Raw genomic sequence first — 72,089 nt, 5'->3', positions numbered from 1 at the left:
CGTTAATTTTGAATTTGAAAATGTTCCTCGCCACGAACTATCATATTGTCACTCATAATAAATCGCTACTAATCAAGCAGAAACTTTTCCCTTGGTGACAAAATGATATTTGATAGAACGTTGCAGATGCACAGAGCTCGCCTACCACTTTCGCCGATTTCGTTTATCTATCCGATCATTATTTACCCTACAGAGAATTCGAGGATGGTTTTGTTTTCCCAGCTGTTTTCGACGTTTCATTTTTCTTTTGCATGAAAGGGGAATGTTTTGCCAGTGAAGTAATATCGATAAGATGCATAAGAGAAGAAGAAATGACATTTTGTCGCCAGATGCACAACGCGAGTTTTCTCCACCACTCTGTTCTTGTATTTAGAATTCGCGCTTGACGATCGGCACCGACCCCTCCTTCCTTCGGTCATTTTGTCGACAGACACCATTCTTTTATATACGACTGACTGACAAGAGTCTTAACATCTTTATTTTTTTACGACTGGACCCAACATTAACTTCGGAATGTTCAGTATTCAATTCCCCCACTCCTACATTGTTCATTGATAAATGGCGTCCCGACCCGTCGCTGTCCCCCCCTCTTTGAAAATCTGCCATGATACCTATCAATCGATTAGAATGCCCTGTCTCTCACAGTTTTTAACACAAAGTCATAAAGAATAAAAGAGGACCCCACCCCTATCCCTGCGCGACTCTCCACCACGCACGCCGGGGAAGCTTCTGATGCTGTTTATGCCTTGCATTGGTGCAGAAACGGTTGCCTCTACTGTCAACACTGTGTTGTTTGATCAGTATCCCCTCATTGCGGCTCCTCGTGCCCATTTCCACCACCGATCGATCAGCAGTCATTGTCTCAGCTGCAGGTTCATCCTATCTCTCCCACTCTTCCATGCATCCTTTGGGAGAGAGATGGAATGGAGAGAGAGGGGAGGGAGAGGGGGAGGGAGGGAGGAAAGAGACAAAGAGAGGGATGAAAAGAGCGACAGAAAGAGAGAGAGAGAGAGAGAGAGAGGGGGGGGGGGTAAGATGACTTCTTTATTCTTTAAACTAGTTGGTTACAACCAATGACGAAGAATAGGCCTACCGGGCATGGTGGCTCAGTGGTAGAGCGTCTGCCTCATGAACGGGAGGTCGTGGGTTCGATCCTCGGTCGAGTCATACCAAAGAATTTTAAAAATGGGACCTTCTGCCTTTTTTCTGGGCGCTCAGCATCTAGATTGGAGATTGGAGGGTAATAATAACATATTATGTTGTGCAGGGCCCGCTGGTAAAGCCACTATAGTGGCGACCCTGGGTAAATAAAACGTTATTATTAGTAGTAGTATTATTACCTGGGAAAGCCCTCTTGCTACATCTTTGATGGAGCGCATCTTTCAATTCACACTTATGTGACGTTTAGATGAAGATTTCAAGCAGACGGGCACAATAAGGTTGCTTGTTTGGCTTTCATTGGCGTCAGTCACAACGAGTTTACTCATTTTATATCTCTTTATTTTTAACTACAAATTTAAATTACGATGGTACGACCCGATAGATATTATCGAATGTGCAGTGTGTGTCGCATAATGGCGTTTGTGGCCTTGTCTGATGATTGATGACCATTATACCTCACCAACTGCAGTTAATATGAACATTCGGTCAGAGCACCCGGCCCCTACCCACATACACAAGAGTTCACACGGCTACGCCCCCTCTTAAACCGATCGCATGCGCTCTAATTTGGTTTGAACAATCTCGATATAGACGCACCTGTGCAATTTCTATCTAATCCCTGAACATATCGACAAAAAAAATGGATGTTGCCTTTTGAGAGTAGAGTTTACATTTTGAAATTGAGGGTTTAAGAAAGAAGATTTTCTACAATCTGGAGCGGAAAGGATGGGGTGGAGTATGTTTACTTTCATAATTGCAACCATATTTTGTTTGCTTAAGGCTCGCCCGTGAACGGAGAGTAATCAAAGTGGTGTATGCTTTGTCATTAACTTGAAAGAACACTGCCGAGGAGATATTCTAGTTTGGAGCATGGATTTTTTTTCCGAAGATATAGCTGTAATTTTGCTCTCATTTTCATGCAAATATTTCAATGGTTTCAAAAAAAGCAAAATAAGTAGTCACGAGTCATACGAGTATATATTTCAGTTCATCAGAAATGTATGGCACCGAAGCGACATCGTCCGTGACACGTCATAATTATTGAGGTGACATGATACATACATCTAATTATACTCCAACATTAAATAGATCACGGTTAGTATCATTAGACGCAAGAATACGAAGATGGTTTTCGATTGGTCAATACTCTTAAATGATGTGAGCAAAATAGCTTCACGAGTTGATTCATTTAATTCAATACAATACTGCCAAACACCTGCAAATATTAGTTGACATACTTACAGAACACATACACCGGTGCATTTATAATATTTTCTTCTGTGAAATTTTGGAGTAAAACCAACGAAGTGTTGAAGCGCAAGGTATACATATCTCTGTTCCATGCAAATAAAGACTGTCCACTCTGTTTATACAAACGTTTGGTGAGAGTACGTTTCCCTTAGTCAATATATTGTATAAAGGAGAGAGATATAGAGTGATAGATATGAGGCGCCGAATGTACCAATATTATATAGAACAATTATTTGTTATATAATCATTATTTATTAAATAATAACTATTATTTATATATAATTTACATTTTATTTGTAAATAACTACTATTATATAAAATATCATTTCTAATTATTTATATATAATTCCAAGTAATACTTCATTATTTGTAAATAATAATAGTTCGACATTCCATTATTTATAAATAATGATTATTTGTTTTTCATTATTTATAAATAATGACTATTTGTTTTTCATTATTTATAAATAATGATTATTTGTTTTTCATTATTTACAAATAATGATTATTTGTTTTTCATTATTTATAAATAATGATTATTTGTTTTTCATTATTTATAAATAATGATTATTTGTTTTTCATTATTTACAAATAATGATTATTTGTTTTTAATTATTTATAAATAATGATTATTTGTTTTTCATTATTTATAAATAATGATTATTTGTTTTTCATTATTTATAAATAATTTGTTGAGTTTTCCATTATTTATAAATAATGATTATTTGTTAAATAATGAAAACGTCTACTTCATTATTTATAAATAATTTTTTCGAGTGCACCATTATTCTCATTATTTATAAATAATCATTATTTAATGTTCGAGTTTTCCATTATTTATAAATAAAGATTATTTGTTAAATAATGAAATATCTACTTCATTATTTATAAATAATAATTTAGTTTCAATATCCCATTATTTATAAATAATCATTATTTATAAACAATTTTTACAGTTTCTCATTATATACAAATAATCATTATTTATATATAAATAACCATTATTTATTAAATAATGCCATTATTTATTATATAATGCCATTATTTATTAAATAATGCCATTATTTATTATATAATGCCATTATTTATTAAATAATGGAAAACTCGCTATAACATGCAAATGTGGGACCGCCCATGATATGAATATTCATGATGCGATTTCCTTTTTCGTGATTTTTCTTCACAAATTTTTGTCCATTTCCTCTTCATAATGACATTTCTTGAAGCAATTTTCTAGGGATATGGTCTGATTGTAATATTCTTTATTTTCTATATAACTTCGTCTTCGTAGAAATATCAAAAAGTGTAATTTTATACGATTTTTCCTACAGTTCACAATCCCCATAGGCGCGCGTGTATCGTAGGGACAACCGGTGAATCGACGGAGTGCTCTTCATCGAAATACTACGTTGGTTGGTCCCCGGAAGTGGCGGGCGGAATTTAGCCTGAATCCTCGATGGAAGTCGATCAAGTGCATATGAGCTGAGAGAGTGAAATATCAGTGTACTTGTACAGGCCCTTCTATTTTTTATAAATATTTCTTGTTGCTTTTTTTGTTAAGTTAATTTTTCCTGGTGTAGAGATAAGTTTCAGTTCTAATAATGCACTTCAAATACATTTTGGAGTGTCTGTTTGAGGCGTTTGGGGCGATTTCACCCTGGCCCCAAAATGCTCGCAACGACAATACGGGGGCATGATGACCCCTAAATTTTTTAAAACTATTATTTTTCTATTGAAAATTATCACAAAATTCACCAAAAGTGTGCACGAAAGCCTTCGTATTTCACTTTTAAAACTCCAAAAAGTGCCCAAATGACAAGCTTGGTCGCTTCGCTGTGTCGCTTTCAACTTGAGAACGTTTACGCGTCTGCTTCCCCCCCCCCCCCTCCTCCGAAAGAAATTCTGTATACGGCCATGCTCTAAAGAGCCTGGCACATTGATTTATGTATACTTTCATTTTCATTATTTTTATCTCATTATCAACATGGCCTTACGCAGAATTTTTTCCAGGGGGGCCGGGGCCGGAGCATGACGCGCGTAAACTTTCTCAAAAAAATCTTGAAAGCGAGACAGCCACGGGACCAAGCCCAAATGACAAGCTTGGTCGCTTCGCTGTCTCGCTTTCAACTTGAGAACGTTTACGCGCGTCTGCCCGGCCCACCCCCCGAAAGAAATTCTGTGAACGGCCATGCTCAAAAGAGCATATATGGCACATTGATTTATATGTATTTTCATTTTCATTATTTTTATCACATTATCATCATGGCCTTACACAGAATTTTTACCGGGGGGGGGGGGGGGGAGCAGCTAGGACGCGCGTAAAGTTAATTTTTCTCAAAAAAATCTTGAAAGCGAGACAGCGACGCGACCAAGCTCAAATGATAAGCTTGGTCGCTTCGCTTTTTCAAGATTTTTATGAGAAAGTTTACGCGCGTCCCAAATGACAAGCTTGGTCGCTTCGCTGTGTCGCTTTCAACTTGAGAAAGTTTACGCGTCTGCTTCCCCCCCCCCCCGGAAAAAATTCTGCGTAAGGCCATGATGATAATGTGATAAAAATAATGAAAATGAAAAGTACATATAAATCAATGTGCCATATATGCTCTTTTGAGCATGGCCGTTCACAGAATTTCTTTCGGGGGGTGGGCCGGGCAGACGCGCGTAAACGTTCTCAAGTTGAAAGCGAGACAGCGAAGCGACCAAGCTTGTCATTTGGGCTTGGTCCCGTGGCTGTCTCGCTTTCAAGATTTTTTTGAGAAAGTTTACGCGCGTCATGCTCCGGCCCCGGCCCCCCTGGAAAAAATTCTGCGTAAGGCCATGTTGATAATGAGATAAAAATAATGAAAATGAAAGTATACATAAATCAATGTGCCAGGCTCTTTAGAGCATGGCCGTATACAGAATTTCTTTCGGAGGAGGGGGGGGGGGGGAAGCAGACGCGTAAACGTTCTCAAGTTGAAAGCGACACAGCGAAGCGACCAAGCTTGTCATTTGGGCACTTTTTGGAGTTTTAAAAGTGAAATACGAAGGCTTTCGTGCACACTTTTGGTGAATTTTGTGATAATTTTCAATAGAAAAATAATAGTTTTAAAAAATTTAGGGGTCATCATGCCCCCGTATTGTCGTTGCGAGCATTTTGGGGCCAGGGTGAAATCGCCCCAAACGCCTCAAACAGACACTCCAAAATGTATTTGAAGTGCATTATTAGAACTGAAACTTATCTCTACACCAGGAAAAATTAACTTAACAAAAAAAGCAACAAGAAATATTTATAAAAAGTAGAAGGGCCTGTACAAGTACACTGATATTTCACTCTCTCAGCTCATATGCACTTGATCGACTTCCATCGAGGATTCAGGCTAAATTCCGCCCGCCACTTCCGGGGACCAACCAACGTAGTATTTCGATGAAGAGCACTCCGTCGATTCACCGGTTGTCCCTACGATACACGCGCGCCTATGGGGATTGTGAACTGTAGGAAAAATCGTATAAAATTACACTTTTTGATATTTCTACGAAGACGAAGTTATATAGAAAATAAAGAATATTACAATCAGACCATATCCCTAGAAAATTGCTTCAAGAAATGTCATTATGAAGAGGAAATGGACAAAAATTTGTGAAGAAAAATCACGAAAAAGGAAATCGCATCATGAATATTCATATCATGGGCGGTCCCACATTTGCATGTTATAGCGAGTTTTCCATTATTTAATAAATAATGGCATTATATAATAAATAATGGCATTATTTAATAAATAATGGCATTATATAATAAATAATGGCATTATTTAATAAATAATGGCATTATTTAATAAATAATGGTTATTTATATATAAATAATGATTATTTGTATATAATGAGAAACTGTAAAAATTGTTTATAAATAATGATTATTTATAAATAATGGGATATTGAAACTAAATTATTATTTATAAATAATGAAGTAGATATTTCATTATTTAACAAATAATCTTTATTTATAAATAATGGAAAACTCGAACATTAAATAATGATTATTTATAAATAATGAGAATAATGGTGCACTCGAAAAAATTATTTATAAATAATGAAGTAGACGTTTTCATTATTTAACAAATAATCATTATTTATAAATAATGGAAAACTCAACAAATTATTTATAAATAATGAAAAACAAATAATCATTATTTATAAATAATGAAAAACAAATAATCATTATTTATAAATAATGAAAAACAAATAATCATTATTTGTAAATAATGAAAAACAAATAATCATTATTTATAAATAATGAAAAACAAATAATCATTATTTATAAATAATGAAAAACAAATAATCATTATTTGTAAATAATGAAAAACAAATAATCATTATTTATAAATAATGAAAAACAAATAGTCATTATTTATAAATAATGAAAAACAAATAATCATTATTTATAAATAATGGAATGTCGAACTATTATTATTTACAAATAATGAAGTATTACTTGGAATTATATATAAATAATTAGAAATGATATTTTATATAATAGTAGTTATTTACAAATAAAATGTAAATTATATATAAATAATAGTTATTATTTAATAAATAATGATTATATAACAAATAATTGTTCTATATAATATTGGTACATTCGGCGCCTCATAGATAGATAAATAGAGAAAGGGAGAGAGAGAGAGAGGGGGGGGGGGGGAGAGAAAGTGGATTGTTGTGTTGAGGGGGGGGGAATAGTGAATGAGCTCAATAAAGAAAGCTAGAAAAAAAAGCTAGAGAAGAACCATGAACAGGAAAGAAGGAGTGAGGTTATAAAAAAGCCCTTTTTTTAAAGAAAAGGAGGGATAAAGGAAAGGAATAATCTACATAAAGATTATTTTTTTTAAGCAATGTAATTTATGTTGGCCATGTTATGGGTATTAAAAAGAAAAGAAGACGAATAAATTATGATAATAATGCAATAGATAGGTTTACTATTTTGCTAATGCATACTTACAATTGTATTAGCCATAATGTGAAATTCGATTTGCGCTATTTTACTGATGACTCGAATTGGCATAAAAATTTACTCGCTTCATCCGATTTGCGTTATATTTCTGATGACTCGAATTGGCACAAAAAATTGACTCGCTTTATAATTGTCTGTAAGACATTTTTGCATGATACAAGATAACCCGGGGCAAAAATGTCATTTTTTTTGGGCATATGATGGGAATACAATGTACACTACACAATTGAAATTGCATATTTATAGAGCATCCAAACTCAATTAATCCTGCCATCGGTGTACATGTAGGATATAATTAATAATAAGTCTAGACATACACACCAACAATGCGTGGCGACAGATAACAATGCTCTACATAATTTTTATGTCCAAGGTCTCGATGCAACCTGTATAATGGATTATTCTTATTATTATTCTACACATCATAACTTTTGAATGGTTTCTTTCATTCGGTATGAACAATGATGTCACTTTGGCCTTAGCTGATATCAAAGCATGAAGGTCGGAGGTTGACTGAAATTCGCTATAAAAAGGAAGCTTTGGCGTGCCGATGAGAAGAGAGAGGACAATGAGAGAATGAACATGATGAGTGAGGGAGTGAGACCGACTCAGAAATCAGAAGAAAAAAAAAATGTTTAATCACATATTCCAGATTGGACTTGGAGAGAGAGAGATGGATAGAGAGAGAGAGAGGGAGAGAGGAGGGCGGGGCGGGAGGGAGGGGGGGAGAAGACATATGATTAAAGATACTGTACTTCTGCTAACATTATTACAAGTACACTCGATACTAGATTATAACAAAATTATCATGCATGATTACGCTGCTGCCATGAATAATACACCTTGAACATGTTGAACGCTGTAACTGTTGCAGTTTGGACTCCAAAGTCAACAGCGATCAATGCGAGTTAAAGCATCTGGGTACATATTCCACCGGGACGCCGGATACTGGTTACCATGGCAATAGAGATGTTGTTGCCATCATTCATTGTCCATGCACAAGCAGTGTCGGAGAACCTCGGTCTATATAGGCTTTGATCAAGTAAGCAATTATTGATCGCTCTACACCCACTTCCTAAGAATTAGTCATTATAAAGGCGCTGGTTTGGGATGAGGGACCGAGCATTGCCACCCAGGATTATGATGGAAAATGTTCAGCCCTGAAAAAAAAACATGATGTGAATTCTTAAATTGCTTTTTAAAAAGGTGAAATTCAATAGCATCCATGAAAATCAATGATTTCACAAAGATAAGTTTACATTTATGTATACCAGATCTAGATATTTGATAATATGGTGACAATTGACCTTGATTTTAAAGACTTTCTCATGAAATAATATTGTTTGCCGCAACTGCTATCTTTTACATCGGGGATTCCTTTTACAAGAGGTCTATGCAAACATGAACCCAAGGGTTAGGAGTCACAACATCCATTGAACCTGCTGACCGCTGGATTGTGTATTACCATAAAGGTGTAATACAGGAAACATCCGAGGAGTCAATTGCTCAAACGATGTTTTGCACCAGAGATTTTTCATACCTAAAACGAAAACTGCAATGCTTTATCATAATCTTAAAACAAAACAGCTAGTTAAATGGCTAAGAACGGATCAGTTTGGTGCACCTATTATCTTAATAACAAGTGACTATGTAGAGCACAATCATCTTTATATACTCGACCAATAAGATGACTAGACGAATTAATTGCACCTACCCTACTCTTAATTTATGTTTAGTGCAATCAACATATTCTTAAGTAAATCCGATTTGAGAATAAACTAGGATTTAGTAAGGGTGTTCTGATCATTGGGGTTAAAACGGTGAATTCAACATACTGTTCAATAAAAAAAAAGTTTAAAATGGGGAAAATTACATTATAGTTATATAATAATGAAGACGATTTGAGACAGAAAAAAAATCATCATTTAGATATTGAATCATAATAATGACACTTATCAGGCCAACTTCCATCAATTAACCTTGAAATTTGAGTTTTCTATTTGCCTCCTTAGAGAGGAAATAGCTTTCTTCATTCCAAGGAAGCAACAAGTGATAAATTCCGTGCAAGAATGAAATAATCGAATGCAGGAAGGGGAATTTAATAATGTCGAAGTGAAAATGTAGTGGATAGTGAGTTAAAATTATAATAAAAAAGTCATATCAGTTTTTATCTTCTTAAAGCTTATCAAATAATCTTCATGTCCATTCCTGTTTATCTTGATACACATGATACAGAAATACCAAGACAGTGTGCTTCCTGTAATCTTAGGGACAGATGAATGAAAAGAGCTAGATATTTTGAAAGAAAAACATTTATGTTACCTTATTTTCCATATTGAAGAAATTTCACAGGTTTTAGACCAATGAGGGAGAATTTAACCATATAGTTTTTTATTTAAATTACATCGAAAGAAATAAAGAATCAAAGGGCGTTGTGCAATGACCTCATAGAATGATACACCGCCCCAGTATATAATAATAATGATAATAATAATAGCTGGATTTATAAAGCGCTTTTTGCCCGAGGATACAAAGCGCTGCTATTATTTCCTCGGTTTTAGCTCGAGCTACCATCACCGGCGCTCAGTGCATGCAAGGAAGTACTCCTGCCGGGTACCCATTCACCTCACATGGGTCGAGTGCATCACAGTTTGGATAAATTTCTTGCTGAAGGAAAACATGCCATGGCTAGGATTCGAACCCACGACCCTCTGTTTCAAAGGCGAGAATCAGAACCACTAGACCACGACGCACCCACGTAGGGCTCTTACTATAATTACTTGACCGACAATAAAAAAACCGTATTAATATACACACCTGGTATTTACAATATTGCTTGAAGAAAAACTAATCTAGGAAATTGAAATTCAGATCATTTCTATATACAAGAAAACATTCGGCATAATGATTGAGCCTACCTACGCATGTGTATAGCATGCAGTATCGATACCAATTTCGAAGATGCGTTTCTGGAAGGATCTTCTCAGGCAAGTTCTTACTCTGGTTCATGAATGATGGAAATATTGCAAAGAGCTAGTAGGCATTTAATTAATACGATTGCAATATAGACCTTAAGCAAGTCGGTACATTTCGGTTTACAATAACCTTTCTTTTGGGTTCTTACCATATAGGTAGCGGGTTTAGTTAGATAAAATGGAAGAAACGGGAAGAGTAAAAATAGAATGATTTAAATATCAATCATAAAGGCAGAACATGACAGGATATTAAAGAAGTTGCAATTTGAAGATTGGATGAAATTTGGCCCTGGACTGTTTCCTGCCTCCAGAAATCTACATCTAATGGGATTGAGAGTGTCAAGTTGTTTCATTTACAATTTTGTCACACTAATGTGACTTTGTCATTCTCTCATTTATAGAATGTACCTTCAGCTTGTTCGAATTCCGAAATTAGGGTAATGGGTAAAAAGAAAACAGAACACTAAAAATTAAAGTTCACTTTGAAAGCACAAAAGGCGAAAAGGGTGGAAAAGGGCCGAAGAGTGACCACATTTTTCACCCTTAGTGGTGTCACTCCTCACCCCCTTTAAATGGTGATTTACCCCTTTCCATCCTTTCATTTCTTAGAGTATATATAGGCCTGTATCTTTTATCATCTTGAGAGATAAAGATGGCAAAGAGCGTTTCTTTTTTATAATAAAAAAAAGATATCTCACTTTATATAAAATCGAAAAGGGCAATAATAATGAAAGGGTGGTGGTGGAATAAAAACCAATACAATCATAATTATTCGTGAGAGTTTGAACTCAGCATCCTACTTTCCACAAAGTACACAAGACAAACAAATGTTATGATTTGTCTGACAACTCATGTCCAAGAATTTGTCGATTGATGCATGAAATAAAATGGAAACTTTTATAGGATTGACATTACCGGTGGCGCCAAGCCGATGCCCTTTTTAAAAGGAGGCATCGAAGTGCAGATTTAGGAATTCACAAAAGAAGGGGGGGGGTATAGTATTCTTAAAATAACTCTGTCAATTAAACGTGGGTCGTACCTTCATGATAAGATTCCGACGGAGTTTTTCTGTCAAGATATCCAAAAGGTTATCAATAACAAAGACGAAGGAGGCAATACACTATTTGGGGGAAAGGCAGCGGGGGAAGAATGTGTCCCTGTGCATGTACCCACTATTTGCTCCGCATATACGGTATATCATCAATCAGTGAGACCTTACTTCAACCCTCTATGGGGAAGAGATAAGGTTTGTCTTGAAGCTGTGTGTTAACTAGGCTGTGAAAATCTCAGAAACCAACTTGGAAAAAAAATCTTTCTCTAAAGGAAATAATGTCTATTTCTGGAGGATGGATGCGATATAAAGAGAGTGGGGGGGGGGGGGGTGGAGAGGGGAAAGGAGGGAGATTGAGAGAACCTGTCAGGGATCAACAAAAAGGCAATCACCTTCACAAGTCAAAGATGGTCAGGGGAATTGGAACACAAACCACTTCTGACGTATGTTACACGTAGAATGCGCAGAATCACGTGAAAGAGATTTCAAATGTCGAGCGTGTTTGAGACAAAGAAAACCAAGGAGAGCTGGACAGGTAAAAGAAGAAGAGACTTGTAAGAAAGACATCAGAGACATCAGAAAGACAATGAACGAGATATAGAATTAAAAAAAATGATAGTGGGAAGGCTGGAAGGAAAGATAAAGAGGAGGAGAGAGACAAACAGAGAGGGAGGGAGAGAGAGAAGGAGAGGGAGAGAAAGGGAGAGGAATAGATAAACTTAATGAAAAAAGAAAAAAGGAGTAGAATACAAGTAAGCGAAGAATGAAAAAAGATAAAGAGAAGGGGAGAGAAATAGAGGGGAAGAGAAAGAGGGTGGGAAGAGGAAAGAGAAAAGGAAAGGTAAATAGAGATAGGAGAAAGATTAAAAACAGGAGAAAAGAAAAAAAAAGAGAAAATAAATATATATATAGAGAGAAATGCGAAATGCATTGTAAAGGCAGTTGATGCCGATTAGATTGAGGGCAACGAATTTCAGGAGGAAATTGAGAGCAAGTGAGAAATAGGATGTCGGTCCTATGCGACTTACATCAAATAGTAAAAGTAGTCGGCTGAGTTCACTCGTTAGAGACATCAAATAACAAGGATTAGCCATTCTGGTGTGAAAACGTCTCGCGAGTGCTTCCTTTCTGTAACAATATTGATGTCTTCCTGTGATTTTGAATATTTTGTCGATCACTATATCCCTAAAGCGTCAAAAGATAGAGGTATAGCAAAGAGTCAAATGAAATAAAAGCTTATTTCATCCTGAAATTTTCACATGTCTATACATGCTTGCGTAGTGGTTTTATTTTAAAGAGAAACGGGGGAAATCAAACTTTTATTCTTTTTTATTCATCGAGGTCCCGACTTTTAATTGAAGAATCTATATTCTATATGTAAATATTAGTATAATATTTCACACCACAATTTTACCAAAACATAAGGTCGTTTTACGATATAAGTATTGTTTTAATACACAAGGATTTTGAATTATGAAAATACAGGCTTTAAAAACTAGTAAAACATGTCTCATTGATTATATTATAGTTCGAATATTTTCTAAAACCCATAGCACTATTCCCCAATCCTGTAGATCACATTCTGCAGTATGTCCACTTATCAGGGTGACCTGGGCCCCCATTGCATAAAAGTTACTATTATAGTAACTTTGCTATTCAATGGTACACACTTAAGATGTTGGGCAACATACTGTCCACTGTGCTGGGTGTTTGTTGGTAAATATATATATATATATATATATTCTTGGCAATTATTATCAATAAATACCCAATTATTAGTTGTTGTTTCTTTTTACCCAATTTGCCATTCAATGGTACACACTTAAAATGTTGGGCAACATACTGTCCTGTGCTGGGTGTCTGTTGGTAAAGATATATATATATATTCTTGGCAATTATTATTAATAAATACCCAATTATTAGTTTTTTTTTTTTTTTTACCCAATTTGGACAGATTTTAACCGATAGTTGTGTGGACAGTATGTTGCCCAAGGTTGGTTTTTTTTTTTTTCTTCACAAAAATTGTATATTTTTTATGCCATTCTATTTTTTTTCCATTGGTCTGTAATATAAAACGTGTCTGTTTGAAAAGTGACCTTGCCCTAAAAATATATAAATTAATTTTAAGGCCTAAAATGGCGCCCATGGCACACGCACCCTTTCCCCCTGTAGATATGCCACTGAGTGATGTGATGTTCAACAGAAATTAACTTGCATTTAGGTTTCTTGGATCCTTTAAGGTGAAACATGGAGAAATCTCTCCTTTGATCATTAAGGAGGCGAGGTGTGGGATGAAATGTCGAATGATACACCAGGGAGTCGTAAGATAGAGCATGCAGTCGTGCTTTGGAATATTTGGTGGCTAGCATGCTGATTGCTGCTTAGATCCGAGAGTCACTTGGTCAAACATCAGAAGAATAAAGAAGCTTCATCATATATGGAGAGTTGTCTATTCAGTATATCCCACTCCCCGAAGACCCCTTTTCTGGTTAGGCATAGATTCAAATGAAAAATATGATTCACTATTAAAGCTGATGCATGTATTCCGAAATCAGAAAATGAAGAAAATTAGTGAGTCTTATTTCCTTAATTAAAACAAAGAAAGAAATGGGAATATATTACTTGACATATGAGATGGTTGCTCACATATGAGGCCCAACTTAAAAAGACTTGCGATTGATCTGGGCGCCGTAACACAAAGGTTAGCAATTAATCGTTAAATGACATGACCATTCAAGATCCTCGTTACATGCGCATTTTGCTAAGTAGACTGACTATGAACCAATCAGAGTTGTTCCTTGAAATTAGCGACCAATCGCTAACCTTTGTGTTACGGTACCCTGATCTATTGCAACTAAGGAAAGCCAGCAATGTCAACAATTAAAATACATGTTTTTTTTTTTTTTTTTTAGAAATTACATATATTCATACATTCACTGTTTTTTCCTGACAATTCAGTATGCTTCTCTTTGTTTTCAAAGGACATTGAGCAAATTTCCTGAAGAAAAAATTATGACATTGATGGATTTCCATATACTTGAGATTGATTCGATCAATCGTAACTCTTTGTAAGACGGGGCCATGATGTCATAAATTCAAATCTTTCAAAATTCATAACTCTCTTATTTGAGAGACTTTTTTTTAACCCTCTCCGTTACCGCTATTCTTCACTCTGTTTTCTGCTTTTATTTAAAACACCTTATCATCAGGTTGAACTTCACCTTTGAGCCAAAGTTTTGAATTTATTTTCTTACCAGTTGATGAATAAAAGACATTTTGTTACAAAGCAATCAGTAAAAAAAAAAAGATCCCTAAATTTGAATTACTTTGTAACCTTATCAGTCCTATTTCTCACTCATCGGGTCATTTTATAAAACTTTTTAATTTTATCAAAAAATGAAGAACAATGTAATAAATTATTTCAGCCAACCAGAAGCCTTAATTTCAGTAGCTTATAACAACAGCATACTTGTATAACTTGAAATTAACAAGTAGGCTACAAGAAACAGGGACTCCACAATGAATAACACTTTCACAACATGGGATTAGGTATATTGTTTTCTTTATACAAGTAAATGTAGACATTTCTTTTCATTCTATATTATTTTATCACCATTTGTCATGATAAAACCAATTACACACAATTCATGTCATAAATCAAATAACACATTGGCCTACAGGTAATGTTTTGTTTTTACTACTGAATAATCTTTCTGTTATCAGGATTGATTTACCAGTAGTGCTGAGCATGCGTAAATCTGTTTGATAGTAATTTTCATGCTCTTTTTGTATACTGAAAAAATGGGGGCAGGCGGGGGCTTCATCCAAATTTTATTGAAATTATCAGAGCTAGTGCTACTCTGGTCAATTTTTTCTCTCTTGATACAAATCCACTTTTTGTTGGGTTGGTCTTGACCTCCATGCTGCATTGATGGTAAAATGTCTGGATATGACTTCAATCAAATATAGCACATGAATACAGCAGACATTCATTAAGTTATTTAAGTTATTAAATTATATTCAATTTCATACATGATTTTTAAACAGTCATTGTTGTCCTCGATAGCATTAGAGCTTGCCAGATCGACATAGCAACAAGACATGGATTCCAAGTATCATACATCAATCATAAATAATGCAATATTTCTTTGCAATTGTACCTGGAAAGATAGCTACATGAACTGTTCATTTGATGATTTTAAATAATTATTTTCTCAAAACAGGAAGCTCTTTTGCTTGACCTGAGTAAAATTAATGGTAAAATGCAGATCTCCCTTTCAATTGATAAATAGCCACTTGGTCTCATCTGATTTTGTCTATGACTACTATTCAATTGATCTCACTGCCATTTTCCAAAACAATAGCTGATGGAAGTGGAAAGGTAGCATACAATGAATACATTTAAAAAAAATCAGTCCAGGGAAGGGAGGGGGAAGGCTGTTTTACCATGTGACAATTGCTCCGGGCTTTATTTTGTTAGAGCTGCAAAAGTGTTTTATGTTAGGTCTAGGAAAGGGAACAGTGGAAAATCAAGGGTTGAACTTGATAATTCCGTTAGTGAGTGGAATTTACAGCGGAGCAATTATCGCCCGAGCAAATGAAACCGCTTCACAAAGCTGATCATAAAGTTATGCATGACTATCTGAACGATTGACTGAAATAAGAAGCGCCAAAGTTTAAGCCCAAAGCTTTCCATGAGAAAACTGCGACTATTATATCATATAGTTTGATTCAAATGTTATGGCAAAACATAATTTGAGCTGCAAATGTGTCGACTTCCAGTTGAATTGTTAATAAATATCTGCACATTTTAATTAAAACTAACGCAATTAAAATATGACACATGCCTGGCTTACCATAAATGTATTTCATTAGTTTGTATAGTTCATGCATACAGTTGAAGGTATAGCTTTACAACTAGCTTCATGAAACGGCCCCTACTAACATACAGGTCAAAGAATGAATGGTAGCGTAGATTGAACGGATTGCCTGTGATCACTACTGATCAAGCATTTATGAATATACCCCCTCGACCCACCAATTAAATGGAATGAAACAAAATGCAATCCCCTAGTTTGTGTTTTTTAGGTCACTGATCATCATCCTCATTTTAAATGGAAATAACCCCTCAATGCACCGGGGCGGAATAATATGAGGCTGACGAAGCCTGATTGATTGGGCTATACTGATGGAGATCTATGCATCATCTTTCGCCTGTCATCTGCTCTCATCAAACCAGCTTTAAAAGTGATTTCTCATCATGCAGGCATCGCTACAACACAAATATTTTGATGAATACTGATTATGATATTGGTCTGACTTTGGTAGTTGATGGAGTAGTAAGAATGAGAAGGGGAAATACCTGTTAGAGTACGTAACTTAAAGTAAATAAAGTGATGAGAGGGAATATCATGTCCTGAAGAAGGGGACATAATATTCTTGAGGAAAAAAATAGTCACACACCAACATGTTATCAAAACCCAAACATAAAGAATACAATAGAAGATAGCACACTCAGGTACATCATTCATTACTATACTGGTAAACTATCCATGTTGGCACAGAATTCTGGTAACGATCTACTCCTAAGTGTTGCACTATTCCCAAACTCTGGAACACTGATGGCTCTACGACTTCTAGTGTGAGCGTACTGTCTGTCCACCTGCTCCGAGACGCTTGCCAACGGATGTACCCGAATGTTTTGCTTGACTTTCGTCAGGTTATTTGTCTTTTTCCACATCCAGTCTGTGATTGTTTCCTCTGGAGGACGTTCCTGCAGCACCTGGACGATGATGGCCTTGAGGATGGCCGGCACCTCCTTGACGTCTGGCCGCCGCGTGAGCAGTTCCCTGAAGCGCGAGATGATCCTCCCCGTTTCGCAAGCCTTGACCTTGCTACAGAGGTCCTCTAGTTCAAGCTGCTGAAGCTGCGGGATGATGTAATACTTAGGTTGGGTGCTGACGAGCCAGCTATAGTCCACCGTCTGCTTCCGCTGTTTCTCGTCCTGATCGTGTTGCCACTGCTGATGCTGTACCTCCTTCATCTGGCTCTCAAGTTCATTGAAGATGCACTCCCGTACCACGGCGCCCTCGGTTTTGGCTGGTATGCGAGGGTCTTGCCTGAAGAGACCGGTCAACGACATCTTGGTCATGTTAAGTACATCCTGAGGGATTGGCTGGAAGTAACTGGGGAAGGAATGAGAGAAAAAGGGGTCAAGTGAATTTCAAGAGAGCATGTAATTGTTTTTATAATATACATGTACATGTGAAAGAAGAGGTAGTGTAAAAATGTGTATATGTTGAAAGTAACAAAAAACATATTGATTAAGAAGTGACAAAAATCATACTGGCATGCAAAATATGATTTGATACACATATCACCTTTATTCAATATAAAATAAAGGGAAGTAACATACAATGAAAATAAGTCAAGGTTGCTCTTTTTATTAGAACAAAGTACTGTACAGAACTACTAGTAATAAAAAAGTTCATAATCATGTTTGTGTAAAAGGTTTTCGATACATCCAGAGTAAGTACACATTCACATTACTGCAACAAATCAGCATCGACAATTGCATTATAGCATCGTATGTTTCAACATTAATAAAATTCAATATGATTCATGAATTCAATCACACCTAGTGCATATTTATTCAATTTTCCTGGAGACCTTGTTTCTTAAAATAGTTTTCACCACTCTATGCTAATTTTTTTTCTCTCACATCGCAAAAACCTCAATCTATCAAATTTCTGAGTGAAGGAAAAAAGAAATACTTCTGAGAAAAACGTTGCACAGAATTTATACATAACATACCTGCGACAATGAGTGCCCCACATATGCACCCCTATCAAATTAAACAGGTAAGTAAAATGGAACATGGAGAAAATCATTCCCATGCCATTCCATGCAAATTATATTTTTTTATACTCCTTGTAAATGGACACGTTTGCATTTCATTGGTACACCGTATAAGAAGGTTTTTTCCTGTCCATTCTTGGTTCATTCAAAATCATATTCTTTAGTATAAATGTGTGAGAAAAAAAATTAACCATAGACTTTGATATTTTGGACCAACTTTCTCTTTCTTAGTCCCAATATAAAAGCAGACGTTCCAACACGTACGCAAGTTTGTGACAGGTGATTTTCGTATCACCATTTCTTTTCAACCATGAGAGTTGCATTTAAGTAAGTGTTCACACATTTTGTGTTGAGAAACCACCAGGATGTGTATGTTGCATACGTGCTCTATTGATTCCAGCATCTTCTGACAAGAGCCAAATGTCATGAAAAATAATAAAACTGCCATTTTAATTTTTTTTGTAGAAAACAAGATTTGTGTTGAGATCCCGAAGAATGTATTTTATTGGTGTTATCATTGTTGTTGTTGCATCAGTGTGTCAACAATCTTGTGTCCTGTCCACCGGGTGCTACATAAAGATTATTTTGATCAATAATGTTTCCTCAAATCCCTAAAACTAGTAAATATAAATCAATAGCTCTATATATTTCTGATCATTTAAGTATTAAGAAAAGTTGCCTAAATCTATCATGCTCATGGACACACATAAATTAAGAGAGAAAGAGAGAGATGTATTACTAGTATATGCACTGGAGAATATAATTCATATAATGTACCATACTCATTTGGATTATTATAGAGTTGTGTTTTGGTGACCGACCTTTATTGCTTTTAGTTTGATAGAATCAAAAGAGGTTTGAAGTTAGGTTTAATTTATGATGGGCTTGATTATCATCTAATCATTTAGGAGTAAAGGTTGACAGAGCAAATGTCATGGAGTCTTCATAAGGCTGAAATATTCATGAAAGGGAGAAAAACAACACAATGAAGTGTTGATTTTAATGAGAAGGAAGGAATACATGAATGTGTTTGATAGTGTTTTTTTTTTTTTTTTTTTTGGGGGGGAGGGGGTAATTTGTTTTTAATTCAAATACATTTCAACATATATATGATAGCTGCAGGGAATAAGATGGGGGGGGGGGGGATATGGTCCAAGAAAGAAAAATCAAAACTTCAATGCAGAAACCCATTAAAAATAATTCAGGCAAAATATATGATTTTGAATAAAATAAAACAATATGTATGGAACCAGGACATTGATGCACAATAATTCAATAATAGTAATAATAGTGCTTAATACTTATTACCCGGGTCAATGGATCCTGGCATGCCGCATACAATGTATGCACTTTCTCTACTCCCTGGGCAGCATTCCAACAAGATTTCAAAGACTCAATTGCTAGGTATACTACATTAATTCAAGATACACATTTAATGTCACTTGGTTCCAAACAGAAAACTAAGCATCAGAATGATGAAACTGACTTATTACTTAATAAATTCAGTTGCCAATAAGCAGGTGATAACATGTTCCATTTAAAATAAGGATGCTATTAATACAAACTTGCACTTTTTTCATATTCCCTTTCACTGGGATACACACATACAATAGAGCAGGTGCTACCTCTGACAAGTCATTCATTTTCCTAATTTTATTTTCTTATTTGGAATTATCGCTGCTATATTTTCTTTGCTGGGGGGTCAACAAACCCATTATGGGCTGATTCAGGCATCGTGCAAAGAGTAGAGGTAACTTATCAACTTTGTTTTAGAAATTAAAGGACCTGTAAATAAGCACTAGATGCTTATTCTAGTGTACTCTGACAAAGTATAAAATGTATTTCTAAATCTGTTTTAGTAAACAGTTTAATACAGGCTTGCTTATACAGTCAAACCTGTGTTAGTGGCCACCTGCCTATAGTGACCACTAAAACCGATTCCCATGGAGGAAGATAGCGTGTATTAGAACCTGTCTATAGCAGCCACCTGCCTATAGTGACCACATTTTGTGTTTTCCTTGGTTGGTCACTACAGACAGGTTTCTTGCCTTGCATTATAAACCTGGACCCCATTGCATAAAAGTTACCATTATGGCAACTTTGCCATGCAATGGTATCTTGCATGGAGTCCTTGATTCTGATTGGCTGTAAATCAGCATTAATCATGGTAGTTACCATTGGATGGCAAAGCTATAATAGTAACCTTTATGCAGCGGGCCCAGATTGTCCCCACCTCGACTGCATTGGCTGCCCTCAAAGTTTCCTTAGTACCAAAAGTGGTTCTAAGACCATACAAAAATAAAAATTACCTTAACACTCTCAAAGGCATACTGCATGGACTTATTATACATGTCAATTATAATGATAAAATTAATGTTGAAAATACTTTACTTTTTAAATAGGTAATTTAAATACTTTAATTATCCATATTCATGATAAAGATTAGAGAACTAACACACTCTAAAAATGGGGGAAAGGGTTAAATCACCCTTTAAAAGGGCAGAGAAGTGAAAGCATTGTTAATAAGAATGGATGACGCTATCCCTCCTTGACCCCCCCTTGTGTGTTTAGAATGTAAATTATGTAATCAATATTAAGATGTAGGCCTCCTCATGTACCTCTATAGATTGTCCTCTGATTAAAAAGTAGGAAATTTAATATAGTAATGATGAATCTTCGAAAATTGACAGCTAAACAACCAATGCTATATTGATATGCCTCAAATTTTTGAAACAGAAAAAATAGATTTTGGAAAAAAACCTGAAATGAGATGCTTAAGTGTCACTACAATTCAATCCATCATCTAACAAGATATTAGCTGTCAGCAACACAAAGAGCAATGAAACATGATGAAAGAGATGATAAATAGGAAAGGAGGCCACAAAATGGATGTACTCATTACACCCCAGAGTATCCATTTATGAATGATGAGCGCAGAATCCTCTGGGCTCCATATCCCATATTACAGAATAATGCAAGACATCTCTTTTCAATGACGAGTTAAGCACAAAGCCAAGGATCTCAGTGTCTTCGGGGGTCACAAGCAATGGAGTAGACAAAGATGCAGGGGGAGACGGTGGTTTCTTTAACCTAATCCTATAGGTTTCTGGAGAGTTGTCAATCAACCTGCTTCTAACCTGACAAGACCCCTCCAAGCGTGAAGTGAGGGAAGCAAGTCAATGAGGAGATCATATCCTTATCTACCTATCTAGATGTTACATTTTCACTCCACCCAGAAGTGCAGTTTTAGGTCACAGCCTGTTGTTTATCAAAAAAAGCAGGGGTCAAAAGACTTTATTCTGTATATTGAAAGTTGTTATATTTTACCGCAACCAGGGGGGTTGAAGTAATAGAATCAGTATTTAGCAGTAGTGTGATGGTGGTAGGAGTACATGTAGTAGTAGTATAAGTATTAGTAGAAGTAGTAGTAGTAGTAGAAGTAGTAGTAGTTGCAGTGGTAGTAGTAGTAGCAGCAGCAGCAATAGCAGCAGCAGCAGTAGTTGTATAATAGAAGAAGAATAATTAGTAGGAGTAGTAGTAGAAGAAGCAGTAGTAGTTGTAGTAGTAGTAGTAGTAGTAGAAGTAGTAGTAGTAGTAGTAGTAGTAGTAGTAGTAGTAGTAGTAGTAGCAGCAGTAGTAGTAGTAGCAGCAGTATAGGAGTAGCAGCAGCAGCAGTAGTACAATGTAGAAGTAGTAGTAGAATTAAAAGTAGTAGTAGTAGAAGTATTTGTAGAGAATAATTATTATCTAGCTAGCATCACATGGTAAATATCTTACCTTACGTTACTTTTAACCTCAAATCTGACCAACTAATCTAAAAGCTAATATAAAGCGAACCAAGGCAGCCTAGACATTTAATGAAATAGAGCCTAGGGCATCCGTCACATCAAATCATCAATTGTTGTATGACCTTATTGCTACTTATCATACAGCTTTATGTCATCTTTTTTTCTGGATCTCGGTATATTGAAAAAAAAAAGAATTCCAATTTCATAATAAACAAGAGAGTCGCTTGGGTGAGCAGATAATACGCCCGCCTGTAACGCAGAAAATAGAGTTATTGGTTGAGCAAGAAAAGTGAAAGGTGGCGATTTGACCTTTGGACCTCAAAATCAATAGAATTCCTGGGATCCATGCTAGTATCATACACAACAAATTGTATGAGCGTAAGTTAAGTTAAACTGAAGTTATCGCGTTTACAAGGACTTCAGAAGGGTAAGATAAAAACATGTCACTGTGACCTTGAACTTTGACATTTGGACCTCAAAATCAATATTATTCTTGGGATCCATGCAAGTATCATACACACCGAATTATAGGAGCCTAGTGTAAGTTAAATTGAAGTTATCGAGTTTACAAGGACTTCAGAAGGGTAAGATGAAAACATGTCACTGTGACCTTGCACTTTAACATTTGGACCTCAAAATCAATAGAATTTTTGGGATCCATGCAAGTATCATACACACTGAATTATATGAGCCTAGGTTAAGTTAAACTGAAGTTATTGCGTACACAAGGACTTCAGAAGGGTACGATGAAAACGTGTTACTGTGACCTTGAACTCTGACCTTTTGACCTCAAAATCAATAGGCTTCCTGGGATCCATGCTAGTATTATACACTTGAAATTATATGAGCCTAGGTTACGTTAAACCGAAGTTATCGTGTTTACAAGGAAAATTTAACGGACGGACGGATGGACAGACGAACACCGAGCGTGATACCATAATATGTCCCGTCTAGGACAGGTGTATAAAAATGTATGAAATTAGTGCCATTACAACTTGCTTCACTAAGCATAGATACAGGTGTATTTCCAGCTTCATTATGGTTCTAAGACCTTGCTTTCATCACTGAACACTATCCTTTTAAAACTTACGCAAGAAAGCATGGATCACTTTCACTGAACACGGAGTGCACAGATTGTGTGTACAATTCAATTATTGACAATACTTGTCATTGTTTGAAGAACAGATAATGTCTTATGTGGTTTAAAATTAAATTTGCTTTAGATCCCTTGAAGCAGACAGTTCCGAAATTAATTTTAAAAAGATAATGAAAAAATAACAAGAGCTGAAAATTGTTAATGTTACATTTTTTTGTTCAAATAAAATGTTCAATGTTCATTCCCTGCCAGAACACACAGATCCCACACTGTGTTCACAGTGTGATCAGTGTGAAATCATCTTCACAATGTTCAAATATGAACATTTCAACAGTATGAATAATATGCAAATACACTGTGAACTCTCATACTGTAGAGGTATCCACAATGTAAGTTCATATTTATTGTTGAATTCGAATCATATTTTTAACAGTGTGAACCCATACAATATTTGAACACACTGTGAGCGCACTGTGTAACACTATGTTCTTTCCAACAGGCTGGTGTGCAATGCTTTTAGCCTTAAGTTATAATAGCAATGTATATCCATGTTACCTCCAAAGGTGTGGCATCACATTTCAAGGAGAAAATATCTGTTTTTGCCCACTTCCACCTCTTGATCTAGATATACATGTATTACCTTACACAATTATAAATGAAAGATGATTATAGAATATTCCACTTTAGGATGATTTCAAAAAGTATGTGCACTCCTCTTGTTACACAAGAACATCAAACCAGGAACAAAAAAAAAAGATGGCAAAATACAGAAAGAAGACGAGTAGAATAAAGAAATGGGAGATTGAAAAATGCCAAAGGGGTAGAAGATGCTCCTCTTGAATAATATATGTAGCACTGCAGGGAAAGGATATTGATACAATGAAAGGGGATTGGAGATGGAGAGAATAGGATAGAGGGGCTAAATTACCAAGACGACTCGATGGTCCAGAAGTTGTTCAATTGGTCTGCAAATTGGAGAGAAAGCAATATTGCCGTTCACCCCACACAACCTAGAGTATTCTAAATTGCCAAGGATCCACACACAGCTAAATTAATTGAACTTTGTGCTACATGTAGGACTGCGCTGTCTTTATTTCTATTTATAGGAGAGTTTCATCGGATTAAGGAAAACAAGTACAAATCATATTAAATAATTTATAGTACAGGCAGTTAAGATCGATAACTCTTGTGCAAATATGCATGTACATTGGATACTATTTAGTGTTTTGTTCTTCGGAATCCCAAAGACTTACTAGTAGATTTGAATGGATTTGAATTTCTTTACAAATTTCAATGGGATTCGAATTACATGTCCAGCATTTATGAAATGGATTCTAACATCCAAGATAATAGTAAATAATATGCAAATTGAAGTTGAAGCATTTCAAGGCAAATCCACCAAGAATCTTTAACAGGATTAAGGGTAATCTCGATGATACTCTGCAATACGCGGATGCCAATAAATCGATAATTATGTTTACCCTTTCATATTCTCTTTGCAATTTGTTCTTATCATTATCATGAATACCATGGAACACAAGTACATGGATTTGGATGCACATGGATTATTTTTTCCTTAATTTTTTAATTAATCCAAGGCCACAAAGGACATCATCTTGGAAATTCTATTGATTTTGGCTCATTACTCCTCTCATTGTATGCTTTTGTGCCCTTTTGAATATTCCCAGTGCTGCTGTGTATAGACATGTCACCTATAGAAGAAAAGTGTCCTCATCCTAAAACACCAAATATATATAAGGCCTGAATACAGAACAGATTTATTTAAGTACTTGTATTTATTTCACGAAAAGTATTTCAGTTGAAGACCTGTAAATCAAGTGCTGCTAGGTATAGTGAGAAAAGAAACCCATTTTTTTCAAGTATATATGCTGTTGACAAACTAATTGATTCTTGACCACATTGATAAACCATTATGTGGGTGTGTTGGGAACGTATAAGAATCTAGTTATTAGTTATAAAAATCTTGTATATCTTGATGTAATACTATGGAAGTTTTTCTCCTTTTAGTATTCCATTCAATCATTTTATCCATCATTCTTTATTGATTTACATTTTTCTGGGTGACACAACTCAACAAGCACACTGCTCTCATGGGCATCAAAATCTCCTCACATGTATATATAAAATGAACAATTGTGCATTTTTGAAAGTATGATAATCATCTGTTATTATTCTTTGTAATGTTTGATTGTGTATTCTTGATTTTGTATATTTTTTAATGGAAAATGAATAAATGAATTCAATTCAATTATGTCCTAGGATAGTAGTATCTCTTAGGATTGCCGTGAAAAACAGACAGCTTTTAAGCGATCGATCTATTTCGTTAGTTGCTATATATGGTGTATTCATGTGTATGATGTAAAGTTGTATTGTCTGTTATATCTGTCTGGATTGCCATGAATATTAAGAGAGTCCCTGACAGCACGTTAATCATGGGTTTCACACATCAATGGCACTGAAGGAAAACATTAACTCGGTCATTTTACACCCACCCAATCACAAAAAATACCAGGTTTTTAGCCGGTATCGAAACACTATAGATGTTAATTGTGAGAACTTTCACAGTAACTTCTCTCTGGTTGCTGGGTCATGATTATGAAGGGTGAAAGAAAATTGTGCAAATCTTTGATAAGGGGCCACAGGAATGCAAATCTTGTTGCAGGCCCGTAACTACGAGACCTATAGCAGGCTCACGCTGGTGTGAATGTGAATTATCTGCTGTTTTTTAGAGGTTTGAACAAGCTCTCATATTTTAAAGGTTCATGATGGGTGGGTGTGAAAGTGCCCGTTCAAAGAGTATGTTCTGTTAGGTGGAGGAAGATCAATCATTGAAAAACAAGATTCCATGCATCACCAAATACAATGAATACCGGAAAACACTTTGCACTTGTATTCTCTCCTTCAATTGTCAGGGGAGGCGGAGCGAATTTGAAAGTGGGGGGGGGGGGCACAGGGAAAAAAGGGGCACTATCTTAAAACAAATGACTTATTTACAGGGCATAATGAGACAAAAATTTTGAGGCGGCTAGATATGTCGTATCACGTTAAATATAATGATTATAATAATAAATATATATGATAAGCTGCGAGCAAGCAAATATTTTGACATTTTTTATAACGAAAATCCAATTTTGTTATAGATTTTTTTCCTTTCTCTTTTTTGTCTTGGTAATGAAAAATTAGGGGGGGGGGAGAGCCCCCTAAGGCCCCCATCTGTACACCACTGCTTATCTACCCCACTCACATGACTCATGAAACTTAAGGCACATATGATTATTACAAGTTTTTTTCCTCCATGAAAATTAGAATATTGTTTTTCTTGTTCTAAAAGAGAACTCATTAACACATAAAACGGGTCCTTCTCAGGTGAAAGGGGATACAGAACAAGTTTGTGAGGGGCAATTCTCTTGGATAAAAAAGGGCAATGATATGAGAAAGGGTGCCTATTAGAAGGCAAAAGGGCACTTGCTAACGGCATAAAACGGGTCATTCTCAGGTATGAAAGGGGGCACTGATTCAAGAAAGGACCCCTCCAAGAAGGCAAGGGGTACTTGCTCACACATAAAAGGGGTCCTTCTCAGGTGAAAGGGGCACAGTATTTGTTTGTGAGGGGGCATTTTTCTTGCGTGAAAAAGGACACTTTTTCAGAGCTTCAAAAAGTGGGGGGGGGGGGGGGCACTGTGCCCCCCGGCACCCCAAGGATTGCCGCCCCTGAGAGAGAATTATTCTTTCAATACTCTGTCTGAGCCAATTAGTATTCTGTTCACATCTTATCAATTGTCGCAAGTATTGATCACTTTTTAATTTAAATATGGCACCTTCATATTGACTAAGAAAGGAAGTCTATATGTTGAAAAAATGTATTTTTAATCAGGACAGGTACATGTAGGAGTAAAAATAATGAAAATAAATCAATAACAATCAGCATGAAAGGAACAATTCAATGAATGCTTTAGAAAATAATAGAAAGAAAGTTATTGATCCTCATTTAAATCTATAACTCAGCAATGGAGTCTTTGTGATATCATCACCTCACAAAATATGCATGAACTATAAAGCAAGATGACATCATTGTTTGAGGTATCTTTATATCTCTCTTAGAAATTAAACTTAAAAACAATAATGTTATTTTTTACATTAATTTTCAACCAATGCTTTTATCATCCTTTATTTACTCTCCACCAAGAAAAATGTTGATTTGAATCGATAGTGAAAAATCAAACAAGCATAATGTTGAAAATTTCAGCTAAATCGGATGTAAAATAAGAATGTTATGACATTTAAAAGTTTTGCTTGATACTTTCACAAAACAGTTACATGCCCAACTCATTGATATTTAAATGAGAAAGTCTTTTGATGGGAGTGTACCTATTTTATTTTGTAATTAAGGTCCATTTTGAACAGCAAGAAATAAGATATACTGGATTCAATCACAGAACACTTATATTTTTCACTCTAACTTATCCTATACTGATGTTTTCAAACAGTAATAAACATTGTTTAAAATCTTCATACAACACTGTTCATTATATGAACTTTACAGCAATAACAGTTTAATTAATACACAACTAAGTTAATTTTTGATATTTCAAGTTTCAATAAATAAAGCATCGTTTAAAATTCTGAACACATGTTTAAACTGTTAAACAACTACTCTCTATTTAATATAGTAAACAGCATTAACAGCTTTCTTATGATAAATAGATATGCCTTCTTGTTATAAGATTTGAAGAGTCTTTTAACCAACCCATGATTGAATAGCCTGGGCACGACGGCGGAGAAAGCTCTTTACCGTCAAATGTAACGTAAGGCAGAGTTGGCATTGATTTTGGGTTTTTTCATTAAAGCCGAAGCAGCTGGAGGAATCAAAACAGTTAACCTCCTCGAGGTGAAGTGTGATCAATTGACAAATAAGATTCCATGGATCACCAAACAAATGAATAGAATCTTCATCGGAAAAGAAATTACCCAGCAGCCTCTGCATGCTCTCATGGATGCTTTTGGTAGAGGAAGTGTTCAGAATTCTGCATATATAGGCTTTAAATTTTGATACTTTGGGGGCAAGGTGTTATTGTGGAGCGTTGTGGCCCAGTGGATTAGTCTTCGGACTTTGAAACAGAGGGTCGTAGGTTCGAATCCCAGCCATGGCGTAATTTCCTTCGGCAAGAAACTGATCCACAATGTGCTGCACTCAACCCAGGTGAGGTAAATGGGTACCGGTAGGAAGTAATTCCTTAAAAAGCTGTGTGCGCTATGAACGCCTAGCTTAGCCGGGTAATATAGGAGCGCCTTGAGCACCTAACAAGGTGGATATGTGCGCAATATAAATACCCTATATTATTATTATTCCAAAAAGGCACATTTTCATATTATGGCAAAAATGTGATGAAGTCCCCTTGGAAAAAATCTGAGAGGGAAACTGGGAGTGTTGTTGGAGTTGATAAACTTCCTTTTTAAGGAAAATTTACAGATTTCCTCAGAAGAAAATGTGGATGATTTTTAGTTGATTAGATATTGTCAAGATTTCTGATTTTTGTCAGATTGTCATCCAATTGCATATCTGAGGAGGGCGGCTGGATTACCTCCTAACAGAATTTCAATGTCTCTTTCGTTTAGTTGCCAGAAAATGTGTGCCCCCAAATGGACTTTCAAGGTATGCCATTGTTTGCACCCACATGTATTTTTGCTATAATCTTGTTCCTAGTTTAAAGCTTCCAACATATTTTCTCAGCATGGGGGAATTATTTCATCCACATGTGAGTAAACAAAGCAAACCAATATGTTACACATGGATGCTTCATTTGTTATTTGTGACCCGATGTGTAATAATCACCTTGATCAAGGCTTCATATTCACTAATTAATTACAATCATGAAGCTCACATGAAACATCCAAAGATCTTACCAGTGGATGCAACAGTGTTAGGGATGTGTTAAAACGAAGGGGGGGGGATTTAATAATGTGCTATGTACATGACACTCATTTTTCTCATAATTTTTAACAAATATTTTTACCATCGTCGTATTCATTAAATATGACTGGTTTACCTAAAAGGTTAAACATAATACTAAATGTCTGTTTCAATAATAATCATCGCTGTTGTGAACTGTTGTATAGGCTACTGTATAAATAAAGAGATTTTATCATGCTTATCAATAGAAAACAATAATTTTGTCCCTTTCTGTCAAATGCAAAATGCCAAAAATTATATATCAAACTATGTACACAATCCTGTTCTGAGGTAATATTCCACAAAATATAACATCTGAAAGTTTTCAAAAATTGGTAAATGCTATGGAAAAAAAGCTTTGTAAAAGCCCTTAAGACTATTCCCTACAAAATATCTCTAGGTAGCTTTTAACAACAGTTGACATCAAGGGCAAGGAGATTTTTAAAAATAGAATCTCCTTGATATAAGAGTATGTGAAATTGTGAATGCATGGTTAGAACAAACATTTAAACATTTTTATTAGACATCAAATTCAATTGTTACTTTTTTTAGTCATGAAAAGCAAATTTGCTTTGAAGCAAGTTTCATTTTTCTTCACAAACATACAAGCAGCCACCTCCACATATAGTCGGAGATGAAACATACGTCATCCTCTCAAGATTTCCAAGGACATTCCTGCTATACAGAGGGCAATATTCATTACTTTAAAAGCATCATCCCACTCCAATGCTACACCATAAACCCCAATTACCCCATAAAAAATCTCCTTGAACTTTAAGAAATCAGAAAGTAGGCATATTGTTTTATAGTCCAGAGGAATATTGCATGGTAGATGGTTTGCTGTATGCTTTTATGAGCTGCCTCATATTACCTGGCCACTATATGTTTCGCCCATTATTTTGGAAATCGCAAATGAGTTTAGAGCTTGGCTGTTTTCAAAATTCTTTAATAAATTGAGTTTTTCTTTTGGCTGATATTGATTCAATTTTAGATTTCAATGTAGACAGAGTGACTCATGTTTTCAATGGGAAATAAAATAATATTGTCTCTACATTTATATTCAATATTGACAACTGTTAACAGGCTGAAACCTATGAAGAGATATTACCCCAAGACCCAATCCTGTTTAAATGTCAACCAAAATGCTCATAAAAAACATGGATCCTATTAGAACAAAACATGAAACAAGTGGAATGCCTCTGGCCGTCTCACCTGCATCACGCGATTCAATATAGCAGCAGTGCTGATTTTGAAAACTACTATAACTCGCACAAGATGTTCAGTGATACTTGGTTACTCTTATTTCCACGTTTTATGAACTAGACCAATACACTTAAAGAGATATGATGGCAATTCAACAAATACCCCCAACGTGGCCAAAGTTCTTTGACCTTACATGACCTTTGACCTTGATCATGTGACCTGAAACTCGCACAGGATGTTCAGTGATACTTGATTACTCTTATGTCCAAGTTTTATGAACTAGACCAACACACTTTCAAATTTATGGCTGTAATTCAACAAATACCCCAATTTGGCCAAAGTTCATTGACCCTAAATGACCTTTGACCTTGATCATGTGACCTGAAACTTGCACAGGATGTTCAGTAATACTTGATTACTATTATGTCCAAGTTTCATGAATCAGATCCATAAACTTTCAAAGTTATGATGGTAATTCAACAGATACCCCCAATTTGGCCAAAGTTCATTGACCCTAAATGACCTTTGACCTTGGTCATGTGACGTGAAACTCATGCAGGATGTTCAGTGATACTTGATTAACCTTATGTTTAAGTTTCATGAACTAGGTCCATATATTTTCTAAGTTATGATGACATTTCAAAAACTTAACCTTAGGTTAAGATTTTGATGTTGATTCCCCCAACATGGTCTAAGTTCATTGACCCTAAATGACCTTTGACCTTGGTCATGTGACATGAAACTCAGGCAGGATGTTCAGTAATACTTGATTAACCTTGTGGCCAAGTTTCATGAACTAGGTCCATATACTTTCTAAGTTATGCTGTCATTTCAAAAACTTAACCTCAGGTTAAGATTTGGTGTTGACGCCGCCGCCGCCGCCGTCGGAAAAGCGGCGCCTATAGTCTCACTCTGCTATGCAGGTGAGACAAAAACCTTATATTGTCCTTAATATATTAATCACCAAAAGCACCCACCTCCTGCCCTGCAAGAAAGGTTGTAGTCTTTAGATCTATCGACTGAGTGTTCATTACATATATAATACTGGAAATTTTTGAGCAATGGTATACAATGCACATTAAAAGTATTTTAATTTTTAAAGTTTTAGCACTTTTGGACAAAGCTAGTTGTTATTGTCCATGCAGGTATTAATAAAGAAATAAATACATACTTTTCAAATACTTGTCAAGTGTGTTGTTCAAGAAATTGCTGACTGCACCCATGCACTGGTACTCCATTTAGTGCCTTTCATCCAAGCAGATGAAACAACTTTTGACATGAGCTTCATCGATTTCTACAAGCACATGCAGCACGTGTTAATCAGATTGTAGTCACCGAGCGAAAATACCCCATGTCTGGCTCGGGAGAGGCTCCCAGCTCTAATCGAATCAATGTTCTTTACATTACTGGGTATACGGAATTTGCGGTTCAGGTGTGCACTTTCTAAGTTCATTCTTCTTTCTTTGGTTTCATGATCGCCACCTTATTATGATGATATCAATACAGATAGGTTGCACAATAACATATGCTATGCCAGTGTGTATTGCGCATGAATATACCCGTACCAAATTGTGGTGATTGGTTTAAAAGCTGCTACAAGACAGATCTATGTTAAAAGAAATAATCAAAATTTGATTTAGAATACAAAAGTGTGATGTCTTATGGTATTTAGATTCGAAGGCTTTCACAGACTAAAGTGCTACATGCATAACTCTCTTAATATACAGTGCCCAATTGACAACTTATTGACTAATTGACTTTTTAAACTTAAAGAGACCCTCAAGGCACGTTGTATCTCAAACCCTGATTACCGTATGTTTAATAATGAATTCCATTTCATCTTAACTCTCAGGTATGAGAATATACTAGGAAGAGATACAGTATATATACCTCTCATTCTATCAAAAGCAAACTTGTTTAATTTCAACATATCTTATTCCCTAATTACCTGCAATATCAAAAGGCAATCAGAACAAACATTATACATGTATGTAAATCTAAACGACGATGGAAAAAAAATAAACTGCAATTTGTAGTTAAAGAAAAAGTTTGCCTTGAAAGCAGAAAAAAACCAAGGCAAACATATCCCATGGAAGACAAGATGAAGATAGTGAAATGAGAAGCCTCAGCAGCTCAGTGGCTACCTTATTCTGTCAATCATCATTGGTCACAATCATCTAGGACAGCAGTGTTCAACAATCAGGCAATAACAAATGTAATATGAAGTGCACACATGGCTTGATATTAGTGTCATTTCATGAGGCTATACTAACTTTGGTGCTAATAACTTTCAAAGAATTTCATTAGGCTAGATGAGTACAAATCCCAGGTCAGTCACGCTCTATATACTCATCATGACAGACCAAATAGCAATTCAGATTATATTTCTGAAAGGTTCTCAAGACTAATGCTCAAGAGAAAGAGTCAATGGACCTCCTCCCTAACTCCCAACATACACTTAGACTCCGTTCTCATTACCGCCCTAAAACTAATTTACTGGAAACTAGTTTAACTTGTGATAAGAACGGTCAAAGCGATCTTGGAAGCAATCTTCCAAACCAGTTCGGAAAGCTACCTTGCATTGAAGTTTTCAAGATCACTTTGCCTTGTTAAACTGGTTTTTAGCGTACGTGAGGACACACCCGTTCTTCAGGAAGCGATCTTCGCACATTTTGAGCGCGCTACTCCACAAACTGTGTGTAGAACATCTATGCGGCGGTTTTGAATTTTGCGCGAAACAGGTCACCCCCACTGAGAGCATTTCCATAGCAACAAGATCACTTTATCTGAAGTGGTTTTGAAAACCTCTTTCAGCTGATCACATGGGAACGCTAGCAAATTGATCTTCCAAACTGGTTTCCTGAACCGGTTTCCAAGAAATTAGTTTTAAAAAGTATAATGAGAACGGTGTCTTATATACTTCTTCAGGACATCTGTTGTGATCAAGTATAATGATGCTGATTGCATATAGCTTTCAGCTCTACTGTGTATACTGGGGCTGGACTTGAGCCCTGGGGAGTGTTTCATGAAGGACTTGTCAGACGTTTTATCCGATAAGTCCTGGGGGGCGTTTCATGAAAGGACTTGTCGGACGTTTTATCCGACAAGTCCCATTTTATCCGACAGTTACCATAGTAACAGTACCTCTCAGCCAATCAACATCAGAGAAAGATGTCAGATCTGACAACTTGTCGGATGAAAATGTTGATGAAACACTCCCCTGTTTTATCCGACAGTTACCATAGTAACAGTGGCTCTCGGCCAATCAGAATCAAGGAAAGATGTCAGATCTGACAACTTGTCGGACAAAAATGTTGATGAAACGCTCCCCAGGAATTAGCAGTACTATAAGACTTGGTATCAACTCAAGAACACAAGCACTAAAACAGAATAGATATTGAACAACAAATGGGCTAAAAATTATGCAGCTAGTAACATCTCGAAGTAACAATTCATAAAAATGACTATTACATTAATTTGATCATTGCTTATTAGTTACTTCCATGGTAACAATGCTCAGCGGCCATTCATAATTAAGGATTCCACAGAGAAGCAACAGGGCCCCAGATATTAAGCTTTCATTGAAACCCCCATGAAAAGGTGATTTTCCATTGTTATCAGATAATTACATTGACAAGGATTCTACACACGTGTACATGTACATGTATGTGTGCTGTATGCTGGGTTCACTCTGTGACTGATACATGTAATTGGACAAATGTATAGCTTAATCATAAAAGATTAATCATCAACATAATATTTTTTTTAAATTAGAAAATGATGGATAATTTAACTCTGCCATGCTAAAGTAGAGGTAATAATATGCAGCTCTTTATAGAAACATTGACTGCTATAGTATTATTATTATTATTATCATTACTATTATTATTATTATCATCATCAATATAATTCCTGAAGCAGAATACATAAGAGTTCATAATGAGCTAAAGAAAGAACATTGTAATTTAATAATATTTTTAATATTTTATTAAATAATATATATATTTCTTGATAATATTTTTTTGATAACATTTTTACAATTAATGTATTTGGAGCAGTCTGTCTCCATTTAGGCATCTATTCTACAGGTATGGCTATTGCTCATAGGCTCTTCCACTGTATGATTTTAAGTTCAGATTTGGTTATAGAGGCAAAAGTTAAAATGCCTCCCTGTATGTAGCTCAAACACCTAATCTGAGTTTACAAAACGAATTTAAATCACACTATTTTTAGTTCAACACCTAGTGAGATTCATCCTGGGACCAACTTAATTTCAAAATTGGTAGCGGTACTCTGCTGATGTAAAAACCAGCCCAAACACAAACACTAATATTTCAACGCAGAACCTGGGCCCCGTCTTACAAAGAGTTACGATTGATTCAATCAATCAGCGTCATAATTTTTTCTACAGGATATTTGCAAAATGTCCTTGAAAACAAAGAGAAGCATACATGTACCGGTACTGAATTGTCAAGAAAACAGTTCATGTATGAATATACATCATATCTAGAAAATATTTTGAACAAACATGTGTATTTTAGAAGTTGACGTTGCTGGCTATCCATAGTTGTAGTTGATTCGATCAATCGTAACTCTTTGTAAGACGGGGCCCATTGAAGGTGTCATGCATAATTAATGAGCTTATAATCACTGTAATTGACCAATGGATCGAGGCATCTTCTGTATCTTATTCTTAATTACGTCCCATCTGTGAAATCTATAGAGTATAAGCCATGTGCTGTAGAGTGGAAGACAGAGTCAATGTTGACTTTAAGTGAGCATGATATAAAATGAGATTTCATGCACGTACTGTAACGTTTAAGAGGGTACTTAACAAAATGGCAGTCATTAATCATTGGGGTTTGACTTTTTCGCAGGCAAAGTACTACTGCCTGCAGAAAGAGATGTGCTTAAGGAGAAGTCCACTATTTCTAAGTTTTAAGTACAGAAGGTTGGAAATATAAGTTCAGAATCTTTGCAATTACATGCATGTGCAGAAAATACAATATGTAATAGAATGATGATCATGGAATACCACAAGCCCATATTACATTAAAAAAATAGAAATCTCACTTCTCAAATCCATTTTCTGGTAATCAAAATACTTACATGTACTTTATTTTGAGAAAGATTCATATCATGTGACTTGAATAAGTGAATAGCACTCATTGACAGGCATGGAAATACATTATAAAACGAGAGTTAATGAGTGAAAATAAAGAATTCTAATTGAATTCCCCCTTTGATATATGCAAAGCCTTAATGATGGCGTGGAATAAAAAAATTAAAGAAAAATGCAAAGGGGAGAGATAATGAGAGAGAGAGAGAGTTAATGTGTGTGTGTGGGGGAGGGGGGGGGGGGCAGGGGGAGGGATTGAGGCTACCCTGTGAATTCATTCCAATACGTTTTTTCTACCTGGTAAGATTGCCACAAATTAATATCATTCTGACTTTAGCCCATTTTCATTTTTACAATATCAACAAATAGGTGAAATGGGCCACTTGGAAATTCTGGCATATCAACGCACATGTACTCAAGGTAATACATGTAGTATCATCTTTGTTCAGACGCATCTTATATGGTATTATGTGTCTCTAAGAACTGCTTATTATTATCCATTACCGCCTGTACACATACAATACATGTACAAGGGAAGGAAGCTTCTGAATGTGAACAAGGATGAATTGGATCATCATGCATGGCCGCATCCCCGCACCACACAATTTCACCCAAACCAATGCTCTCACCACGTTCTATTCATCTATGAATCTAAAGTGGATATGAACAAAGTGGTTATCGCTGGAGTAAGAATGGCAGAAGAGTGAACTTAAAAGAAACGTCAGTCACTGGAGAATCAAATATTTTTATTTATTCATTTATTAATTAATTCGTTCATTCATTCATTCATTCATTCATTCATTTATTTATTTATTTATTTATTCATTCATTTATTCATTCATTTATTTATTTATTTATTTATTTATATATTTATGTATTTAAAACCTTCAGGATTTGTGACATGTTTTTTTTTCCGAAAGAAGTATTTTTTTCTCTGAAATCTTGGGAGGGGACAGAGGGCAGTTCATTCTCCAGGGACCTGATGGAATTAATGGTCACCATTCAGCACTGACTCTCCTTGGCATTTCTGTCAAAGGGTTTTTTATGAAAATGATTTTGAGAAAATACAATATCGTCTGTTCTTGATATTGAGGACTGTTTTGCAAGTTTAATTCTTCAGAGATATTTTCATTTTGAATACTCTGAAGTGAATACAAATCATAATCCATTGATCATCTACTACACGTATTACAGCTATTTTTGTTGTGTTGCATTTGGTTACCCATACGCATAATCATATTCTAGACCTATACAACAGGACCTATACTCCAGCTTGAAATCTATATGAAAAGAAATTAAAAAAACAAAACATTAAAAGTTTCTTAAAAATTGATGCAAGATATTGAGTTTTTTTTGTTTAATTGACTGAATAATTCCATTCCTTTGTTACTCTTCATCCAACTTTATGATTTTCCAGTGCTTTGCATTAAATAATAACTCTAAAAACTTGGGTGTTTAAACTGACACCTAGGTGTTTTTAGAGGACCATGCACAGAGGTGTTAAAATTACACCCTAGAGATTGAACACCAAACAGTGTAAATGAAACAACCAAAGGTGTTGTGATAACACCCGTACATGTAGGTATTGAATTAACCTGAAAATTTAACACCGGTGTAAAATGACATGTGGTCCTGTATGTAACACCAGAGTAAAATGACTGGTGCAGTCATCTCAATACACCAATCAACACAACAGTCCTTGCTGTGCTCTAGTTATTCAACGCATAATCAACTTCAGTCTGGAGCACCCATTAAGAATATATTTGATGTTGTCTCTACCCCCCCCCCCCCAATCATGATGATGATTTGATTAACACGTTAGAGTCAGGTAAAATAGTGAAGCTTTTGATTGTGATTAATGGGTTCATCAAGGTTGAATGCATCCCTAGTGGCTGACCACAGACTATTTAACCTGAGTTTTGATGCATTGATCTTGATGAGATATGAACATAATTATAGTGAATATGGTTTGAGTTAAGTGGCAAAGACCATCTTCATTGTTGCCGATTTATTATGATGCCCCACCAGGCAGTCATGTGAAATCGTTCAATATGATGCCAAAATGAAAGTATGGCGGTAAGTCAATTGCTCTGTTCTAAATTCCACACACTAATTGATAGATCAACTTCAACTCTGCATGGTTTTAACACTATACCCTACCCTAAACCTAACCCTAAACCCTATTGTAATCCTAACCCTACATCTTAGACAAAGTAAAGCCCGGAACAATTGTCGCATGAGCAATTGTTATGACCGGTTATGGGTACACAGCTGCAATTGAGCAAATGTACTCATTGGGTGATTTCAAGTTCAGTGTTGACCTTTTGGTGTTGGTGTTAGGTGAATTTTTACATGATTATAACACCAAAAATAGTGAAAAATAACATGAAGATGGTCCCGAAAAGTCACTCACTAGTTGTTGAGATGTCAATCATGTGATCTGGATAAGTTTTCCAAAATCTGAATTAGTTTTGGAGCAAGGGGAAGCAATCCAAATTTCAACACTAACACCAACACCAAGGCCAACACCGGACTTGAAATCACCCATTGTATTAAGTTTATTTATTAGTATTTTGAGTTATTCATTATCATTATCCTATTATAGTTAATAGTAATATGTTGCAATTGAAAAATATTCAAAGAAAGCATGGTCACTAGTCGGGCACCATACATCAAAGCCGATTATATGAACTTATGATGAATTATGGTTTGTGCCAAGGGCAATGACCGTCTTTCTTGTCATGTGAAGTGCGTCATTCACGATGCCAAGCAATGAAAGAATGACAATACCCGTCTAACATGAAATATGTAAAAAGCTGTGGAAATAATTGTACTGTATTCACTGTATTCAGTTCATTCACTAGTACTATGATTTGTCCGAATCAATCTCTGAGGTCCGAAAAGACTGTCATACTAATTGTTTCTAATTGAAATAAACAACAACAGCAAGGTCATCAAAACTGATTAGGATTTCAATTCAATAGCAAAAGTATCCAATTACAATAAATATCTCTACACACCAAGGATGCCAGTACAAGAAGACTTGTGATTTGGTTCATGGAATATCTGAGTATATCTCTCATAATTTACTACAATGTGGGAGAGATCCAAATAAACAATTTCAAATAAAGCTGCAGTGTTCTCCTGTCATTAAGTGTTTTTCGAATACATGAATAAAATATGAAAGGCTTCATGCATACAGAAATTACTGTCAACGAACCAGAATCCAGTAAATGGCAACTGCTAGAATATGTGGTACACTGACATAAATTATGCAGGCCTATTAAATCAGCAAAACACTGGAAAAATCATTAAAACGATTTTATATTTTTACAGCATTTTTTTTGTACTGTAGCTGGTCATACAAGTAGTTCCCACATTTTCTTTTGAATTACATTTTTTTTCTGCTCTACAAAACAAGATTGGCACTTCATAATGTGTGGAGGTAATCAATGCTGTACGTGTATTTACATTTGTTTCCAGGGATAAGGAAAAAAATCATGTATCAAAATGCAAAATCTTCAGCCCTCCCATATTTTCAAGATAACTGCCATGCAATAACTGTTTTATCAAAATAATCCCATAACCATGTTATTTCCTATAGCAAGTCTGATTTCAATTTCCAAAAATATTGTCAGCCAGGATTATTTTGTTCAAAAGAATGTTTTTATTCAATTAAAATAAGGCTAAAGTAGCCCTTTAAAGTATAAATCTACATCTATAGCATAATATTAGTAATAACAACAAAGAAACAATACCAAAAACTGTAGATATTGACCTGCAAACAATACAGGCATACAGTACAGCGAGTACACAGTCACGTATCCTTGACCGACCAATGAATTCCATTTATCGATACATTACCAGCTCTTGCTTTTCGTCAGTTGGCTGCACCGACTTTCAGCCAAATGAGAAAATAAATAAATGTCACAATCAATTTAGAGTCCGAGTTTGACTACCAAGCTAAATGCCCCGCAAATTGGCTTTGTACAAATAGACAGGGAGAAGCGGAAACCATGGATACTTTGCTTTAATAACAGACTCGTTTACAGACTTGGCAGAACAAGAATTTCTAAGGGTTCAATCTTGGAGATTGAATGAGCGTATTGCAGATTGTAGTTATATTCACTCTGAAACAGGATCATGCACACAATTGAAGAAATCATGCTTTGCATAGTCAATGTTGCGTTTGTCCCCAACCATTTATATTACAATTTTGATTACTTTATTATACTACACATTACGTGCCTAGCTTGGAACTTTAGATATAGCACTTCAAGCAGTTTTCAAAAGTGTAGTTCTGAATTCATAGTATCCACTGTATCTTAAACTAAAAGGACATTCAAGAAGACAATAAGAAGACATTCAACTGACAGCTAAACGCTACATCATGTGGGAAATGTCAAATTCTCAGTGCCATGTACTAGAACCCTACTCTCTCTAAAAACATGTAAAAAGAGCAAAATTAATTGAAAGATAAATTTTCCAGTATGCCAAATTCACATCAAATATGAATAAGATACAAATTCATTCAATGCAGATTTAGATATTCTTTATTTGTTTATCCCACTTTCAGGTACCCCCTTATTTATTTCCTTTCTATCTGTACTTCTTTTTCCTTCCTCATCTCCCCTCTTCTTCATATTTCCTCTACTTTAATTTTCTACATGTATGTTCCTTCTTTATTGCCTCATGCTGATCTTTTTCCTATTTTTGTACCAAGATTTATATACAGTGAATATACAGTAATAATGAATTTTCCTCCTCTTTTACGTATTTGTATCTACATGTAGTTGTGCTCTTTTTCATGTGCGTGCTATTTTTTCATGTGTATACCATTTTTATATTGCCAATAATCCAACTCTCACTAATTTGCAATGAATGAATTTTAATACATTAAAGTAATTTCACATATTTCCTTTTCACCATTATGAACTTGAAGCAAAATAAATATAGAATTACACATCTCAAAGCAAGATGTTGATGAATATGCATTTAACAATTCCAGGAGGGCCTCAATGATACATCAATTGAGCGGAAATTCAGCCATTTCTAGTCTAGTCTCCAATTAATAATATCACAGCTTCATTCACATTTTTCTAGTGTAATTGTAAGTGCTGAAGAACATCAATTTCCTATTCAGAAAAAAAAGCAAAGATCACAAATATCCGACTCCAGAATGTGATGGAAGTAATGTGAAAAGAACATTCTTTCTGTCCTGGTGAATCATTGCTGCCATCGCCCCATGCTCCTAAATTACATTTTGAGGATTTTGGCACTGACTGGAGCCTCCTCTAAGTGGCACTTGAATGAAACCAGAGACGACAGTTCGCCTTTTAAAGGAGCAAATGGGAAGAAATTGAGTAACAGGTTGGAACGAAGTCTATCATTAATGTGAGGTGTTTACGTTAGAGTTGGCCCCGCTGGCCTGGAGGGTATGAATTAACAGTTCACTGTTGCAGTTGCTCAGGGTACGATTTTAGTTGCTATGGGTTACTCTTTAAGTGTTGTCGATAGTTTCCTGTAATAATGCATGGGCTACAGATGTTACCAATGTACATTAGGAGAGATTAGTACCGTAAGAATGGGTCTCGGCCTGTACAGTGAACTCTGCTAAAACGGGAGAAATATTAATTTCACTGACAAATTTGGCATTTGATCTTTGTCAATGGAATCACTGACTGCTCTATTGTACAGGTTGTAATGGATATATTCGAAAGCGGGTTAAATTTACATTCTGTCTGGTGACTAATAGTTCTACACCAGTTGCAAAAACTATGAGAGAACAAGGCAGTATGTGTACTGTATCCAATTTGTTACTAACTAGTGTTATAAGCTGTTGAATATAGTGAATGATGTGACAATGTGCAGCTCTAGGTCAAAAATTTAGCAAAGGCTTTCCATTTTTCTAAAGAAATTACATTATTAAGGCAATATAGTATTAATAATGACAGTCTTCTTCAAGATTTATTTCATTAGAAATAATATTATCATTTGATAGCTTAAAAGTTTTTTCCCCCATAATATTCACTGCTATGCATATACATGTATTATTGAAAAAAAAAAAAAAAATCACATTTTTGTTTAGTATAATGGAAAATTAATATTGTACTTAGTAGTATCAAAATCCAATCAAAGTAAATTTTAAAGAAAATAATAATCTAGGATGGCAAGTACATTAATCATTAGGAAAACAATATCAGTTAACATAGATGGTAAAATTCTCAATTCCACTGCACAATACCGTTTGGCCACTGAGATGGTGCTTTTGGTGACTTTCGAAACAAGCTACCAAAACTACAGTACATTGCAAATCACAAAGGGAGGAACACTAGTGCACTGAATGCACTCTTGGGATACAAGCAGATTCATCATATCTACCTATTCATATACCTTTATAAGTCTGTTCTTCAAAACAGATTCAATGTTATTATGAATAAATCAACCAATGCCTATGGTATTAAATTGTTGCATGAAAATAAAAATCACTCATGTTGACAAGGGGTGGATTGCTAACTAGCCATACTAGTCGTATTACACTGTATTATGGTAAAGTGGAATTGGTAGTCATTTATTATTCATTCACAGATCAGTAATTCATTAACCATTATCCTTGAATAAAGTAATGGATAATTTCTGCATATTACTGCCATAGATTAATTTGTCCCTTTTCCAGGAATTGCAGCCTGATATTCTTGTATTCACTACTAATCATTATATGTTATGTTACATACTGTACAGGGACAAACAGCAAATTGTTCATTGCTACCTCTTTAAAAATCTGTTAAAAATAAGCCTGAAGAGAGACTTTGCAAAGCAACTATTATTATTTAAGTTAAAAAATCCATGTGACTTAGACCTATGGTATTTAAAATGCAAACTTGAATCATTTATCATAACACATACTATCATTTTCAGATATTACAAACTTACATGTATCAATATTATCATTGAATTATCTACATCATCATAATCATTTTCCAAATGTTACCATAATTATCTTTCATTAATGAATTATAACTGTAATTATAATAAATATTTTTTCTATTATAATTATTGTGACCATCATTATTATCAGATATTGTTGTTAGTTATCATTATTATATCATCATAAATTATTTATAATTGTCATTTTATCATTATTATCACTATCATTATCACAAATCACAATTATTGTTTTGATAATTACTAATATTATTATCATTATCAAAATTATGATTACTGTTATCATTAATTTTATAGTTATTTTTATCAATATCATTATTATTATTATCATTATCATTATAAATCAATGCAATAATCATCACCATCACCAACATCATCATAATCATCATCACCATTACCATTGCCAACATCCTCCTCCTCTTTATCATCATCATCACCATCATCATCATGCATCATCATATTCATCATAATCACCATCATCATCACCATCATCATCACCATCACCACCACCATCACCACCACCATCATCATTACCATCACCACCACCATCACCACCACCACCATCATCACCAACATAACACCACCCTCCTCTTCATCCTCACTGTGATATACATGTACAACTAGGGGGTAATAATAAATGGTCAACTTATTTCTTCCCCTAAAGATAAACCTAAGAAAGTGGATAATCAAAGATTTTAATACTTGAATAAAAAAAACCCCAACACATTATTGGTACAGGCCTACCTAGTGATATATATTTTTTATTGTATAAACCTTACTGTTTCACTTCCTAAAAGTTTTTAGACCCTATATAGTTGTTCCACTTCCTAAAAAAAGTTGAAGTAGGTCCATCTAAAATCAATTTTTTCAAAAAGTTTTTTTTTTTTTTTTTTTTTTAAAGATTGTTCTGTGGGCCTGATGTTGCCATCATAAAATGGTGAAAAGCGGCCCATGACTTTAAATTAAAAGTAGTCTACAAGATTTTTTTTAGAGAACAAAAAAGAACAAGACAAAACCAAGTTTTACAATAAGTTCAATAACATCACTGATTTAATCAGTTTAGATAAAGAACTACATGTAAATCAAACACATACTTACATAAAGCCCGGTTGACAAAAAATATGGAAAATATATATCTCCTTTCAGTTTCTTAGAGCTATTTATCCATCATCAGTTCACTTCCAATTTCCATTTCTTGGAATTGTCAATGCAGTCAGGCCATGAGCTAGCTTTGTCTCTCAAATCGACTTGATGATATTGAAGTGCAGAAGCAAAAAAAAGCAGAACAGTGTAGATTTTGCCTGAGATTTATCAACTCAACAAGAGTTAAGAGGAGTTCAGCGCCAAAGGCAAGTTTCAAACACCTACTGTAATTTGTATGTTCGCCGCTGCTAAAACGATCCAGCGGGTGTCTGAAAGATACGTGAACCGACCAATTCGGGTGTCCGTCGATGTACAATCCGTAGATAATAATGTCAGTACCCTCGAGATCAAGTAGAGAAATTTACAAATCACTGGCTGCATTATCACGGTTCAATAAAACAGATACATATTGATGCGATTTACTCCTCATATTAGCCAATCAGGACTCTCTCTTAAAGTTTGTGTCCATCCTCTATCAGTCATAGCTTAGGCGACAATAGAGTCTGTCGAGCGTGAGCGAGCAGCCGCAAAAATCGAGAAATGAAGGATGGGTGATCGGAAGCGTGAGCTGGCGCTGATGCACTTTGACAAAGCTCTTCGGAATTTCTCCCCGAAGCTTGTCCGCATGAAGAAGGAGGAAACCCGGAAGTTTCGAGCTCTACTCACGGAAAACAAAACACAGTTCTTCTGATTTACCCATGACATTAACATTAACAACTAACAATTAATAATTTTTCGAGTATAAAATATACTAAAATATCTATAAAATAAAAATTATTCTTCAATAATTTGTTAATTCTCCTTTTAAGAGCAAATTCAGTTTTAATATATGATTTTACGATTAATACCACTGCGCGTTGACATCAAAATTGGCACTCATTTTCCAAAATGTCTCGATCAATGCCTCAATCAACTGTCCGGAATCAAATTCAAGAGGACTGGGCAAACAGGGAGTACATCGAAATTATAACAACCAATATAAAAAAGATAGCAGATTTCCTCAACTCTTTTGGTGAGTCTAATTGTATTTTTTGGTGATGAAATCATTAAAAGTGTGGGCGTGTGTGGGAAATGGGAGTGACTTCGTGTTGCCCCACTCGTAGGATTCTTTGTGTGCTATTTGTATTTAGTTTGCACATCTGGTGAAATCGACCGAATCTTTTAATTTTAACTTAAATTTGATAACGGGCTGTATCAACGTTTCAATTAATACAAAAATTATTGCTATATTTCAGAGAAGTGATTCATGGTAGATTATATATGAATACATTTTCAAACACTTCTTTCTATATTCTATTTTTACTTCTAGTTTCTAGATCAATTCATATCATATGCGTAACGTAACGGTGAATTTCATTTTCAAGTTGATTTTTGTACATTTCGCCTTTCGGCCTCAAATGATAATATTTCAATACTTTCGATAAAACATACAAATATGAATATAAATCAATAAGGATACATTCATGCATTTTTGGTTTGTACGAAGTAATGCATACAAAAAATAGGTACAGGTACGTTGCATAATTATAAGAAAAGGTAAGTAAAGAAAATATGGTTACACTTCGTAATTACGAAGGTTCGTAATTCCGAAGGTTCTTTATTCTGATGGTTCGTAAGTCCGAAACACGTAAATTGCCTATACCTCGATGTTCGTTAATCCGAAAACGTAAAAGGGTTCGTTAATCCGAACATTTGTGGCGTTATTCGGAAGGTTCGATAATCCGAAAACGAAATAAGGTTCGTTAGTCCGAAAACGAAATAAGGCTCGTTAATCATTAGTTTTCGGACTAACGAACCTTCGGAATTACGAACCTCATTTCGTTTTCAGACTAACGAACCTTCGGAATTACGAACCTTCGGAAATACGAACCTTCGGAATACGAATGTATGCGGAAAATATAATAGCGGTATAAACTAAACTAAACAAAAATAAATCCCAATCGTTTTAGGCAGTGACTAGAAGTAAATAATGGCATAACACATTTCCATTTTCTTTGATGGAGATTTAGCAATATGCATACAAAGAAAATAAAATTCTTTTAAAATAAAATGCTTGGCTTATTACTATTTATACTTGTGTAAATACATCTTTTTGCAAGAATAAGTAAGATATGATTCTTTATCTTTTTCTAGAAATCCTACAATTATGGTCTGTTCGTTCAGAGTAGAAAATCAAACATTGATAAATTCGTTCCAAAATGTTTGTACGTACATGTACATTGTAGCTATAATGCCATAGTGCCTGCTCTAAAGTTTCATAATCTTTAGACATCCCAAAGAGCATTCTGGCGAATCTTCTATTTTCATTTTAAACAAGTTATAATTAAAAAAATATAGATTATTTAGGACTTTAAACTGAAATTCTCTAGTTCTTGTATCAATGGATGTACATGTATTTAATGTTATTTTTCTAACTTTAAATAATACAAGGCTCGACATTAGCGGTGGCCACCAAAAATTCACCTCGGGCAACCATTATTGATAAAATGTTAAGTTTTGGTGGCCCGAATCGGGCAACCAATAATTTTCAAAGTAGCGCAATTTTTCTCCCAATTTTGCACGCATTTATCAACTTTCTACAGCTCAAATTGCAAGCCAGTTCGTCATGCGCCCTTTTTGTTGATCTACACACAAATACACACACACAAAGTTTGCATATTAGGCCTACAGCTATAGCATACAGTAGCTATTATCCAGCCAGCCACGCCGGCCGGCTGGCGTGAGCTTTGCATGAAGCCACTGCATACAGCTGTGCTCTAGATCTAGCTCAGCCTATTCAGACTCAGGGAGCTGCGATAAAAAATGTTGCTGCTGAGAAATCTTCCACAGAACTTTGAAAATCTAAGTCAAAGTCACCTTTTACACCAATGAAATGCAATTCTACAGTCTTTATTACGAAAATCTGGTGTACCCTGATTATTTGCAAGTATTAAGAAGAGGAATTATGACCTCTCTTTTGACTCAAAAAGACAGATTTCCACATGAATTAATACACATAAAAACACATAGGCAAGTACATCACAGTCCCACGTGTGCATTTGTATGTATGTTGATACTTGGTTTCTTTCGAAGCTGTGTATTTTCTAGCCTTAAACAAACAGACAGTTTCTTTCTTTCTTGTTTATAAATGACTTCTTAAACTACTCTTGAGAAAGCAAATACTTTGGGAAGGCATTTCATTGACATGAAATGTGATTTTTTTTCCCAACATTTTGGCAAATATAGGGAAGGACTTTTCTCACACTTTTTTTCCAGATATAGTTTTTGCCGTTTTCTTTTTTTTTCTCCTTTTTTTTTGACAGTGGTTAAACCATTTATACTCCTTCCTATTGAATATGCCTGATATAAAAATAGAAATGTGCCATTCCCAAAAGGCAAGTGAAAATTATTTGCTTGGATTTTAATTATATTCCAGTCAGAATAGACTGTTGCCACAGCTGTTAAAAAATATATGTAATGGCTTCTTAATTTTCCCCTTTTCCCCATTTTTATATTAACTTTGTTTTATTAATTTTTCTTTTCTTTCATTTTCTTTTCTTTTTTCTCTCTGATTTTTTTCTTTTCTTTTTTATCTTTTTTTCCCTGTTCTTTGTTTTTTTCTTTCTTCATTTTCTTTCTTTTGTTTTATTTCACTAATTTCTTTTATTATTTTTGTTTTCTTTTTGTTATATACTTTTTGAAAATTATTTTCGTTTGTTTCCCCCTTTCATGCATTATTCTAATTTTGCAGCATATTTTTCTGTGATTTTCTCCTTCTATAATATGCTGCAAAAGAGAAAACAGAAATAAACTGGATTTGGGGCATGCATAATCTAGGTTTTAGGATTCAAAGTGGAAGGAAGGAAAAACCATTGTTTTGTACATCTATCTGAGTTTGCTATGAACTATTTATTTACTTTACCATTATCTCTATACAGAGATTTAAAAAAAGTCCACACAACCTGCGAACAATACAATTCATTTATTCACTTTCAATCATTTCATTTTTACGACGATAGAAACAATTATCAATTAGCAAAGTAAAATAACAGCAAACAAGGTTTACATACAAGATGTATAAAGTGAAAGTAACTTAGTGGTAGTGGCTGCAGAATTAATATTTCAGAAATTTGTTTTATTCATTTTTAATGTTTGTCTTTATATTTTTCGGGCCACCAAACTTTAATATCGGGCCACCAAAAAAAATTATTTGATGGTTTTGGTGGCCCGAACGGGCCACCACCAAAAAAAGTTAATGTGGAGCCTTGAATAATACAAAATCGCTTAATCTGTACTTACCCTTTAATCGAAAAGAACTTCTCTGAAAGGATTGGGCATTACAATATCGTCTTTTAGAAAATTAATTTCATCTACCTGAAATTGAATAACATTTTGATCCCTTTTCCTTTCTGTTATTTCAAGTCATAACGTTTTAAAGAGGCATCTGATGACATAATGTGATGCCTCGTTATAACCCCCTTAATATCAAATAGGTGTTGAGAAAAAAATGATTCTTTTGTTGAGTTGAATCTTAGAATGTTGAGGAACAGATCAATTGCCAGTCTTCCAATACAGAAATATAAAAACAATGATAAAAACAATGTACATGTAGCTGTGAATGTAATACATTACTTTCAAAATTACAGTCAAGGAGAAATCTACTGCCAGCTTTCCGTGTATAAAATTTTAAAATATTAAACCAAGCTTGGTTGCTTCCACTTTTCAATCGTCAAATCCACATTAGCTGCTAAGCAGAAATTTCTGATATCATCTACCATTTCGAGTCTGCCCTCTTCAATTTGTTGAATAAGCGCATTTCTCCTGATTTTATCTTTCCCTTCCCACAAAAATTCGTAAAAAAATGGTTTCAATCTCTTTCACTACTTAGCGGGGTAAAGTGATTGATGAAAAAAGAAATATATGAATGACTTGATAATTTGGATTTTACCAAACAAGGTTAAATTTTGTTGTTTCCACATATTTAATTCCTGTTTTGTGGATAACAATAGACCTTTAAAGTTGAATTTTTTTTCTCTTGGAGGTCTTCAGCATCATACCCAACATCTGTTCCAATGACTTTTATATTTTCTAGTGTGCTGACGCCATTGATACAATGAACATCTAGTTTTAGTATTTGTGTAGACCTTTTCTTTGTTAAACGTCCGGCTGGAACAACTCTCAAATTGTCTTGATATTTCAAGCAAGACTAACTGAATTATAGCCTAATTTGAACAAAATGCACAAAAGTCACCGGCATACATTGAGAGTTTTGATTCATATGATCCAAAACTAACTTGTGTAATCTCTTATTTATTTCTTATATGTGCAGCTAAATTGTTGAAGGCAATCAGAAAAAAGGTACTGAGATAATGGATCCCCCTGCCTTACACATCTGGATATAGGGAAATAACCTGTAGAATGACCACGATTAAGCACACATCCCTCAATGTTTTGATAAATTGTTTTGACCCGCTTTAAAAATAAAATTGTGATCAATTGAATCAAAAGCTTTCTTAAAGTCAATTGATACAATGTATTAAGGTAATAAAACATATCATGTACATTTCAAATTTCCTCTGCAATATTTCTACCTTTAATATAAGCTTGTTGAACTGGATCGATAATCAAATGTATTACTTTTTGTAAATGTGTTGAAAAACTTTAGAGCATATTTTTACATCATCATTGATCAATGAAATAGGTTGATAACTCTCCAAAAAAATTCATCTTTGTTTGGTTTATGTATCAACATAACACAACACTCTGTTTTTGACTAGAAGATAGTTCATATTTTATAGAAGAATAATTCAAATCCTCTACCAGGGGGCCAGATAAAATGTCCCCAAATCTTACATAAAACTCTTTTGTGAGTCTGTCATTAAACTTTAAAGAAGACTAGAAGAGACAAGAATTTTTGGCAAAACAGGCAAAAACAATAACAAGATGTTGTTGGCATAAATATTTGCATCTGATTGGTACGCGCCTTAAGCCCAAAATAACAACAAGTCAGCATATGTCGACAGTGATGTGCAATTATTTCTAATTTCGTATTTAATTTTTGTGAGGTTAATTACAGAGTTATTTCACAAAGAGTTTAGTGTGAATTGGAGTCATGCTTAATTTAAATGCCTTCGTCGCTTAGGGCACTGACATGAGAGAGATGTGTGGTAGGCCTACATGTGCGTGTCCTCTACGGTGCGTAATCTGACCAATGCAATGTGTGTGTGATTTTGCCCATGTATTGTTTGAATATGTTTCAAGGAAGCTTAAAGGGATGGTCCGGGCTGAAAGTATTTATAGCTTAATAAATAGAGTAGAATTCACTGAGCAAAATGCCAAAAAATTTCATCAAAATCGGATAACAAATAACAAAGTTATTGAATTTTAAAGTTTAGCAATATTTTGTGAAAGCAGTCTTCATGAATATTCAGTAGGTGGGCTGATGATGTCACATCCCCACTTGTTCTTTTGTATTTTATTATATGAAATTAGTTTTATTCAAATTTTTTCCTCCAAAAACTAGAAAAATTGAATTGACAACTGATTTAGTGCATTATATATTTATTGCTGCAACTTATTTCATCATAAGGAGACATACATGTATTATTCACACAAGTATGAAATAAAAAAAAATTATGATTTTATGTAATAACATAAGAAAACGGAAAGTGGAGATGTGACATCATCAGCCCACCTAATGAATATTCATGATGACTGTTTTCACAAAATATTGCTTAACTTTAAACTTCAATAACTTTATTATTTGTTATCTGAGTTTGATGAAATTTTTGGCATTTTGCTCAGTGAATTCTACTCTACATGTATGTATTAAGATATAAATATTTTCAGCCCGGACCATCCCTTTAAGAAATTGCACGTGTCATGCTATTCCTGAGCATGCTGAGTGATGGTGGCTTCATCTTTTCTGAGATACTTCTGGAGGCCGAAGGGCTATTACGTGTATCAAGAAGGCAGATGAATAAGTAATATTACATTTATAGTAAAGTTACATCAACTAAATTGCCATGTTACATTCAGTGCTTTCTTACATGTATCAGTGTCAGAAATTGTAGATGAATTCTAACTTTGTCTAATCAAGGTATTCATATCCACATTATCTTTTTTTTCATTTCAGATACATCATGTAGATCAAGACTAGCTGTTCTGAATGAAAAATTGACAGGACTGGAGAGAAGGATAGAGTATCTTGAAGCTAGAGTAAGTATGACATTCATTGACAGCTATACCTCTTCTCTGTTTCCTTCTCTCGCTTTTTTTAATCTTTTTCTCCTTCTTGTGCCTTCTTCATCTTATCCTCCTGCTCCTTCTCCATCTTCCTCCTCTTCTTGTAATGAATTCTCACTACCAAAAAAAAGAGAAATTGAATCTTTTTATTTTTTATTTTCATAAATCCAAGTATTACTCTCTTTATTATGAAATACTCATTTTGAGAGCATTTTGTAATTCTTTCATCAATCAACTACATGTATTAGTATACTTCAAAATACATCTCACAGGTAATAATTATTGCACTCATAATTGTATAGCCCCAATTTTCTACATGTGTTCGCTTTTGAAATAGAATCCAAAATTGAAGGGATATGTGATGTTTGATAATATGGATGAAATGAGAAATATAAGGAAATAACAGAAAGTTTGAAAGGAATATAAGAAGGAATAAGAAAGTCATGACTGTTTGAAATAGGAATAGGAGTAAATTGTGAGACGAAGAAAAGTAGCAAGACTTTCCCATTATTTGCAGTGTATTCAATTACCGGTATAAGGAATTTGTGGTTTTGTCCCAACACCTTCTCCTAATACATACTGTATATGAGCGGTAATCAAAATATGACATTGATAGATGCTAAAATAAGAGATTTCATTCTTTAGTTTTAGGCTGATTTCAGTCCCTGGCTTCCTCCCATCACAGACTTTTTCAGGATTTACAGGATGTACAGTAGAGATCATACAGGGACAGATCCAGTTGGATTAGACATATTGTTTTGATGAGCCGACTACATGTATTGTGAACTTGAAATAAAGACCGTGAGATGTTATTACATGTATATGAAACCTGGCTTGGATCTGCCACTGGCATGTGTATTGTTATTTGTATCACAGAAAAGCAATCATTACACTGTATGAGTAAAACTTGTGAAAGATTTATTCAATTTATTCATTTGTTAAGCATTGGAGCAAATGGAGGAGTAATCCTACTACCTTACATGGCAATGGTATTACCAATTCATACAACAAAATAATGTTTAGGTTGGATTCCCTGGCCTGAAATTCGCCCAAAGTCAACCTCACTAAAAAACAGAATAATGAGAGAAACATTTTAATGAAAACCTAGCAAAAACAGCACAATATTTAAAGTTTGATTTTTTTTTCATGTCATACTTGTATGTGAGAAGCTACTATTTTTTTTTTCATTTTGCATTTAACAGGTTACAAGAGGGGACACACTGGTCTGAAACTAGGAGGGCTACAATAATTCTATAAACCATCAAAGTGGCGGGAGGAATAATTCACAGAGGGAGGCTATGGGCATCACAGTATGAAACAAGGCCACACCAGGGTCTACTAAATGGTCAATAGAGGTCATCTCTGCGTAATAATATTTAAATCTAAAAAAAAATCCTGTAACAATTTTAAAAAGATAGCTACTGACAAGATTCCTCTTTATCTCCTCCTCTCTATCCCTTTCTCTTTCTCTCTCCCCACCTTCTTTCAAACACAACCGACCCTTGTTTGTACTGTTGATTGGAAAGACCCCTACTGCCATGATGTAATTTGTCTTGTAACTTGCCAAGGAGCTACATGTACACATGGATGATTCTTATTATACATCAAGCCCGGCTCACACTATGCGATTCGTTGCGACACGATTTTTCAAGAAATCACACTTTGTATCAAATATGACAGTTCCAAGAAGTAAAATTATTTTATTTAAAGCTTGGCATAATGTTAGGAATACTGAAATCATATGTTTTCTTTGCAGCAAGCCCTGTGGTCGGAGTAAAGTCCAAATCGGCTTCCAGTCGCAGCTGATGATGACGTCATTACAATTTGGATTGAATTCGTTTTTATTCATTCAGGGAGGCTCAAACTGGACTGAATTTTGATTTCAGTAGTCCTACCACTATTCTGAACGCTGACCTGTGCAATTTTATTTTTTGGAATGTCCATATCAAATGTTATCACCATTTTCTTTGAAATTCGGATCGCAAGGAATCGCATAGTGTGAGCCGGGCTTTAGTTTAATTTCTTTATAATTATTTCACTTTGATTGTATAAACAAGATTTAAATACATATGTTGTAGTGCATTTCCCCCAAATTGAATACAACTTTCAACTAAGGTTTTTTGAGCAAAATAACTTAGTTGAAGTGTTCCTGTACTTATTGATTGACAAATTTATGTATGATAGTAAGGTTAATACAAAAATCTCAGATTGTTTACTATGAATAGGGACAATTTTGTTTGTACACTCATGCATGACCCGACAGATTATTCTTATTCTCACACAAAAAGTAGTTGACTAGAAATACACTTCAGGAGTCAGGACTAAAAAAATTTGCTCAACCCTTTTAGTTAAATTGAATAATGGCCTTTTTTTATTTTGTGAATGAAGAAGAAGAAAACACAAAATACTTTGGTTGTAAATGGCAAGTGTGAGCAAATGTGAATAGACAGCTCGGTCAGTAATCGTTTGCATTATTGAAAATGTATGTATATATAAAGGTACCTATCTATTAGTATACAATTTGTATGTTACTTCTATTTGTATTTTATAAAAGAGATATATATATTTCGCAGATAGTTGAGGCAAGAAGAAAGGAATGAGCTTGAATTAATGATACTATTTCTAGTTCTCATGTATATTACTGTAGAGTTTAGATTGCATGTTGGCATACAAGTTTTGAAGAATATGCATTTATATTTTTCAATTTTTCTTGTATTTAATTACACAATGTTCAACAAAGAACAAATGTGTGTGTACATGTACAATGATGTTGGCTAACTGATAAAGCAAGCAAGCACACAAACAAACAAAAAGAAAACATTTGCTGTAAATTGCTGTAAATTTAAAGTGCCGCCCATAAACTAAAACTGAATCTTTTGAGTATCCATGAACTACATTTTTTTGGACAATTGAATGATCTTTGTATCTATAAAAAGAAGAAGATAATTTTGGAATGGATTTTTATGATCTCTGTCCCTGAACCATGTTCAGAATATTCTGTAAAATGATCATTGCCATGTGTCCTACATGTAGATTAATTGAATTAATTTCATCTAAATGAAAATCTATCAAAATAACCACAGAAAAAGTAGCCCAGATATGACCATAAACAAGTATTGCTTGCCTGTTAGTCTATTATTATAGGATGCAATAATAAAGGCCAATCCTTTGATTTGGTATCAATCTCTGGAACATTTCATGAAGCAAACAGTATGGCCCGAATAAAAAATGGTGGTTTTTAAAGGTGTTTTTTTTTTTAAAGGGTGGACTCATTAATTCAAAACAGTGGACTAATGAATAAAATAGCGTACTTAACCATGGCAACAGGCGTCAATTTGACGCACTGTGACAAAAGCGCGCATCAGCACTGGACATTTTTTAATGTACGCGGTAAATAAGTGTAATTTATACAGGAAATCTGCATAAACCATGGGTTAAACCGATGGTTTTAAAAACCACCTTTGTGAATTTGGGCATTTGTGATTTTAACTGACTACTTATAAGCAAATGAAATCCTTGCCTCTGATTGGCTCAGATTGAATTCAGATGTTTTATGAAACACTCCCCTGATCCCCACAGATGTGAAGATAGTCTCTCGTGAAAGAAAAAAAAAACGCAAAAAACATTCGACCCTCACCCTGGTTACTTTTTACAGTTTTCAGGTGATTTCTTTAATTGTAACTGGTAATAAAAACTCAAACTTAGAGCCATTGTATTTATTAGGACTCAATTCATCATATTTTCCATATCATCGAAAGGTAATGTGTATTGAAAGCAAATCATGTAATTTTGAAAGTTTGTGGAGAGAACAGGAAATGTCTCACGCTCACTTTCATGTCACTTATGAATGTTGAATATTTATGTAGAGTATGGTAGATTTTCTTAATAAAAAAACACTTTGTATAAATTGCACATTTTTCGTTTATTGTTACCAAGCTTGTCTTTACCAGAATTCTAAAGTTGTATTTGATGAAATAGTTTTTGTATTATCGTTTGTATTATGTGTGTGTGTGTTCATGTGACTGACTGTGACAGCAGTCCTGAATGAATCAGAAAAAGGACACCAACTTAATATCTAAAAAGTACAATTTTGCACATGACAGATTGATTTAAACATTCCCACCTAGTTATTTCGCTAAAAACATGTCAAAAAAATTGACCCTTTTTGATTTAGGGGAATATATTTCCCTTTCCTTGATGTATTACTGTCTACTTGGTTGATTAGATTTTACTGTCATTGATGGCACAAAATTCTGAATATATTAATGTAAAATAATTTTTTTAATGACCTAAATTTACTCAGCATTAACCCTATCTAGGCCGGGAGGGGGGTGGGGAGGGCCTCAACGATTTGCGCAATATTTTCGCCAAACAAATTTTTTTGACCGCGTCGCTCACAGACTTTATTCTTTCAATTCTTGCGCATCTTTTAAGACCAAATTTGTGACGTCCTGGCCTATAATCTAGGTGGAGGCTGCAGTTATTCTTTGCTCTTATACTGAATACAAGCTACGAATTGTGCCACATCAGACTTATTGCTTGCGTTCAGCGTAACAGCAACGACAATAACTGCAGCCTCCGCCTAGATTATAGGCTAGTGACGTCCAGGTACGCAGTTCCCAAATAACACAACATTTTGTAGATGTAAGTGCAAGTCAGTTGTGTTTTCAACCAAAAATCATAAATGTATGATTTTTTTTAGTTTTGCTGGTCTGAATGGATTTATTTTATGCAGTTTATGATCTCGAAAGAGTCCCCAACAAGGTTCATAAAAAAAATGGAAAACAAAAGGTCTAAAAAAATAAATACAAAAGAAATTGAAAAAAAAAACCCCAATATAATACATAAGAAATTGATCTGATATCGCAATTTTTTTCATGTACATTAGCTGAGAACACCACAAAGAATTTCTGCACAAAAATTTGAACATTTGGAGCTTTATTTAGTATTTAGGGAGTTAAAAAAGTGTGATTTTGCTTACTAATTACACATACTTAGTACATGTACAACCAATTAATAGCAATTTGCATAAATTGAATTACTATACAACTTAATAGGTTATGTCCCAGACAACCTGTGTGCCAATTTTATAGTGCGATTGTGCGGTTGACAGCGGAGATCTCAAGGGGGGGGTCTGTGAGGCCTCTCACCCCAGCCATATGTTCTCCCAAAATATCCCAGCCTTGATAGGGTTAAACAGTTTCCAGTGTATATGAATGTATGGGGAATATGCATAATTTTTTTAATGCATTCATTAACTCGTCTTTCCTTCAATTCATTCCTCCACCTATCCATCCATTCATTCACCCATCAATCTATCCATCCGTCCATCAATTCACTCATCCATCTGTCCAACCAACCCTTTAATCCAATCCTCCATCCATCAATCCATCCATTGATGCTTCCACCCATCCATCCACTCGCCGTTCTATCCATCTTGCCATTCATCCCACACATCTATCCTCCTTCCATCCACCATCCATCTGTCCAACCAACCCTTTAATCCAGCCCTCCATCCATCCACTCACCGTTCTATCCAACTTACTACTGTATTCATCCCACATATCTATCCTCCCTCCCTTCCAACCATCAATTCACCCATCTATCTGTCCAACCAACCCTCCATCCATTCATCCACCCACCGACCGTTCTATCCAGCCTAATATCCATCTGTCAAAACATTCATCCCACCCATCTATCCTCCCTTTCTTCCATCCACCCACCCACCCACGTACCGTCCGTCCACCCACCCACTTTTCCATCCATCAAGTCATTCATCCTTTAATCCATCCTTCCAATATTCTGTCCATCAACAAAGAAATGATGATTAAACAGACAATAGACTTCAGTGTATATCATATTTCTATTCAATAAATTTGACAATTTTGCCAAGTTAAGAAAAAAAAAACTTTAAATCTAAAATGAGTACTTTGGACAAAAAATTGCATCTAATAAAATGAGTGAATTTCATTAAAAAGATACTTAAAATTTATCAAAATCTGAAAACTAATAAAGTAATTCAATTTCAAAGTTTAGCAATGTGGATGCTTTCATGAATATGCAATAGGTGGGCTGATGATGTCATGTCCCCACTTACCCTTTTCTTATGCTATTACATGAATCATCATTCTTTCATAGCAGCATACATATGTGTATGATGTCCCTCTTGTAACAGTAACACAATAGGTTGCAGCATTGATTATCTTACACATTAAACCGGTAGTCAATCAAATTTTTGTTCATTCTTGGTGGATGAAATTTGAACAAATGTAATTTCGTATAACAAAAAATATAAATGAAACAGTGGGGAGAGTAAATCATCAGCTTGCTCATTGCATATTCATGAATACTTGCATAAATCTTTTCCATTGGAATAACTTTGTTAATCCTTGTCCGATTTCGATAAAATTTTCAGCATTTTGTTCGTCTGATTTTACTTTATCTCTTCAAATCATATTATTTTCAACCTGGAGTACCCCTTTAAATACAAATGGAAAACAAGAGATATTGTGAAAGAACACAGGTGTTGAATATGATACTATGACTTCATCAGTTCTCTAAGAAAAACTGTGGCATAGCAAGAAGCTGGCAAGTCAAATGACAAATTCAAAGTCCTCTTTAGCGATTGACCGCTTGATTTAAATTCATCCTCTTGCCGATTTCCATGAGATAACCCATCTCTGATTTGACATGGTGATTTACTGTCATACTGTTGGTGGGTTGTGACTCCACTATTGGGATTATCTGTTGTTTGGGAAGTATTACATGAAAGAGTTCTACCATCGGTAATGGCAGTAGAGTGTCCATGTGTGCTCGAAACCATGAGGCAAGCAGAAAGACAAGCAGGGCCATCCTGGGGTCGGTTTGCGCTGACCCCATGCTCTTTATTACAGCCATCCACAGCAGGGTTACGATCGGATTGATTAGAACCCAGTTCCACATGGCGCCCAGATGCTTCCATTAGATTCCTACTCCCTGCTGGTAAGATACTATCCCTGCTCAAGGCATCACTGACATTCCCGGCGGGGCTTACTTCATGGTTGCTAGGCAACGATGTATCTTCCATATCTCTGGTGTAATCTCCCCCATCATCTTTCTTGTCTGGAGGCTGATCTCCAGTGGAATCCGATCTAGAATCCAAACCCCATGTTAGATTTTTTGGCCGAGCAATGACCTTGCGGTAGCCCCCTGGGATGTTGAGCTTGAGGGCGGGTATCCTGAAGGTGCATTCCCCGAGTCCAGCCTCATCTAGTCTCCTTTGATACTCGCCTCCTGCTGTGTGAGATGGATACTGGATGTTGTTGCCTGGCAACGGCAGCATGACCTCCATAATGGTGTATTTGTCCTGGGCGATGTCATCTTCAGTTACAGTATGCACCTTCAGAGAGGAAAGCAAGTGGTCAAAATGATAATTGATGTCATAATTCAAAACATGAGGATACTGCAGAGAAGAAATCATGAGATTAAGGAAACCAGCCCAGGGGGGAGGGGGGGGGGGGACACTCAAATCATATTTTGATGGGGGTGTGCCTCACGAAACCCTGAAATGGGGGTCTAAGGAACTGACTACAAGGGTAAAATACAGGGTCTTGGGAACTAAATATATACCAGGTGGTGTGAAAAACAGTTTACGGAATGGGATCGTGGTACTGTAGGTACGGTGCACGTATATGTGGGCGTTAGCCATTCATGGAGCTGCTAGCGGCTACTTTTGGAGGGAGTTGTGAAGCCGTGCATGCATTCAGCTCTCGCACACGGTGCTCGCGCTGGACAATTTTGGCAGGGCTGGGGAACTGAGGTGTTTCGTAACAGGGGTCTTGCAAGTGGGGCGGGGCAAGGTGGCTTCTGAATGGAAGATTTGTCATTTTGAGTATCTAGAGAACTGAAAAAGGGGGTCGGTCATCAAAGCGGCACATCTCCGTACCACCAATGTATGTGTGTTCCCCCAAGAAACTAGTCAAGCTCTATCATACATGTTCACACAATACTCCCAAATAAGGAGTATTTAAAAACTTGTAAAGCTGTAAAAACAAATTTTCATGCTGTAATCCATGTCTATTCAATTTGAGTGCTTTAATTTGACTGAATTCATTCAGGTATTACACAGAGCATTTTAATATTAGAGAATTACAAAATGAAAACAGCATACATAGTGTAGTTTGGAAGGGCAAACTATATCTGCCGAACCTCACATTATTCATTTTGACAGGTGAAATATACGTATATTATTACACAGTTTGTTGGCATGGTACCTTGATGAAAGTCTGAGCTAAATTTACCCACTCAGTGTCTTTTCCAATTCAATCTAATTTTATTCATAGACAAAAGAATGGGGATCAGGAAAGCTGCTTCTTAGTTCTGTATATGAAAGGCAATAAATGTGACATTTGTCAAGGTATCTAAGCAAGAATGTAACTTACTCCATGGAATGGAATACTCCCCAGGGAATGGATGATGTGCACACAGTTGTGTGCGGGAATGACTGATTGAATCCGATGACCAAGTATCATATATCTGTAAAGCACTTAGACACATCGTTTCAATGTCTTAAGCGCTATATAAAAGCAAGACTTAGCGAATTATTATTACTATTAACTTACAAAACAGTGGAGATTTTCTAGAAGTAGAATGGGCCCTTTTTCACAGAATAAAGGTGTTTTTGTATGGGCAAAAATATGTTGAAAAGAAGGAACTATCATTTTACTCTAAAAAATTGTACCCTTGCCTAGTGAACAAGTGCAACTTTGAATAAATAATGAAAAAAAAAGTTATGGTATTACCTTTGCTTCTGGGTCTGTAGTACACACAAGATCACCCTCTACTACATGGTACCCATAGTAACGCATCCTCCATGATGCCACCTGATTCCACAGCAAACTGCAAAAAGCATGAATGTACATCTGTCTCATGTTGTGAGGGATATTCATCAGAGCTTTGATACAACCCTCGTCATCGGTACCATGTCTGGTAAAGAAAGAAATGATTTCTCTTGAATGGAATAGTGGTATAAAGAACCATGGGCCCCAGCTACCCAAAGGTTTACAATGGATTACAAATATGAAACAACAGGTTTTGCACGTCATGTGTATACGAACATGATCTTGATTGACCACTGAAATTGAGCAATTTGTTTCAAATATTTGTGTTTTCAAGCTCTGAGTATTGTTTCATGAAAGTGCTAAAAACTGGAGCAATGGTGCTTCTTTGCTACTAACTGTCAGAAAACTATGATTTTTCAGTGTTGTTGGACATTACACTATAGATTACCTAGTCGTTAAAAAAATAATGTATAAAATTTGATTTCTAGATTATAGAAAGTTCATCGGATGGTGATACACATTTCTCACAACATCTAGTAAGTTAATAATTACACAACGATAATTAACAATTTTTAACACACAAAAAGAGGTCTTCATTACCTATTAAGAGCCTTGAGCAAAAGACACTCTCTAGTTTTCATGGCTGGCATCAGTTTGAGGGCTTCTCTGGGAGAGCCTGTTTGTTGAAAGCATCGATTTGCAACATTGGTGGGATCAGACGGATTCGCGCATGGTCCATCATCTGGAGACAGAATCAGAGAAACTGCTTCTTTCTATAACATGTGATAAAACGGAACCAAACATTGTCAATTAACCTTTACTCTATAAAACTAACATTAAGCGGTATGGTAACTTTGTGGGACCTAGGATGAATATTTGTTAAATTGTTCTTTGTTGAATATAACTACTGTACTTTCAGCTGGAAAAATAAAACACAAACAAAAACCACTACCACAAGTTTCAAATGAATGAGTTACATAATCATAAAGATATCAATGACTGAATAGAGCCACTCATGGTAATATTAATTTCCTATACCAAAGCCATGCAAATTTAAATATTGAGCAATCAACAGGTTCAAGACTTTGAAGAGACATTTAATATTACAATTTTTGAAAAGTACTCACATACTCTCCCTGAAGAATGGCATGCCCTACATCAGCTGGCGATATAGTCGTCAGTGCTTGACTGGGATCATGGGATGAGGCTCCAAACCGCTGTTCTCCAAAGTAGTTGATGAACCCTTTCTCCTTGAGTAAGAAGAAATATAATGGAAAATGAGAGAAAATCAAACAAAAGATTCTTTTGTGGCATATATATATATTCTTGAATGTTTGTGACAATAAAACAAAATGTGTCATTTTGAGGCATAAAATATTATAAAATTCAAGTCTATCCTGAGTAGGTTGAGTGATTCTTTCCTTGAGATTTGACAATGAGGGTAAAAGTGGCTATTTTACCTGACTATTAAGAAAACATGAATGGTTGTTAGTACTTAGTAAGCAACCAGAGGACTGATGGCTTATGGACCTTTCTGAGGGACCTGGAAAGGGGGACAAATGCCATACCAATGGCACAAGCACAGCAACCCAGTCTGAAATCTGGAAACCAAGATTAAACACTGCCTTTCTAAATGAGCTATCGCACCTTGGTCTAGATTAAAAGTGCCTCAACACCTGTAATTCAGTCAGCCAATGAATAAAAAAAAACTAAAATGAAGAAAATAAATCAAATTTAAACTTGAACTTGTATGTGAGGTTAAACAAGTCTAGGACATCATTTAGATTAAAAACATGAAATCAGCAACATGAATCTCCTGCTATGCCTTGAAAATATCAAAGTGACTCACCTCAACACATTTGATGCAATGCTCAATGGAGTTTTTAAGCTCTACCCTTCCACATCCCTCAGATCCACCCTCAATCTTAGATGATCCAGCCTTCCTTTCCACATTCTGCAGGGCAATGTCAAAGTGATTTCCCCATAGCTCAGCAGTAACCATTGGTTTGGTCCTGGGATGTATGGAACATATCTTCAGCCATTGTGGGAGCTGATTGGAAATATCTTCCAGTCTGTATTGAGATTATGTGCATAAAAAAGAGTTAAAGGGACATGTTGGAAGCACACAAGACAAGATTATTTATGAGAATCATGCAAATCACCTATACTTTAAGGAAACCAAAATAGAACGATAGCCCTGCATTTCATTGAAAGTATTTGTAACTTTGATAAAAATTAGAGCGACCAAGACCCCAAAATGACATCTCAAGAACTCTATGGTTTTACCTCTGAGAAATTATAAAAGGACTCATGCTCACAGTTACAAATCCCTGACGCAGGATCAAAGTAGCAAATTTGTTTACATGGAAAGAACTCCAGTAAAAAAAGTAATTACTGCACTTTATTTAGCCCTTTTTTCCCCACCTAGCAGTTTCTCTTATGCTGCACATGTCAACCAAGGAAGACCCACTTCCCTGGGTCAACCACATGACTCTGGTTGTTGACTTGTGGAAGTCCAGCCAACTTCAATGACTACTTTTAACCATAGACCATTCAGCTGATTATTGTTTAGTTCAGGTTACAGGTTTGTAGAATAGAATTCAATTACCTTTTGCTGGTGATATCTTTTACAACCATTTCCTGAGTGGTGACAGCCTTCTTATCCTTGATGCCAGCATAGGTGAAAGCAGAGGTTTGAACTCCTATCAATCTGGCAAGTTGCTGTAAGGCAGACAGGGTCTCTGTATTGATCTTCTGTAGAGTAAACCCTTGGGAAAAACAAAGTTAGCTAGAGCTTGCATTACTAACTTGTTAAGTACAAATAATTTTGTCAAAACAATTGGAATTTAAAAAACCTAACAATATCCCTATTTGCCTAACAAGTTATGTATGTACCATTAACTATTTTTCACATTGTTTTGTCATTTGCTTCTTTCCATTGAATGTGAATTTTCATAAGTTATCTCCTTCAATACATTGCTAGTCTTTTCCACATCTTTTAACTTTTTTTTTAACTTGTCCTATTCATTGATCCAATTGACATCTTGACTGAATTTTTTTGGCAGAATTATGTCATAGACCAAAACTTCTGTCTGTTTCTTTGATTATTCCGCAGAACTACTTTATGTTTCACTACATCTCCTTCAATTGTAGGAGGCAAAAGTAAAAAAAGACAAAAACATTTTAAAATTCTTGATACAGACAAGATATCGGCTATCTAATTACGTTAGTGACAAGAGCCACTGAACAAGCCACAAATGTAATGATTTCAAATTGATAAATAAAATATTTACTGGCTTCTCAAATTTACTATATCATTACCTGTAAAAACTGAATCTTGAGGATGACTTTCTCCTCCTTTCCTCTTCTTACGTTCTTTGATTGGTCTGAAGCGCACTGCAACCTTCTGATGTTCTCTATTGTTGGTTCCATCTCCAAAGGTCTTAGTTTCCAAGAATGTTCCATAGTGCTTGGCAACCAAACGATGCAGCTTGGTCCTCTGGTCTTTGGACTCCAGCCCCTCAAAATGAAAGGTATCCTCCCGATCTCTCAGCTCTACAAATTTGAGAAATTCCAGTACTGTTGATAGAGGAATTTGAAGGTGTTGAAACTGAACTACTGCGGGTTCCCTTGAAATGTGAATCTCTAGTCCCCCAGAGGGCATCCTGTGAATCTGTGTTCTAAGATGAGGGTAAAGGTACCTCACACACTTGTGAATAACAGTACGAGATTCTTTACTTGCGATAACCCCTAAATTAAGATGGGCTTGATGTGTTTCCAGAGTGTTAGAGCTCATCTCCATTATTGATTCAGAATGAGACCTATTAAGCAATGTCAGCTCATTTGTGGCAAATTTTTCCAATTCAGTGAAAGTGCCTGCACTCAGAATATTTTCAAAGCATTTCCTATAGTCTGTTGGAAGAGAGTCCTGAGTTGCTTTCGGAGTATTGACCTGGATGGGTGATGATTCACCTACTTGCGTGGGGATATCTATAGAAGGGCTCTTGCTGGCATCTGATGCAGAACTAATTTGTGCACACACAGAATCCAATTCCAAAAGAGATGCACGAGAAACTCCTGAACTGTCTATGGACCTGATGCCCAGTTCTGCACTCAGATCTATTCTAGTCCCTGTTAAGGATGCTAGTTTTCCATCTATTGAAATTTCAGACACTTGGAAGTCTTCAGGATTGGTCTTTGCAGTCCCCTTGAAGCCCTCATGTTGGGACACATAGCATTCAATCCCAAACATTTTTCACTGGTTTTCTTCTGCAAGTTCACAATTTTGAATACATTACCACCATCAATGTCAAGGGTTCAAATTTCTGAAATTGAAACAAGAGATAAGAAATGCACTTTCAGTGATTTATTTCCAATTCGTCTAATGCCAATTTGTCCAATTTCCAACTCGTCTACTATCAATTGGTCTACCATCAGTTCGTCCACTATCCACATGGTCTAATTGCCAATTCGTCCACTCATCATTTTGTCTAATACACGTACCCAGTTGGTCCAATAGCCATTTAGGTGATTAGACAAAGTGATGATTGGACCAAATTTTTATTGGACCAAATGGTTGTTAGACGAAATGTTGATGGACGGAATGACATTAGACTAAATTAAAGTAGACCATGTGGTGAGAGGACGAGTTGGCAGTAGACGAATTGGCAATTTACCCTTTCATTTGAGCAATATAACTCAAGGTATCAGAAACTGGAAATAAATCAGCTCTGCATAATTTATTATAATAAGCAATTTAGCAATGATGATGATGGGATGGGATGATGGTGATGATGATGTGGGTGATGATGGGATGATGATGATGATGGTGGGGTGATGACGATAATGATAGTGATGACATGACAATGATGGTGGTGGTGATGAAGATGATGATGATGGTAATGATGATGTTGATTATGATGATAGTGCAGTGAAAATGATGGTGATGATAATGGTTGTGGTGATGATGTTGATGATTATGAAGGTGATGGAAGGGTGATGATGATATGACAATGATGATTTTCATGGTAGTCTCATCTGATGATGCCAGATGGTACATGTAATAACAATGGTGATGATGATGATGGCATGATTTTTAAAATTCTCCACATACATGTGGGATTTCTTCAGCCAAAGTGGCTAGACTGGTCTCCTGAGAGGTTGGTGATGATAACGATGATGGTAGAACGTGTCAAGGTGATGGTAATGATATCGATGAAAGTGATAAAAATCATCATCACCATCATACAGCTACAGAGAAGAGCAGCCACAACTACAAAATAATAACAGGATGACAATAACAAAAACCATTATAATGATTATATAAGTTCTTTGCCTGCTGTAAGTCTGTAATCTAAAACATAACTTTTAGGGAAATGAATCATTACTCTCAATTATTTTTATTGCCGGAGGAAAATGACAACAATAAAACATTTCAGCCTTTCATTCAATAATTCATACAGCCTAAGCAGATACAATAGGGGGAAAAACATAACATCTTAGAAGAGAAAGCTTAATTAGTCAAAACAAAAGGAGGAACAAATTTATGCTCCGCTCGAGCTCTGGCTTAATTATTAAATCAGCCTTCATTTTATTTTTATCTTGTCTAGAAATATCATAAAAAATTCATATAAGCTAAGGCTAAGCTAGTCGATCTCTATATTTTGCATTTGAAAAGGAAAATTAGCAGTTGATCATAAGACTTAAAGTTAAACTAAGCAGATTTGGAGAGTTGTACTGGATATGCCATGGATACGAGGTTAGCATCCTAGGACCTAGACAACTCATAGTACTGGGCAGGAGGCCATAAAACTTGACCATCACCGACACATGCGATTCGTATGCACACATATCTAACGATGTTTTCACAAGTTCGTGATAAAGTAATTCGGATTGCACATGAGGTAAATACCCAAGTACGTCGATTGGATGTTCATTGGTCGAGGTTAAGCCAACGTTTTATTGGCTTGCTAAACACAACAACAATACTACTCTTCCATACAATGCTGCCATACTTACTTGCAGTCAGATGATGTGGCAAGGGAATTAAGTAGAAATCACATGAGCATGCAGAAGTACGTACGTATTTGTGTGAATCCGCGGAGCACTGTGATTGGTTTGCCCGTCGAGAACATTGTACTTGTGTACCGATACCGATAGCCGATCGTGGAGGCAGGCTCATCGTTTGTGTTCTTGCGCAGACATTTGAGGCTGCTCTTCTGTAATCCGTAGGTTTTGTGTACCAATTTACGAAAAATGGGCGCGGCATAATGCTATTATTCGAGGAGAGTCCATTATGACTTGCAGGGAGAATATTTTGTTTCTCCAAGATATTTCAGATATATTATTGATAAAAAATGTGAAATCATTTCATTCAACATTAAAACTTTAAATTTTGGTAATAAATTCCAATCGGTATGATGAATTTCAGATGCAATAGAAATGTTTTATGCTCACATTTTTCTTCCTTGTGGAAAGAAATCGCAACTTTAAGAATGAACGCAACCTAGCAACCCAACTTTGTATCAAGATGGCGATGATGCTGCAGCATAAAGCTGCAAAAGCAGTCACCCAACCTTCTTCTAAATATTACACAGGGGACAAAAATCCGGTACTTAACGCTTTCGAAGAAGAATACAAGCTTTTCATACAGTTTATGAAGAAGAGAGGTACACCTGGTCATAAGAAAAAGGATGATGAACCGTTTGCTAGAGGGTAATTAATTTTTTAAGTTAGACTTAGTCCGATACATTCAATTTGATGTCGGTTCTCTCTAATCCGAAGCCAGGCGAAGAATGAGTGGCAATTATTACTACTTACTAGTAGTCTTGAGGACTCCATGATGATGTCTTTTAGGCATACTCGTGATATAGGCCCCGCTCGAGAAAAAATTGTAATCGATCACATACCTCAATATCTAGGTTGCTAACTTCAGCTCACTATATATACTCGTGATATAGGCCCCGCTGCTGTGTTGAATGGCTTAGAATGTCCGTTCGCGGGGCCTGTTTCACGAGTATAATACTATAACCGTTATATAGGCCCCGCACTACCGCACTTCAGACACTCCAACACAGTAGCGGGGCCTATATCACGAGTATATATTAAGGTTGCATCCTAAGATAGTCGCGAAATCGGCCCCGTCCAACGCGCTTGTCCCAGCATTCGCACGTGTGTGGGGCTCGGATGACGGCTATTAGTATACTCGTTATCGAGGCCCCTTGCACTGTTATATCATGGAAAATAGCGTGGTCGTGGGGCTTGTTTCCCCGGTGAGAGATATCATGGGCGGCGCTGTAGGGGAGGGGGGGGGGGGGCTCCAATTTATTTTTTAAATTTATTTGCCGTTTTTATATATTGATATAGTTATTTAGGCCGTTATTTATTTATCAATATATTTGAATTGATTAATTGATGTATTTAAATTTATTCATTAATCGTTTAATTTTCTTTTGTCATTTAGAGAGTCGAGTATCATTTGTTTTTTTATTTTTTTATGAGTGGAAGTTCATTTATTTATTCATCAATCTATTTCAATTGATTAATTAATATATATTTATTCATTATTCATTAAATTTATTTGTTTTCAATTTGTTTTCTTTTGTGATATAGAAAATCAGAGGTATCATTCGTTTTTTATTCTTTTTATGAGTGGAAGTTCATTTAATTTATTTATCAATCTATTTCAATTGATTGATTTATTCATTCATTTATTTCATTTGTTTTCAGTTCTTTTTTTCTTTTGTGATATAGAGAGTCAGAGGTATCATTCGTTTTTTATTCTTTTTATGAGTGGAAGTTCATTTATTTATTTATCAATCTATTTCAATTGATTAATTAATGTATTCATATTTATTCATTCTATTTATTTGTTTTCAGTTTTTTTATTCTTTTGTGATATAGAGAGTCAGAGGTATCATTCGTTTTTTATTCTTTTTTATATGTGGAAGTTCATTTAATTTATTTATCAATCTATTTTAATTGATTGATTTATTCATTCATTTATTTCATTTGTTTTCAGAGTCAGAGGTATCATTCGTTTTTTATTCTTTTTATGAGTGGAAGTTCATTTATTTATTTATCAATCTATTTCAATTGATTAATTAATGTATTCATATTTATTCATTCTATTTATTTGTTTTCAGTTTTTTTATTCTTTTGTGATATAGAGAGTCAGAGGTATCATTCGTTTTTTATTCTTTTTTATATGTGGAAGTTCATTTAATTTATTTATCAATCTATTTCAATTGATTGATTTATTCATTCATTTATTTCATTTGTTTTCAGTTCTTTTTTCTTTTGTGATATAGAGAGTCAGAGGTATCATTCGTTTTTAATTCTTTTTATGTGTGGAAGTCCATTTATTTATTCATTTATTTATTATCTTTTTATTTATTTAGTTATTATATTTTCAATTGTATTTGTTTGTTACAATTCTGAGAGGTGTGCGTAGGCTTAGGTCTTATGTTGATACAGGGTCGTACATTTCATTTAGTTTTCATTTAGTTTTATTCATTCTGTAAGTTATAGTGGCTATACAAAATGATGACGGCAATCACTGTAAAGCTTAGAATATCTACTCTTTCATCTGGTATAACTCAGAAGATTCCTCGATCATTCAGGCATGAATGACTTTAACAATTTGAAGAAAGTACAGATATATAATCTGAATTGAAAAATAATCATTTACCTTTTTTTAATTAGGAAACGAATTAGTCGTAGTTGAATGGTGTTATCATTATTTTCGTTACATAAAAGGAATTTATATTATTTTTGTTTAAGGTCATATCCACCCCAGAAAAATGTTGATTTGAATAAATATAGAAAAATCAAACTAGCATAACACTGGAAATTTCATCAAAACCCGATGTAAAATAAGAAAGTTGTGATATTTTAAAGTTTCGCTTATTTTTCACAAAACAGTGATATGCACAACCCATTTGCATGCAAATGATACAGTTGATGATGTCCCTCGCAATTTCTTTGTTTTTTCTTTCCTTTTTACAGAATTGACAATAAGGGCCCACGTGAATGAACCATATAACAATTCTAATTTCCACATGTTCAGGGAGGAATTAATTATTGTTTCACTTGACAATGAGGAGAAAATTGGAAAATACTAAAGAAATAGTGACTGGATGGCGTCATCAGTTTCCTCATTTGCATACTGACCTGGATGTGCATATATAACTATTATTTTAAATCAAACTAAACTTCAAAATGTCATAACTTTCTTATTTTACATCGGATTTTGATGGAATTTTTAGCGTTACGATAGTTTGATTTTTCTCTTTTTATTCAAATCAACTTTTTGTCGCGAAATTGGTCCCGTCCAATGCGCTTGTCCCAGCATTCGCACGTGTGTGGGGCTCGGTCGGATGACGGCAATTATAATCGTTATCGAGGCCCCTTACACTATTATATCATGGAAAATAACATGGTCGTGGGGCTTGTTTCCCCAGTGAGAGATATCATGCGCGGCACTGTAGGGGGCCGGGGGGGGGGGGGGGCTCCAATTTATTTTCCAAAAAACAACGGGGATAATAAAGAAGTGAGAATAAAAACTCTGCATGACAATGGAGGTAGGATCCATATTATGAGTGAGCGACTTTGTTTTAGGCATGTTATCCTTCAGTTTTCAGAGAAAAATCAACCTGGCCCCTCGCAACCTGATGCCGCCCTCGTGTTTTTAATATTTTGCTTTAATGATCTGCTTTCTGAATAACTTTTGATAAATCTGTGAATGATTCATTCATTTGCTATTTTCGGGGAGTGTTTTCTATGTAACGTTAGGCATTTATATATATTTTTGTTCCATTATCCATCGTAATTTATATTTGCTTGTTATTTGATAACCTCGTTTTATTCAGCATTTTATTTTGATTATTTTTTTTTGCAGGGAGGTGTCATTAATAATTAAATTATGTAGTTCTTGACTTCTTGTCAATCTTTCACTTGACGTAATGCTGCGAATGAATCCATTTATTCCTTCATGTATCATCCATCTATTTGCAATCACAAATCATCAAATCGATTTTCTTCTCTTATTCAATATTGAATCATTCATCAGGCTTCTTGAGTATTATCAATTTTTTTTTTCATTCCTTCAATAATGCCCCCCCCCCCCCTTCCTCACTTTTCATCCATTTAAGTTCAGAAAAGAAAACGAATAGGCATATTCATTCGGGGAAGGTTTATGAATTTTCTTTTGGTCAATTTCATTATGGCTTGAGGGATATCTATACTCCATAATTAACTTAATATTTCTTAAATCACCATCCAAATATTGCATTTTTTTCTTCGCCTATTATGGTGTTCAATTATTTTCTAATTCATACACCCTCGCCCCGATATCCCGTTTTCATTAAAAGATTTAATAATTTCTGAAAAAGTGTCTCAATGTGTTCTTATGATTTATTATCATGCACGAATTATTATACTTTTTCCTTTTCTGTGATATTTTATTTCAGGAGTTTAATGTGTCCCCTTATAGATCCGAGATTTCGTAGCGGGGGAGGGGGAGGGGGGGGCTGCACAAATTTGAGAAGACAGTTGGTGGCGCATAGGTCTGTCTGGTTGAATGCGTCAGGAAAAAAATATACACATAGGTACGGGGTGCCGTTTCATAAAGCTGTTCGTAAGTTAAGAGCAACTTTAAGAACGACTGGTGAACCTTTCTTATGTGCCAAACCATCGCCAATGAATATGCCATTTACCACAAGAAAGGATCACCAGTCGTTCTTAAAGTAGCTCTTAACTTACGAACAGCTTTATGAAACACCCACCAGGTCCAGTACTTTTAAAGGGGCTGGGCGGGGGTACAGGCCGGTTGGACACATTGCTTTTCATGAAATCCCTGGTCGGCCACTCAAAGAGGAAGAGGTGTTTTTTTTTTTTTTTTTTTTTTTTTTGGGGGGGGGGGGGTTGTGATAACCTTAGGATGGAAGTTTATGTACATTGTACTTTAATTTTTACCAACAAGATAGGCCTACCATGCCTATACGGACGAACTAAACGAGAACGCTAACTGTTTTTTTTTTATAATACATGTGTTACGAGCTATGAATGGAGCACACTAAGCTCTCTTTGTAACCCTAAACAATAAAAGTTTATTTAATATTCTAATTACTGAACTGAAAATATGAAAAGGACTTTACAGTGACGCATGACCAGGATATGAAAGAGGAGCACGAGCTGAATTTTTCACACTTGCAAATAGGATGCGAATGCGATCGAAGTTCGAGATGAATTTTGTTGATAATAAAATTATATATCGAGACAATAAGGGTATGATTTAAGCACTAGCTGCTGACATGTAGGAGTGAGAGAGAGAGGGGGGGGGGGGCATCTTGTTCAACAAGTTTTTCTCGTTGTGATTTCGTTTTTGTGTTTTGAAAAAAACAAACTAAGGGGCTGATTTCCGTTTTCGCTTCTTCATGATTGGAACAGAAAAACAAATTACCCATTTAGTACTTTGATTGTGCAGGTTACTGGGCAAGTGAAAGTGACATTCACAATTGATCTTAACTGGACATTCGTTGCATAAATGAGCAGAATACCTTTTGACTAATTTAAGTATGAGAATGGAAATATATGATTAGAGAATATCGAACTTCTTAACCAAAATGCGTGACAACAAAGTTTGAGCTTGCGTTTCGCCCTTGCAACGTCTCGCAAGGATGCCCTTTTAACAGATAGTGCTCTATATAATAGGCCAAAAAAGCGAGTTTTACAACCTCAGATTTGAATTTATTTCAAAACCGCTGCCCCGCTCGCTCGCGGATGAGCCTTATTACATATCTTTTCAATCAGAATCACTTTAAAATGGCTTTGCTCAACTTCATTATACTACAAAACACACATACTTCACTTCACGCAGAATAATCTCGAGATGAAAAATCCGTTTGCACCAAAATGCCCATCACTTTCGACATAAGCCTCTTTTTTGCTTTGTCCCCCCCCCCCCCCCAATGCAAAATAAGTGGGGGTGGTATAGGCATGTATAGACAGGAAAAGGAGTTGAAGGTGTAGGGAGAGTACTATGAAAGAAGAGGGATGTAATGGAAAGTGAAAAAACAAAGGCATATATAAATCATACATGTACATGGTATCATGGGTATGCAAATACAATATTGAAGTCAATACTGTATATAACATGGAAAACACTCAAACGTATTGATCAAGATTAATGAAATCACGCTGATGAGTATTAATGGAAAGTAATGTGGAGAAAAGTAGTATAAGAGATTGCAGTTTAAGTCATCGGGCAAATAAAATTCAGATGATTGGAGAGACTTCAAAACTGTGTATAGTGACAAATTTGTATAATTTGAGTTAATTGTTGACTTATACGTTTAAATAAATTGACAAATTGATTAAGTATTATCTAGATGGAAAATTATAAAACAATATCCTGGGATAATAATGAATTACCAAAAAAATGATCTAACTTAAGATGCAAGTATACGGAATACATTTAAATCAGATTAAAAATTAAATTAG

The 72,089-nt window shown here is 35.3% G+C and overlaps 3 protein-coding genes across 7 annotated transcripts; 1 reads left to right on the top strand and 2 right to left on the bottom strand.

Annotated features, from left to right (window-relative positions):
* Positions 1-14,332: 14,332 nt before the first annotated feature.
* LOC129256570 (protein RD3-like) lies at positions 14,333-44,456 on the bottom strand. Its single transcript, XM_064096215.1, has 2 exons — positions 43,501-44,456; positions 14,333-17,607 (listed from the first exon to the last, which is right to left on the bottom strand). The coding sequence occupies exon 2, from the start codon at positions 17,571-17,573 to the stop codon at positions 16,956-16,958; it is 618 nt and encodes a 205-aa protein (XP_063952285.1). The 5' UTR covers positions 17,574-17,607; positions 43,501-44,456; the 3' UTR covers positions 14,333-16,955.
* LOC129257938 (protein BRICK1-like) lies at positions 44,388-54,681 on the top strand. The gene is made up of 3 exons (XM_064096216.1): positions 44,388-44,557; positions 50,660-50,742; positions 51,972-54,681. Exons 1-3 carry the CDS (start codon positions 44,434-44,436, stop codon positions 51,996-51,998), a joined length of 234 nt encoding a protein of 77 aa, XP_063952286.1. The 5' UTR covers positions 44,388-44,433; the 3' UTR covers positions 51,999-54,681.
* A 1,934-nt stretch (positions 54,682-56,615) lies between these two features.
* On the bottom strand, positions 56,616-66,797 carry LOC129257939 (pseudouridylate synthase PUS7L-like). Of its 5 annotated transcripts, XM_064096211.1 has the most exons (9): positions 66,759-66,797; positions 66,408-66,592; positions 62,910-63,913; positions 62,197-62,356; positions 61,438-61,660; positions 60,716-60,838; positions 60,189-60,361; positions 59,550-59,733; positions 56,616-58,147 (listed from the first exon to the last, which is right to left on the bottom strand). In XM_064096211.1, the coding sequence occupies exons 3-9, from the start codon at positions 63,838-63,840 to the stop codon at positions 57,308-57,310; spliced, it is 2,634 nt and encodes an 877-aa protein (XP_063952281.1). In that variant the 5' UTR covers positions 63,841-63,913; positions 66,408-66,592; positions 66,759-66,797; the 3' UTR covers positions 56,616-57,307. The 5 variants fall into 5 exon arrangements, with proteins under 5 accessions (XP_063952281.1, XP_063952284.1, XP_054752354.2 ...); XM_064096214.1 differs by lacking the exon at positions 66,759-66,797 and having other exon boundaries at positions 66,497-66,593; XM_054896379.2 differs by lacking the exons at positions 66,408-66,592; positions 66,759-66,797 and adding an exon at positions 65,607-65,797.
* Between the last annotated feature and the right edge of the window lie 5,292 nt (positions 66,798-72,089).

The sequence above is a fragment of the Lytechinus pictus genome, chromosome 3 (genome assembly GCF_037042905.1).
Source record: "Lytechinus pictus isolate F3 Inbred chromosome 3, Lp3.0, whole genome shotgun sequence".
Classification (NCBI taxonomy): domain Eukaryota; kingdom Metazoa; phylum Echinodermata; class Echinoidea; order Temnopleuroida; family Toxopneustidae; genus Lytechinus; species Lytechinus pictus.
The sequence above is the reverse complement of the archived record's forward strand: the minus strand, read 5'-3'. Positions and strand labels throughout refer to the sequence as shown.

Coding starts and splice junctions, on each gene's coding strand:
- LOC129256570 (XM_064096215.1), bottom strand. CDS start 17,573: ATGACCAAGATGTCGTTGACCGGTCTCTTCAGGCAAGACCCTCGCATA.
- LOC129257938 (XM_064096216.1), top strand. CDS start 44,434: ATGTCTCGATCAATGCCTCAATCAACTGTCCGGAATCAAATTCAAGAG. Junction 44,558..50,659: donor AGATTTCCTCAACTCTTTTG/GTGAGTCTAATT, acceptor TTTTCATTTCAG/ATACATCATGTAGATCAAGA. Junction 50,743..51,971: donor TAGAGTATCTTGAAGCTAGA/GTAAGTATGACA, acceptor TGCATTTAACAG/GTTACAAGAGGGGACACACT.
- LOC129257939 (XM_064096211.1), bottom strand. CDS start 63,840: ATGTTTGGGATTGAATGCTATGTGTCCCAACATGAGGGCTTCAAGGGG. Junction 60,362..60,715: donor CCATTCTTCAGGGAGAGTAT/GTGAGTACTTTT, acceptor CACATGTTATAG/AAAGAAGCAGTTTCTCTGAT. Junction 58,148..59,549: donor CTACAGACCCAGAAGCAAAG/GTAATACCATAA, acceptor TCCTCTCTGAAG/GTGCATACTGTAACTGAAGA.